The sequence below is a fragment of the Zea mays genome, chromosome 1 (assembly GCF_902167145.1).
Source record: "Zea mays cultivar B73 chromosome 1, Zm-B73-REFERENCE-NAM-5.0, whole genome shotgun sequence".
In the NCBI taxonomy this organism is placed as follows: Eukaryota; Viridiplantae; Streptophyta; class Magnoliopsida; order Poales; family Poaceae; genus Zea; species Zea mays.
This window is the reverse complement of record NC_050096.1, coordinates 23,026,028-23,097,774: the sequence shown is the minus strand read 5'-3', so window position 1 is coordinate 23,097,774 and position 71,747 is coordinate 23,026,028. Positions and strand designations below refer to the sequence as shown.

Below are 71,747 nucleotides of genomic sequence, written 5' to 3'. Positions count from 1 at the left end.
GTGGCGATCAACTTTAAGAGTTGGTCCACAACTCGGGACATATCATCAAAGTAGGGCTGAAGCAGCCCGATATACGCAGTGAAGCAAATCAGCGGTCCAACAGCCACAGGCAAGGTTGGGAACAGTCGTAACTCTTACCCGATCTCCTTTTTCTGAAAAACAACAAATAAGCAAGGGTGAGTACAAACGTACTCAGCAGCCCACCTTCACCCGCGGAATGGGGAAATCAGATATAATGCATGGAATATGTGGAGCTCAGGATATTTTGCAGAAACAACAATATTTTATGCAGGGTTGTGTTGGAAAACATTTTGCATTTTTCAAAGCGCATCCTCTCCCAAAGGAGCAGGAAGTTTTTCAATATAGAACAAAATCCCCTGGACTAAACCATCCAGGTATCTCAGCAGTTTCCCACTAGTTTTTATTTTCAAAAACAGCTACTGGACTTCTCGTCCACCATAGCTCACGGCTCAACCGCCGGACCTTTTAAAAATCACTTTTCTCAAAAGCACCTCTTTTTTTGAAAACAAAACACTAATTGCCATACCACACCAGACTCGTCCATTCCTGTGGACACAGACTATTCGAATAGGTTTGAACTCTGCGCAGAGGGGTACACTTTACCCACTAGTCCAGCTCTGCGATCCCATGGCCAATGAGATCCGAATCCGAATCTCTTTCTTTCCTCGCATGTCCTAACCTTAACGGTTATACCGGAAGGAGTCAGGCCACCGCCATGTCTAAACCGGACAAAACATTCCCCCTCCTTATCCCCCCGATGCTCCCCAGCCTTCATAACCCTGGGGTTGGACCGTACGAGTTCAGATTGAGTGACTGCCCACACAGTCTCGAGTGGTTGTACTTATCATGAGTACAGGTAGTGAAAGATGACAAACCGGTCCTTATATGAGGGGACAATCCTTCTGCTCACGCCTAAACCAGCTGAGCCATCACCTTAGGCCCTCCCCTAAATCAGGGAGTCCCTGATCATCCCTACTCAAAGGTGATAAGGGTGAAAACCCTTCATCGTACACATTTTGAAAAGCATTTTCTTTTGAAAACTCACACCTTTTCTCAAATCATTTGTAACAAATATATCAAGGATTGATTGCGGCAAGCGACTGGGTGGCCATAATAACTTGTCTCAAAATCATATCATGCATAAAATAATAGGCTGAGGGTTGTGGTTGAAAAATCATAGGTAATTTATACATCAAAGGGATCCAGTGAGCTTGCCGTGCTTATCCGACGAAGGGGGAAGGAGAGCTCGCGGAACTGGCTTCTGGCTCCACCGCCTGGCGTAGACTTGCAGATCTGGCCTCCACGAGACGACACGAACGCTCCGATAACTATGCAACATGAACAAGAAGACATACAAACCAGCAAGTATACCAACAAATATTTAGTATAGTGGTCAGAATAGCGATATATGGATGGGTAGAGTCTTGAGTAGAATCTGCGTCATGTGGTGTTGTGATATTACTGGTGGTGGAGCGGAGGTACTTACCAGGAGGGTGGACTGGAGGCGAAGCGACACTATGCGTGTAGCCGGCACAGCGGAGTAACTAAGTGGGTGGGGTGTTTGCCTTGGCTGAGGGTGTTGAGTGTGTGTGGAGAGGGAGAGGGTAGCTGGGTGTATTTATAGCTGAGTGTATGTGGTGTAGCACAGTGAAGTTCACTGTTGGTGAGAATAGTGACGAATGAATCGTCTGACTTAGTATGAACATGAGAGTTATAGGCAGAATATGGGACAAGAGTATTTTGGGAGTTTTCTGGAATATGGACCACACTTAAGGGATGACATGGTTGGATAGGGAATAGTTTGATAAGAATTTAGAAACAATAATTATTGGAATCTGAGTTTGGAAGCCTGGTTCAAAGGAATCTCAAAGTTAAGCGTGCTCAACTTGGAGAAACCTGGGATGGGTGACCAGATAGGAAGTTCCCTACTGGAAGGAAAATCACAGTCACCGGAGTTCGTATGACTGGAATATTGGTCTGGCTGGTCTTAGGTGGACTGGACAGCATGACAGATGAGTAGTTGAAATTTGGGGTGATCGGATGATCGATGAATAGTGACGGCGAAAAGGTTGCCACAGATATCATCGACGAATAGTAACAATGAATAGTAATGATGAATAGTAACGATGTTGAATAGTAACGATGTTGAATAGTAACGTTGAATAGTAATGATGAATAGTGATGGTGAATAGTTCGTATAAACGAACGATGAACGATGAATAGTGAAGATGAACGAACGATGAACGATGAATAGGAACTATGAACGAACGAACAAACGATCAAAATTTCGGAAGCATAATGGCAGGACAAAGATTATCTGGAAGAACGATGAATAGGGACTATGAATGAACGATGAACGATGAATAGGAACTATGAACGAACGATGAACGATCGAATGATCGAACGAACGAACGATCGGAATTTCGGCAGCATAACGGCAGGAAAAAGATTATTTGGATGAACGAACGGACGAACGATCGAATGATCGGACGAACGAACGATCGGAATTTCGGCAACATAACGGCAGGACAAATATTATCTGGAAGAACGATGAATAGGGACTATGAACGATGAATAGGAACTATGAACGAACGATGAATGATCGAATGATCGAACGAACGAACGATCGGAATTTCGGCAGCATAATGGTAGGAAAAAGATTATTTGGACGAACGAACGGACGAACGATCGAACGATCGGACGAACGGACGAACGAACCATGAACGATCGGACGAACGATCGGACGAACGAACGAACAAACTAAGAACAGGGGACGAACGATCGAAGAACGATCGAACGATCCTTGTGCTAGTGTGTGCTTGTGTGGAACATGGAGTGGGTGTGTGTGGGGGGGGAAGAGAGTTGCCATGAAATGGCTTGGGGTGGGATGAGAGGAGGCCCTTGCCCCTCTATTTATAGCCATGGTGGGGGATTAGGGGGAGGGATGAGAGGATTAGTGGGAGATTAGCATGTATTTGTCTTGTATAAGTGAGATTAGCTTGTAGAGCTCACCGTACGACACTGGAGGCATACGTATACGTATGAGCATGAGGAAAGTTATGAAGAAAATATTTATAGGTACTTGAAAATGATTCTAAAGGTATTTCTCAAGAGGAAAATACTTGGAGATATATCGGTAGAATATTTGGACAGTATTTCTGGAAAGAACTTGAAGGGGATTACTCGAGAAATATCTGGGCGGTATTTCTGGAAGAATTTGAGGGGGTCACTGGAGAAATATCTAGGCAGTATTTCTGAAAAGAATTTGAGGGTGATCACTGGGGAAATATCTGTAGAATATTTTGAGGAGGATTTTGGAGAGAATATAGACCACTATAATTTATTTGTTGATATCAACTTGCAAACAAACATTTTGAAACGAAATTTGAAATTCATTTTGAATTTAGAGGGAGTTTGAGAAATTTTCAAGATTTGAATTTTTGGGATGCTACAGCGAGCCTGCTCTTCATCTCACCCCTCGGGAAGCACCTCCGATACGTGCTGCGCCTCCATTTCCCGGCGTCCAACAACGTGGCCGAGTATGAGGCTCTGGTTAACTGGTTGCGCATCGCCATCGAGCTATGGGTTCGACGCCTCGACGCTCGCGGCGACTCGCAGCTTGTCATCGACCAAGTCATGAAGAACTCCCATTGTCGTGACTCGAAGATGGAAGCCTACTGCGATGAGGTTCGGCACCTGGAGGACAAGTTCTTCGGGCTCGAGCTCAACCACATCGCCCGACGATACAACGAGACTGTGGACGAGCTGGCTAAGATAGCCTCGGGGCGGACAACGGTTCCCCCGGACATCTTCTCCCGAGACCTACATCAACCCTCAGTCAAGACCGACGACACGCCCAAGCTCGAGAAGGTCTCGGCCCTGCCCGAGGCGCCCTCGGCTCAGCCCGAGGCACCCTCGGCTCAGCCCGAGGCACCCTCGGCTCAGCCCGAGGCACCCTCGGCCCCCGAGGGTGAGGCACTGCGCGTCGAGGGAGAGTGGAATGGGGTCCCGCCTAATCGAAACTGGCAGACCCCGTACCTGCAGTATCTCCACTGAGGAGAGCTACCCCTCGACAGAGCCGAAGCTCGGCGACTGGCGCGGTGCGCCAAGTTGTTCGTCTTGCTAGGTGACGGGAAGGAGCTCTACCACCGCAGCCCCTCAGGCATCCTCCAGCGATGCATATCCATCACCGAAGGTCAGGAACTATTGCAAGAAATACACTCGGGGGCTTGCGGTCATCACGCAGCGCCTCGAGCCCTTGTTGGAAACGCCTTCCGACAAGGTTTCTACTAGCCAACCGCGGTGGCCGACGCCACTAGGATTGTACGCACCTGCCAAGGGTGTCAATTCTACGCAAGGCAGACCCACCTGCCCGCTCAGGCTCTGCAGACAATACCCATCACCTGGCTGTTCGCTGTGTGGGGTCTGGACCTTGTCGGTCCCTTGCAGAAGCCACCCGGGGGCTATACGCACCTGCTGGTCGCCATCGACAAATTCTCCAAGTGGATCGAAGTCAGACCCCTAAACAGCATCAGGTCCGAACGCGCAGGTGATGGGTATTGTCTGCTGAGCCTGAGCGGGCAGGTGGGTCTAGGGGTGGATATCGAGCCAGCTCGGCTCGGCTCGATCGAGCTCGAGCTGGCTCGTTAAGAAAACGAGCTGGCTCGGCTCGACTCGTTAAGGAACCGAGCCAGAGAACCAGCTCGGCTCGGTTCGTTTACGAGCTCGAGCTGGCTCGTTTAGCTCGCGAGCCACAACAAAAAATAGTATACATGTATATATACAACAATATAATCAATTGCTAGTTAATTTTATACTAATTTAACACTAGAAAAGACTAACAATACTCATAATTTTATATATCACATCATTTAAACCCTAAACAAACATAGTTCGTCACTTATTAATTCATCCAATACAAGTATATGTTTTGTTTTACAGATAAATGCTAGCTCATTCGAGCTAACGAGCTGGCTCGAGCTCGTGTCGAGCTGGCTCGTTAACGAACCGAGCTGAGATGTTAGCTCAGCTCGTGATAAAATTGAAATGAGCCGAGTCGAGCCGAACCGAGCTGACCACGAGTCGAGCGAGCTCACGAGCCACGAGTATTTTGTCCAGCCCTAGGTGGGTCTGCCTTGCGTAGAATTGACACCCTTGGCAGGTGCGTACAATCCTAGTGGCGTCGGCCACCACGGTTGGCCAGTAGAAACCTTGTCGGAAGGCGTTTCCAACAAGGGCTCGAGGCGCTGCGTGATGACCGCAAGCCCCCGAGTGTATTTCTGCAGGCGGGCGGCAGGCAGGCGGAAGCAGCGGTCAAGTCGTCTGCAGGCTCACGTCCCCTCCTGGAACAGCGAGAGAGCCATCTCCCACGGCGTGAAGACGACGCGCCCGTGTTCCGTTCCTCGAACGGCTCGCGCACGCACAACGGCTGCCCCGCGAACCACTCGTCTCGTCGCATTAACTCTGCGGCAGGACATGCGGCACCTTTGGTAGGCGAAACAGGCGACGCTTCACCTCCGCCATAATGACCGCGTCAAAAAAGGTGTGCCACGTCGTTCAATTTTGTATCCTTTTCCTCTTCCTCTTTCTCTCTCTTGCAACAGGGACCGGGAAAAGGGATACTCCGAAAGGGATCCTTCTCCGCGAAGGAAGCGGGCCCCGAGCCCTCCTACTGATCAGAGGTTTGAAGGCTGGCCCCTCGGAAGGGTTCAACAGCCGCCTCAGAGCACTCGGGCTCCGCGCCCACTACTGGTCAGAGGTTCGAAGGCTGGCCCCTTGGAAGGGTTCGACAGCCGCCTCAGGCCACTCGAGCTCCGCGCCCACTACTGATCAGGGGTTCGTAGGCTGGCCCCCGAAGGGTTCGACAGCCGCCTCAGAGCACGCAGAGCAAGGGATGACTCTGGGTACATCCGATACATGGCCAAGGCTCGGGCTACGCTCCCGAGGTACCCTAGGACATTTCCGAGACCAGCAGGAGCGATTCTGTAACGGAATCCCATCAGAGGGAGGCATCGAGCCCTCGGACCCTATCAAACGGGACCGGGTCCGGCAAATCACCTGCAGGTACTTTTGGAGCGCGCCTCTGGGCCATTAGCCGACCCTTATCGAACAGGGCACGGGCGTCCACTCGGATCACCCGTTAGCAACTCACTGGAGACACCATGTTCGGCGCCCTCCGAGGGCAACATGGCGCTTTCCCCCCTCCTCCTTGCGGAAAGGCGACGCAGGGGCGTATGAAAAAAGCCAAGTCAGTCCTTGACCGTCCTCTCGCTCTGTGCGGAGGCTCGGGGGCTGCTCTCGCAAACCCGGCTCCGGCCAAACCGTTGACAGCATCAACATACCAGCCCGAGAACTTGGAACCTGACTATGCACCCGGGCTACGGCCAGTTCACATGAGGGAACAACCAGACCAGTCGAAGCATCACGAAACGCGCTAAGACCTCGAAGGAGTCAAACCACTCCTCCGAGGCCTCGGGGGCTACACCCGGCGGGTGCGCTCGCGCGCACCCACCGGAACGAAACGCAACCGAGAAAGGCCGGTCCCCTTGCAAATAAGTGCGACAAAAGCCTCCAAGCGAGTACCAACACTCCCTTCGAGGCTCGGGGGCTACTGTCGGGGACCATAATTAGGGGTACCCCCAAGACTCCTAATCTCAGCTGGTAACTGTAACACCCGGGTTTTAGGGGTCCAAAGCCCGGGCGTAAACATAATCACCAGGTGTGCTGGGACCAAGTCTCACACATATGATGATTCATGGCACAGGATCGAATGTCACATCTTTACTATATAACAGGAGTTCTATACAAAATAAATAAGTAATTACATTATAAGGAGACAACGGTCCAGCAACCCAAAGTTGACTGGGAGACGACGGCCTAGACCACTCACGAACTCATCACGGCATCCTCCACGCGCCTCATCCTGTGGTACCTGCTCTTGACCTGTGGGGGGGTGTGAGACAGCAAGAGTGAGCTCACATACGTTCATCGCTCAACAAGTTGTGGGGAATAATGTGAACGAACTCGCCAAAGGTGGGAGTTCATGTGAAGTGTAAGGCTTACCAAAAAGGATGGTTAGAGCTGAGCATTGCTTTTAAAGTTGGTCAAAATTTTATTAGCAGTTACTAAGTATAAGTAAATACCAACCCAATTAAGTAGTAGAACAGAAGTAACAACATCACCTGCGATGCAATGCATATGACAAATTGAGTTTAAGTTCCATAATTTAATCATCAGAGAGTCCTGAGCTGCTCATGACCGTGAGCTCGGCTAGTATACCAGTTTTACACTCTGCAGAGGTGGTACCCTTTACCCACAAGTCATGTTACCCATCTGCCAAGAGATCGCGACTTCCCATACACCTCTACCGAGGAGGCGAGGCAGGGTAACACTACGAGGCCTTTACAAAGTTCCACTAGCTTCAGAAAACCCGCTACAGTTTATGGGAAGCTCCAATGCAGGAATCCCTTGCAGGACCGCCATCGCAGCAAAATCCTCCCGAGGGCCTCCCTACACTGACCACTCCCCTACTGCCCTTGCCCCTTTCGGGTAAGGTAGTCCTCCACTAGCTTTCCTAATTAGTCAGCCAAGGGCGTCCATAAACCCTTGTGGTGGCACGTGTTTCTCAAGTTAAGCTCTATGTTCCAATTAACATTTAATGATCTTGTCATGAACATAAATGAAATAACAACATAACTGGAACATAGATATAATGAAATATTAACCCAAAACCATATAAAGCAGTAGCAGAACTACCCAAGTGATTCAGGGGTAAACAAGGTATTCAGGATAAACAAACTAGGGTGACCTATTGGGTCCCATCAAAATTAACCTATGCAGATCATTATGATTAATTAGAACATGAGTGGGTAAAAGAAGTGATCAAGGGCACAACTTGCCTGGGACTTGAGATTCCAGGTACCAGAATGATCTTCAAGTGACACGTGTCCTCACTGCTAGTCGTAGCAATACAAACGAAACATGGTATATGAAAATTTAACATCACAGTAAACATAAGCACACACTGCATAATAGTAATCTATGCGTCACTACGAGATCGTGGGTTCAAGAATCGCTAAATTCGGAGCTACGGTTAAGAGGTTATGGTTTTCCGAAGATCCACGTGGTTAAATATAGCATAGACTAAATCATTTTAACCTGTATTTCATGACAAAACAAAGTTATCTGCTGATAATAAATATTATTGTGAGACTAATGCAACTAGAATGGATCAAAACGGAGTTACGGTTATTAGGTTATGAATTTCTGAGTTATTTAGCACCTAGAATAGATTAATTCAAATGAACAATTTTAATTCAAGTTTCATGGCTAAACAAAGGTAATATGTGATAGACAATATTAAAACAAAATTATTACAACTGGAATGACTCAATTTGGAGTTAAAACGAATTAACTATGAAGTATACAAGTTTTAGATTTATTTGTATACTAAAAACCAATTTTCTTTATTAACTTTACCTATTTTATTAATCATTGGGCTGCGGCTACTAATTACTTGAAAGCACGGGGTGCGTTCTGTAAATTCCAGGACTGAGCTGAAGGGATTTCTGGACTTGTATGGACTGCGGGTTGTTTTAACACAAGTGCAGGGGCTCTTGTGCAAAACCGATCTCGGATTCCTACATAAGGACACGTGGCATCCTGCGACTGGCTGAGATCGTGCCACACCCTGGTGCACATGGTGAGGCGCACGGGATCCGATCCGCACAGGATCCCCACCACCACACACACGTGCAAACAAAAGAGATCATCCCAGACCACCGGATCGACGATCAACGGCCCGGATTCAAAGTGCCGAAGGGTTATTTACTCTTCTAATCTTGATCGTCGCTTGCAAATCCAACGACCCGAGATTTAAAACACTCAGATCAATTGTCAAGCGCACGATCCAGATCAGACGGCCAGGGACGGATCCGGGTGAAACGTTATCTAGAGCGTCCAATTGAAGATCCAATGGCTAGCTTTCTTTCTCCTACCTGAGTCCAAGCTGGGCGACGGAAGGCCTGCTCTTCGCCTGCATCTCCGCCCACACCCGCATGGTACCAGCCCTCCATTTTGGATCCGAGGACTCCCACATGTTCTTCTTCTCCCGACCGAGGCCGAGCAGCAACCGCCGCCACATTCGCCACCGGTGCAGAAGGATGGCGACACCGCCACGCAGCCGTAGATGGGGATAGCGGATGCGCCTGTCCGCCGAGCTACCCGACAGCGGCCCCACTTCTCTTCTCTTGTTTCCCCCTTCACGCGACGAGTATCAAACCCGAGGTGATCCCTGAACGGCCAGTGGCGCAGAGCTCTCTCTCCTCTCGGTTCGCTCGTCTCTCCTCTCGGTTCGCTCGTCCCTCATGCTGTCTCTCTATGTCTCAGATCTTGTATGGGGTCAAGGCGAGGGCGCGACAGATTTTATACTCCGAGGTGATCACATGAGGGCCGAGAAAATCGGAGTTGGTAGTGGAGTTGGTTACGGAGTTTGTTGCGCGCCCGCCCAGGCTGTTCCACGGATTCTGTTTTGGCGGCGGGAGGTTGATAACCACTGGCGAGATTTACGGCCGGAATCCATGGATTTCGGGTGAGTCCGCAGCGAGGAAGATGCCCTGGCGTTTCAGGGCCCACCAAGCAGTCAACGAGCGCGCGAGGCACAACAGTGCAAGGCTGACGATGCGGTCCCATCCGTCCATTGGTCGCGTGGGCGAGTGACATTGGTGGATCCTGGCGCGATTCAGTCACGCAGCCGAGCGGATCCTGACCACCAGCGCGCGGATAGCGGAATTGAGTTGGGGGAAGAAGAAGCTCCCCCCCTGCCAGTGCGGGCCCGCAATGCCAGAGATCAGCGCGGAGCCGAGGCTAGCAACGGGAGTGCGGCCGCGGCAGTAGCTGGGCCGAAATGGAAGCCAAAGGCCCAGCTAAATTAATTACCCTTTTCTTTTATTTTATTGGAATTTCCCTTTACAAATTTGAATTTGGTTTTCAATTCCCAAATCCCAAATCCTATTGAAATTCAAAGTTCACGGCAAATTCGTCTTCACATTTATATGCTCATGGATAAATTTTATTTATTTCTCCATTTATTCTATTTTGCATAGTATTTCCTTTCTCTAATTCAAACCCTAATTCTCAATTTAGAATTCCAATTTCCTCTCATTATTATATTTCTTTTATTATTATTATTATTATTATTATTATTATATTGTCACAAATAATGCACACAAGATAAAATTTTCATCATGTTGCAATGATTTAGTGGTATATATATTTTATAATTATCTGTTATAAAATATGGTGTTCACATGTGATGGCACAAAAAGTTCAAACTCCCACATAGATAAAGTGAACTTGTTTCTCCCTTTGATATTAGCTCTTGCAAATTGCAAATTGGGTATTACAAATCCTACCCCCCTTAAAAATAATCTCGTCCTCGAGATTTGTAAGGACAGGGATGTAAAAAGTTTTATTTATAGTTTAGCCTTTAACTTCTAAGAAGTGTTATGTTATTTAGAAAGTGGTTATGAAAGCATGGGTATATATAGGTATAGTCACCTTATTGTGTAGGATGAAAGATAGGTTAGGGCAAGAATAACCTAAGGTAAGAAAGTTTATGGTGAGAAAGAATTTCGTGTTGAGTGGTAATGCATCTGAAGATTGAGTTTGACTTCACTCCTTCCTTGACGAGGTTGGTCTTCTTTGCCTTGGTGTCTTGGTTAAAACAGCTGTGGGTAGGGCAGGCTATATGTGGGGTAGGTTGAAATCTTGTTTGATGTTGGGTTGGAATGGACGACCATCATGAACATGTTGGACAGGTTAGAATCTCGTTTTGAAATAGAAAGATTAAGCAACCTATCAAGAATACTTAGGTTGTTTGTGTATGGCCAAGTTGGTCTAGGGCACCAATTTAGGGTAAATATGTGTTATAGGGGTAGGGTCTAATCTATTTCATCAGTATTATCTAACATGTTTGATAAGTCACTTTAGATTAGATCAGATCTAGGTTAGATTGGTGTGACTAGTTTGACTAGATAAGATCTTATTTATTTTAGGCTAGATCATGGTTGTTACACTAGCGTGGGATAAATATGCTTATTGGGGTAAGATGAATCCATAAGGATAAGGTAGAATCTTTTGAGGTCAGATAGATCTATTAGGATAAGATAAAATCTTTTCAAGATAAGATTAATCTACTAAGGTAATAGAGTGTCTTTTAAGATAAGATGGATCTATGAGTGTAGAATATGAATCTTTTAAGCTAAGATGGATATTGTTAGGCTAGATACTCTAGTTTATCTAGTTATTTTTTTTATAGGTGTTTTTTTTCTATATGTATATGCGGATGTGATTGTGGACATTACTCCACAACTAATCACACTCAATCAAAGATCCAAATCAGACAAATATCATAAGTTAAGCATTCAATCATATAAAAAAATAATAGTTTTGTTTTTTTGTTCCTAAGAGTAGGTATCCTATTCCTAAAGGTCACTTTAGGTACAAGATTTCAAAGTGTGAAATCCACTTTTGTCTTTAGAATGAAAAGATAAGAATAATCAGAGTAAAGCGGAAATAGATGAGAGAAGATTAAGAAAAGTTTAGAAAAGAATCAGAGTAGCAAAGGTAAGTAAGTATTGGTTGTCCAGTTCTATCTAGGTTTCGTCCTACAGTCAACATTCCTCTGATACCACTTCTGTAACACCCGGGTTTTAGGGGTCCAAAGCCCGGGCGTAAACATAATCACCAGGTGTGCTGGGACCAAGTCTCACACATATGATGATTCATGGCACAGGATCGAATGTCACATCTTTACTATATAACAGGAGTTCTATACAAAATAAATAAGTAATTACATTATAAGGAGACAACGGTCCAGCAACCCAAAGTTGACTGGGAGACGACGGCCTAGACCACTCACGAACTCATCACGGCATCCTCCACGCGCCTCATCCTGTGGTACCTGCTCTTGACCTGTGGGGGGGTGTGAGACAGCAAGAGTGAGCTCACATACGTTCATCGCTCAACAAGTTGTGGGGAATAATGTGAACGAACTCGCCAAAGGTGGGAGTTCATGTGAAGTGTAAGGCTTACCAAAAAGGATGGTTAGAGCTGAGCATTGCTTTTAAAGTTGGTCAAAATTTTATTAGCAGTTACTAAGTATAAGTAAATACCAACCCAATTAAGTAGTAGAACAGAAGTAACAACATCACCTGCGATGCAATGCATATGACAAATTGAGTTTAAGTTCCATAATTTAATCATCAGAGAGTCCTGAGCTGCTCATGACCGTGAGCTCGGCTAGTATACCAGTTTTACACTCTGCAGAGGTGGTACCCTTTACCCACAAGTCATGTTACCCATCTGCCAAGAGATCGCGACTTCCCATACACCTCTACCGAGGAGGCGAGGCAGGGTAACACTACGAGGCCTTTACAAAGTTCCACTAGCTTCAGAAAACCCGCTACAGTTTATGGGAAGCTCCAATGCAGGAATCCCTTGCAGGACCGCCATCGCAGCAAAATCCTCCCGAGGGCCTCCCTACACTGACCACTCCCCTACTGCCCTTGCCCCTTTCGGGTAAGGTAGTCCTCCACTAGCTTTCCTAATTAGTCAGCCAAGGGCGTCCATAAACCCTTGTGGTGGCACGTGTTTCTCAAGTTAAGCTCTATGTTCCAATTAACATTTAATGATCTTGTCATGAACATAAATGAAATAACAACATAACTGGAACATAGATATAATGAAATATTAACCCAAAACCATATAAAGCAGTAGCAGAACTACCCAAGTGATTCAGGGGTAAACAAGGTATTCAGGATAAACAAACTAGGGTGACCTATTGGGTCCCATCAAAATTAACCTATGCAGATCATTATGATTAATTAGAACATGAGTGGGTAAAAGAAGTGATCAAGGGCACAACTTGCCTGGGACTTGAGATTCCAGGTACCAGAATGATCTTCAAGTGACACGTGTCCTCACTGCTAGTCGTAGCAATACAAACGAAACATGGTATATGAAAATTTAACATCACAGTAAACATAAGCACACACTGCATAATAGTAATCTATGCGTCACTACGAGATCGTGGGTTCAAGAATCGCTAAATTCGGAGCTACGGTTAAGAAGTTATGGTTTTCCGAAGATCCACGTGGTTAAATATAGCATAGACTAAATCATTTTAACCTGTATTTCATGACAAAACAAAGTTATCTGCTGATAATAAATATTATTGTGAGACTAATGCAACTAGAATGGATCAAAACGGAGTTACGGTTATTAGGTTATGAATTTCTGAGTTATTTAGCACCTAGAATAGATTAATTCAAATGAACAATTTTAATTCAAGTTTCATGGCTAAACAAAGGTAATATGTGATAGACAATATTAAAACAAAATTATTACAACTGGAATGACTCAATTTGGAGTTAAAACGAATTAACTATGAAGTATACAAGTTTTAGATTTATTTGTATACTAAAAACCAATTTTCTTTATTAACTTTACCTATTTTATTAATCATTGGGCTGCGGCTACTAATTACTTGAAAGCACGGGGTGCGTTCTGTAAATTCCAGGACTGAGCTGAAGGGATTTCTGGACTTGTATGGACTGCGGGTTGTTTTAACACAAGTGCAGGGGCTCTTGTGCAAAACCGATCTCGGATTCCTACATAAGGACACGTGGCATCCTGCGACTGGCTGAGATCGTGCCACACCCTGGTGCACATGGTGAGGTGCACGGGATCCGATCCGCACAGGATCCCCACCACCACACACACGTGCAAACAAAAGAGATCATCCCAGACCACCGGATCGACGATCAACGGCCCGGATTCAAAGTGCCGAAGGGTTATTTACTCTTCTAATCTTGATCGTCGCTTGCAAATCCAACGACCCGAGATTTAAAACACTCAGATCAATTGTCAAGCGCACGATCCAGATCAGACGGCCAGGGACGGATCCGGGTGAAACGTTATCTAGAGCGTCCAATTGAAGATCCAATGGCTAGCTTTCTTTCTCCTACCTGAGTCCAAGCTGGGCGACGGAAGGCCTGCTCTTCGCCTGCATCTCCGCCCACACCCGCATGGTACCAGCCCTCCATTTCGGATCCGAGGACTCCCACATGTTCTTCTTCTCCCGACCGAGGCCGAGCAGCAACCGCCGCCACATTCGCCACCGGTGCAGAAGGATGGCGACACCGCCACGCAGCCGTAGATGGGGATAGCGGATGCGCCTGTCCGCCGAGCTACCCGACAGCGGCCCCACTTCTCTTCTCTTGTTTCCCCCTTCACGCGACGAGTATCAAACCCGAGGTGATCCCTGAACGGCCAGTGGCGCAGAGCTCTCTCTCCTCTCGGTTCGCTCGTCTCTCCTCTCGGTTCGCTCGTCCCTCATGCTGTCTCTCTATGTCTCAGATCTTGTATGGGGTCAAGGCGAGGGCGCGACAGATTTTATACTCCGAGGTGATCACATGAGGGCCGAGAAAATCGGAGTTGGTAGTGGAGTTGGTTACGGAGTTTGTTGCGCGCCCGCCCAGGCTGTTCCACGGATTCTGTTTTGGCGGCGGGAGGTTGATAACCACTGGCGAGATTTACGGCCGGAATCCATGGATTTCGGGTGAGTCCGCAGCGAGGAAGATGCCCTGGCGTTTCAGGGCCCACCAAGCAGTCAACGAGCGCGCGAGGCACAACAGTGCAAGGCTGACGATGCGGTCCCATCCGTCCATTGGTCGCGTGGGCGAGTGACATTGGTGGATCCTGGCGCGATTCAGTCACGCAGCCGAGCGGATCCTGACCACCAGCGCGCGGATAGCGGAATTGATTTGGGGGAAGAAGAAGCTCCCCCCCTGCCAGTGCGGGCCCGCAATGCCAGAGATCAGCGCGGAGCCGAGGGCCGAGGCTAGCAACGGGAGTGCGGCCGCGGCAGTAGCTGGGCCGAAATGGAAGCCAAAGGCCCAGCTAAATTAATTACCCTTTTCTTTTATTTTATTGGAATTTCCCTTTACAAATTTGAATTTGGTTTTCAATTCCCAAATCCCAAATCCTATTGAAATTCAAAGTTCACGGCAAATTCGTCTTCACATTTATATGCTCATGGATAATTTTTATTTATTTCTCCATTTATTCTATTTTGCATAGTATTTCCTTTCTCTAATTCAAACCCTAATTCTCAATTTAGAATTCCAATTTCCTCTCATTATTATATTTCTTTTATTATTATTATTATTATTATTATTATTATTATATTGTCACAAATAATGCACACAAGATAAAATTTTCATCATGCTGCAATGATTTAGTGGTATATATATTTTATAATTATCTGTTATAAAATATGGTGTTCACATGTGATGGCACAAAAAGTTCAAACTCCCACATAGATAAAGTGAACTTGTTTCTCCCTTTGATATTAGCTCTTGCAAATTGCAAATTGGGTATTACAGTAACCCCCATCAGCACAAAGCTGCAAAGGCCTGATGGGCGCGATTCAGGTCAAGGCTCCATCCACTCAAGGGACACGGTCTCGCCTCGTCCGAGCCCAGCCTCGGGCAAAGGCAGCCGACCCAGGAGGATTCACGTCTCGCCCGAGGGTCCCCTCAAGCAACGGATGCACCTTCGACTCGCCCGAGGCCCAGGCTTCGCGGAGAAGCAACCTTGGCCAGATCGCCACGCCAACCGACCGTATCGCAGGAGCATTTAATGCAAGGATCGACTTACACCTTATCCTGACGCGCGCTCCTCAGTCGACAGGGCCGAAGTGACCGCAGTCACTTCGCCGCTCCACTGACCGACCTGACAGGAAAACAGCGCCGCCTGCCCTGCTCTGACTGCTGTGCCACCCGTTAGGGTGAGGCTGACAGCCGCTAGACCGGCCTCAGGAGCCATAGGAAGCTCCGCCTCGCCCGACCCCAGGGCTCGGACTCCACCTCGACCTCGGAAGACGGACTCCGCCTCGCCCGACCCCTGAGCTCGGACTCAGCCTCGACTCTGGAAGGCAGTCTCCGCCTCGCCCGACCCCAGGGCTCGGACTCCACCTCGACCTCGGAAGACGGACTCCGCCTCGCCTGACCCCAGGGCTCGTACTCAACCTCGACACCGAAAGGCGGTCTCCGCCTCGCCCGACCCCAGGGCTCGGACTCAACCTCGGCCTCGGACGACGATCTCCGTCTCGCCCGACCCTCGGGCTCGGACTCAACCTCGACCCCGGACGACGGTCTCCGCCTCGCCCGACCCCCGGGCCAGCCTCGACCTCGGAGGAGCCTCCGCCTCGCCCAACCTCGGGCTCGGATCGACCACGTCACAGGGGGGCATCATTACCCTACCCCTAGCTAGCTCAGGCTACGGGGAACAAGACCGGCATCCCATCCGGCTCGCCCCGGTAAACAAGTAATAATGGCACCCCGTGTGCTCCATGACGACGGCGGCTCTCAGCCCCTTACGGAAGCAAGGAGACGTCAGCAAGGATCCGACAGCCCGGACAACTGTACTTCCATGGGGCTCAAGCGCTCCTCCGACGGCCACGACATCACATGAACAGGGCGCCAAAACCTCTCCGACAGCCACGACGGCGCGTACATAGGGCTCTGGCTCCCCTTTGCTAGACACGTTAGCACATTGCTACACCCCCCATTGTACACCTGGGCCCTCTTCTTACGCCTATAAAAGGAAGGTCCAGGGCTCTCGTACGAGAAGGTTGGCCGCGCGGAGAACGGGCCGACGCACAAGGCTCTCTCTCTCTCTCCCACGCGAACGCTTGTAACCCCTACTGCAAGCGCATCCGTCCTGGGCGCAGGACAACACGAAGGCCACAGTTTCCCCTTGCTGTTTCTCCCCCCTTTGTGTTCCGTCTCGCGCCGACCCATCTGGGCTGGGACACGTAGCAACAATTTACTCGTCGGTCCAGGGACCCCCCGGGGTCGAAACGCCGACACTAATGTTTAAGATTCGTAATGTTTCTATTGCATTGTCATGTTTTTTCCAATTCACCAAAAAAATTCGCAAGAGTTTTCCATGTTTTATTAACTACCACAGTTGAAATAATCACATATGATAAGATATCACCACATTTCAGCAAATTTTTGTGATCTTAAACTTTTCGGTAGGGGTGGATATCGAGTTGGCTCGGCTCGACTCGATTCGACACGAGCTGGCTCGTTAAGATAACGAGCTGGCTCGGCTCGACTCGTTATGTTAACGAGCTAAAGATCCAACTCGACTCGACTCGTTTGCCGACTCGAGCTGGCTCGTTTAGCTCGCGAGCCAGCTCGATAATACCATGTCTAGTGTCTACGAATGGATATAAAAACATGTAGCAAAAGAAAAGAAGGATATCTATTTAGAAAAAAGAATAGAGTTTGCAACTTAAGGTTCCACACTCAACAAAGAACAAGATTAACTATAGTAGAGTAGAAGATTAACTATTTTGGATCGGAGATTATTGTGATTTGACTAATTACTCCAACTCGTTTGGCTCGCGAGTCAGCTCGCGAGCTAGCTCGAGTTGGCTCGTTATCATAGCGAGTTGAAATACAAGCTCAACTCGTTACAAATTATAAACGAGTCGAGTCGAGTCGAGCCACTATCGAGTCGAGTCGAGCGAGTTAACGAGCTACGAGTTTTTCGTCCAGCCCTAGGTGTGTGGGAGTCGGCCGACAGTGTGGGAGCTAGGCGCGGCGTGGCGGTGTTAGGGCCGGGCGCGGCGGCACGCCGTGGAGGCGCGGAGGCGACACGACACTGGGGCTCCGAGGGTGGCGTCGGGACGGCGGCGTGTGGGCGGTTGAGTGATATGAGAAAGATGGGAGAGAAGGTCGGTGGCCGGGCCTTAATTCCTAGCTCGGCGCCATGATCTGTGGCGCCGAGCTAGAGAGCCACGTGGCTGCCACGTCAGCCCTGGCCGCCTTGGCTACGTCAGAGCTCGGCGCCGTAGGCTATGGCGCCGAGCTGTGTTACCTCGACGCCATAGCCTATGACGCCGAACGTCGTGTCAAATCCTAAAATAAGTTATCCAGGGATCTAAATGTATATTTTTTGTCGAAAAACAGATTAAAAAACAAAAAACATTTTTGTCGAAAAAGAGATTAAAAAACAAAAAAATCGGCACGGGGGCCTTGTTGTGTGTTCCAAATGCCGGATGACCCATTGCTAGAAATCCTGAATTGTCTTGGTTAGTCCTTGGATAGCTGTATTGTGCAAAAAAGGTTCAGCCTTTAGCTGCTGGAGAACAATATTTATTTTTAGAGGTATAAGATATAATTATTGTATATACAAGAGTGTATATAGGAGTAGAGATACACACAACCAGTGAGAACTCAAATTAGCCGCGGTTCAACAGTCATCCCCAAGAACCGCAATCACAAGAAATTCTTGCCGCACTGACCGGATAGTCTTGGAGCGTATTCTAGACGTCATAGAAACCACGTGTTATATTTTGTTGTTTTCTTTTAGAAGAGTGATTTTGTGGAGTACTAGCTAGACACCGCATGCGTGCGAAGAACTATATCCGCTAAAATGAAGCATCTTGCTATTGGCTGAGAAAAATGTCACACCTATAAATCTAGCGCTGCAAACCCAGCAGCTTAAGCCATCGAGACAGCTAGCCCACATAGCCCTTCCAGCAACGCGCGATCGAAGGGTTGAGAGCTATTGGAAGCAAGTACGTGCATGGCGAGGTTTGCGCTCGTGGCGTGCGCCGCTGCCACGGCGGCGCTGCTGCTCGGCGTGGCGGCAGCGGACGTGGCGTCGATCATCACGCAGGACGTGTACAACCAGATGCTGCCCAAACGCGACAACACGCAGTGCCCCGCCAACGGCTTCTACACCTACGACGCCTTCATCTACGCCTTCTGCACGGGATACGAATATACGATCCACACGGAAATCCCTGTCGGAGTCCGAGGCCGCACAGAAATCCCGGTCGGAGTCCGAGAGACCGCACGGGATACGATCCCATACCTACCAACATTGCCTCAATATAAAGGCATGAGTATCAGATCATCAGAGATCACAAAGAGATCAACACTAGCTCTACCAATGTCTCGGTTCGCTTTTGTCCTACGTCTTACCGTAGCACCGAGCGCGAGGACAATAACGACGGCGCCGCCGTGTCCGCACGTCCAGGAGCTGTTTGGCGACGAGCATCATCCACGGAATATGGTCGACAACATGGTTCTGATCATCATAGACCAAACGTACTCTGCCTTACTCGAGATCTACGGACCCGAGGCACCGCCTTCCGGCGACGGGCACATCCAGATCTAGGTCAGCCAGCCCGTGGACCCCGCTGACCCTCAGTCGCCGATGCTCAGCGTCAACGCCAGCCTCACACACTGCTGCATTAGCCTGACCGACACCTTCTACGGTGGCGGGGGCCAAGATCAAACGAATGCCACCTCGGCGGAGCAGAGCAGCACCTTGCAGTACCACCTTGCTCGCTCGACCATCACCGCCTCGCCGAGCACGCTTCACCTAGCACGAGTCGACGGCAGGGGACGGGGGGAATATTGGGCGTGCACGGACGTTCGACCGGACGTCGCCAACAAGGGCATCCTCGGGGTGCTGGAGACGACCAATGCACGTCTCGACGCGGCGATCCAGTTGGAGGCCACGTTGCTCAATATGGCGAAGGAAAGCGGCTACTGGAGCCCTAAGGTCAGGGAGATCGCCGAGGTGCACATGGCGTTAGTGAAGATGAGAGCGGCGACCGACATCGACGCGATCATGCGCCACCGTCGGTGCCTCCAGAATCGTCGCCTCCTCATCCAAGATTACATCACTTGCCGACCGGATGCGGATCAGGCGTGCGGCGCAGAGGCGGCGCTAGCCAAGAGCTTAGGCTCACTCCACATAGGGCGGAAGCGAGGCTACCCTGTCCAGGAGACGATGAGCGACCGGCTGCCGGAATCGGACGATGCGGAGTTGCTGACGAAGAGGTTGAAGGCCCTGCACATAACACATGGTTATTCGACTTCGTAGCAGCTACTTGAGAAGAAAGATTGTTGCAAGAGTCCTTTGTTCGTAAGCTCATCGGATTGTCCTTTCACAAGATTACAGATATTATACCATGTAGCGACTAAGTACATTAATTATTGTTTTTTATTCGTAGATTACATTATTGTTGCATTGCCGATATGTCTGAGGGCTTGAGATGTTTCGTTAATGACAATTGATTCGTATCAATTGTACTAGTAAGTTATATAACTTTGATGTTTTCAAGAGCGAGTAAATTTCCTCACGAACAAAAGTGGACTAATTTACATTCACAAAAACATATGTTTCCTACCTTTGCAAGGGATAAGTTAATAACTAAGACAACTATGGGGAAAATCCACAAAAAATGTGAACTCCTTTGCTATAGATTCCTAATGCAGCATGATCGGGAGTTGCTCAGAGAAATCCTGAATTGGTGATAATTCTCTAAGCTCATATGCTGCCTGGAAGCAATCCGCGGCCTCCTGCAGCGATCCTTCAGCTTTCAGGACAAGCCCAAGACTCAACCAGGCACGGTGGTTTGTAGGCTCTAAACGGAGGGCATTGCGCAAGTAAGTTCTTGCAATTGATAATGAATCCCCTCCAATATTTCGGAGAATTCCTGCCATACAAACCATGCCCGGGACGTAATCTGGGTCAATTGATAGCGCGAAAGAGAATGCCATCAGGGCTTCCTTGTGCAAGAATTGAGCCTCCAATAGAAGACCTGGAAAGATTCTAGACCCATGAGACGAATAATAGTAATTAAAAAACGTAAAAAATACAATAGTCCTAGATATGCATTTTATTTTGATGGAACACGGTATTTTCTTTACTATTAGGGATACAAAAGCACAATATTCTGGTGTCCAGAGCACATGAAAAAACTTAAGTAAATACATATAAAACTAATTTCAACCTATGTCCGCCTAAAGGAAATGGTTAATATAACAAGAATTCCTTTTAATTTTTCTTAATGTTTGATAAAACAACAGGCATAGTGGTTTGATCATAGAGTATTTGTGAATGAAGATTCACTGAAAGCTCAATATTTGTACAAACAGTATCCGAGTCAAGTTTCAGCAATAGTTACCTCTGACATGCCAACACTTGGGATAATAGAAATCAATGGATATAGCTTTGTCAAGGCAGATGTTTGAGTCATGCCATGCCTCAAGCTTTGAATAGATTGATGCCAAATCTAACCATGCGTCCATCTCCAACTTTTGTAGGCATTTAACCTGTCAAGATTATGTGGATAACGAGCAAATAAAAAACATGATATTTTTGTTGGAGTTTAAAATAAAGAAGAGAGATCTGTACCTCATTACAAGTGGTCAATTTCCAGACTTCCTTCTTTACTTGGATAGCAGCAAGCAAAACCCGAAAAGTTTCAACTGCAGACTTGAACTGTCCACGGGAAGCTTGAATTTGTGCTTTCAGTCTCAAAATATCCAACTGATCATTTTTCTCAGCCTCGTCCATTGCAAAATCTGCTACTGCTTCAGCTTCTTGCAAATTCTGCTGTGCAGATAATACAAGAATTAGTAACTTCCAGGCACTAACAGAACCACCCATCACCATCTCAAGACATTCTGTTGCACTTTCAACAGCTGCATTGAGTTTGCGCTGCATCGCATTTTCCCAAGCTAGGCTATACATTATTTCAGGATTATACTTCGCTGTTGTGGCAGCATCCTGCAACAGCCTCAGTGCATTATCTTGCAGTCTCGATTTGTCCAAGTATGAGGTGGAGGACCTAGAAAAAGGTCCATAACAAACACCAAGAAAGTGTTTTGTAGTGCTGATGAAATGCAGATCACGACTTCTGAAAGACTTCATGGCTTTATTTGCAAACTTTATCCCTTCGGAAGCATGCTTTGGGTTCTTACAACATAGTTTTGCTCCTAAAAGAAGAGATGGAACATGAGGCTTTCCCTTTCTCTCCAGTACAGAAAAACCATTCCTTATGATGTTTAACGCACTGTCATCCATGCCAGCTGCACTGTAGCAAAGTGCAAGGATATACCATCTCTCTGATCTGGTATAGGTTCCAGGCAACAGCATTTCAAGATGGCTGGCCAAAACTTCATAGTGCCCAGATAATGAGAGTGCATACACCAAATGATTCACAAGGTCAGGATCCCATTGTATTTCTCGGAGAAATAGCTTTCTTGTTAGCATGAGTAATAACAAAATTGCTTCCTCTAAGTTGTTCCCAGGGGTTACCAGATTCCTTTCCTGAGAAAATTCTTGAGGGAACTTCACTTCAACGCCACAGTACAACAGACTCACTGCCAACTCTTTTTGCAATTTGGCGGACCTTTGAGAACCTAGATTCCATGGCTTTGCAAGAGCTCTGCGGTATGCGATGATGGCTTCATCAAAACAACCACTCCTCATCCACAGTTTAGGAAGATATTCTAGAGCCGAATGGAATATGTCTATTAGCTTACACTCTTCAGAAGTACCATCCGGAACACCATATGGCCATGCAGACTCTATAATGTCTATGATGGTTCTGCATTCTTCTGCAGCATCTGCCATGGCAAGATAGCACGAAGTGAAAATTCAGATGGATACAGCAAAGCTCTTTCAGTTGCAGAAGTTGTTAACACTAGCATAACAAACTTCAGGTTGTCAAATACATATGTTTCAGTATTAATTTATAAAAAAAAAATAGCTACTCAACAGAGATAGCACAACAGCAAATTTGCAATGGTTCTAGAGCTACTGTAAAGATTTCAGATGAAAGTGCTTACGTACAATACAAGAAAGCACATTGAGCAAATAGCCAGTTAATACCTGCTGCTCTACCAAGGGTGTCCAGAGATTTTGCTTTAAGCAGTATGGCCTCTAGAAGCAAGCTTACAGAATGCATGGACATATGCATAAGCATTCCGTTCACTTGTGAAGATTTTCGTCTTGAAGAGCGTGGGGGCATTCTAGGCTTGACACTTTCAGCAATAGCAGTGGTCATTCGTGGTCTCAGGCTTCTTATATCAATCCCCTGAAGAACTTGCAATGCTGCATCAAAGTTCCCTCTCTGATGTTCCAGTCTACCTAACAATGCTCGAGCCTCCTATTACATAGCAAATAAATCATACAATGAGTAGATCTTTGCAATACAGCTTATCTTGTTTGAAGAGCAGAAGTGTTGAGCCAAACCTCATAATTTAGTGAAAGGGTTTCTTTTAGGTCTGATTCTACTTCATTTACTTGGCTGTCATCAGGAGTTGTTTCTCGACTTGCCATCTTTGAAGAAGAGCAATTCGCTGAAAAGTCACGTGTTGCAAGAGATTCTGGCGATCTAGGAAGATCTTCAAACTTGGACTGGTCCCCGCTGCAGGTACATAACATGATCGCGGACATCTTCGGCTGTGCAGATAATTTAACTTAACTATATGTAGGGAAAAAAACAGCTCTAGCTCTCAGGATCTTCTGTCGGGGCACAATAGAACCAGGTAGACTGCAGGGCCTAGCAATGACAAACAAGAAGTCTCAGTCATATATCAGTAATTAGATACACTACTAAGCAAGAAAATCATGAGCAATCACATAAAGCTCCATATAAAGGGAGAACAGAAAACAGAAGACCTATGAGCGATGTCAGATTTAGCAGTTCTCTATTCCTAATTTCTCAAGTTAGAGTGACGTCTCAGATTCTTTTTTTAAATACAGCACCATGAATAGGAGTAGTAACCAGTAGGGAGGTTCAGAGTTTCAGGCACACAAATGTAGAACAGATGTGACGAGGCTAAGGCCAACTCCAGCGGGTGTGTAAACGGGTGTGCAAAACACTGTTTTGTACTGTAGACGATATTGGTTATAAAGTGGAGTTTAAAATAGGGAGTCTAATGGCGATAGACTAACAACTGTTTGCACTCGCGCTCCCGCTAACGGCGAGTAATAAGGTAAACAAACATCATCACCTCCTATACAGACCTAATAACACAAATATATAGGGCAACGGCCGATCCTACCGTCGAGTGTCAACAGCAGCAATGGCCCACTACACAGCAGATAGTAGAGAGATAAATTCCACCCTCCATTTCCATATATCGCAATCAACCATGGCAACCATACCCCCGAAAACAAACAAGTCATTAGGGACAGAAAGAGAACTGGATATGCACATGAGTTGCATTGCAACAAGACAATAGACACCCACTCTTTGCACTTCAGGAAACAGCAGTGCAGAGCAGGATTCGGGCGCGCCGTACAATCTCCCGAGAAAATGCAGCACCGCTGATCCCCTCCCGATCATATCTCAGAAATTAAACTAACACCTCGGATCAAGTTCCAAGCAGCGAGAAACTGACCTTACTGAATTCCGAACCAGGAATACGAACCTACTCGAACTCAACAAGCATCAAACAGCCACGAAAGGAGCACGTCGATCCTCCACTCCAGAACGCAGCAAAGAAATCCGCAACTGAACGAAGGACTAAGAGACAGGAAACTCCGGGCACGGTGGCTCAATGCAGCTTGAAACACCTCCTGCAACAAAACCCACGCCCGAGGAGAATCGCGAAAGACAGCTGTAGAGAGTTCCCGTCCAGGCAAGCTAGGGTTGGCTGCTCATGGATCCCCCGCTACAAGAGCCCACACGCTCACGCCCAGCCCCGCAAAATCCAATAGGAGCAGATGAGAAGGCGAGCCGAGGAGACGCTTACGAGGGCACGTTGTTTGTTGTGTGCCGTGCGGCGTGCCCCGGCGTGTGCGTTACTGCGGTTTGCGGCGTGTGCCTCGCCCTCGCCCTCGCCCGGTGGAAGCAGCCTGGAGGCAGGTTCCGGTTGCGGGTTCGGCAGCGGCCGATTGGCGGGTGCTTGGAGCCTTGGACAGCAGGTGACTCGGTGAGCAGGTGAGAGGATCAGACGAGGTTTGAAGCGGTGAAGGCCTGAAAGGGGATAGCCGGATGGGAATGGAGGTGCGCGATGCTTTTGAGGGCTTGTAGTGGGCCGGGCCTCATTTGGACCCCAGGAGGCCCCACATGTCGGTGATGATTGTGCGCGTCTATCCTTGGTGAAAATGATCTGATCGAGGACCTTGCCATGAAATGCCAGAAAATGTGGTCCAGTAATTGAGAAAACCTGAAGAACGGGCTGTGGTGTCACTGTCACGTGCCTGCTCGTCAGGGTACCGTATATATTTCAAAAAGATTCGTGGAACAAGATAGTTTTTTATATTTTTAAATATTTATAAAAATAACAGTTTTTTTCTCTTCTAAAACTAAACTCTGATCACGCCAATCTTTCTGACTGGCCAAATCAAATTGTCATACTGACCGTCTGGCACTGGCACGACTATGCTAGCCTCACGCTCACGAGTGAGGCTTCTATTTGGATACTGTGTATTAACCTCAATAAATATGTGTTGGGTGGATTAAGTGTAAATTAGTTTAAGTTATACTATAATTCAATTTAATATATATAGATCATGGTCAATAGTAAAGTATCCAAACTAGGCTTGATGGGTGACCTAACACTCCTTATTGCATCATTGACTCGGATGCAACAAGTGCCACAAAATCATTCACACGCTAGGAATATAGAGCCACACGAAGGTCTTCTTCGTCTTTTCCACCCACATCATTTACCAAGACAAGGGATTGATCACTAAGCTTCTCCTGAGTAAGGGCAAGGTAATGAACCTCGTGTTTTTGTTTGTACTATGGATTTGAGTATTAGCCTTAATTACTAGGGTTTGTGAGAGCACCTAGAGGGGGGTGAATAGGTGATCCTGTAAAACTTCAAAACTTAAGCCACAAAAACTTGTTAAGTGTTAGCACAATTATGGCCAAGTGGCTAGAGAGAACTCAAAACACGATAACCACAAGAAAGCAATCACAGAGTTGACACGGTGGTTATCCCGTGGTTCGGCCAAGTACAAAACTTGCCTACTCCACGTTGTGGCGTCCCAACGGACGAGAGTTGCACTCAACTCCTCTCAAGTGATCCAATGATCAACTTGAATACCACGGTGTTTTTCTTTCCTTTGATCTTTTCCCGTTTGCGAGGAATCTCCACAACTTGGAGTCTCTCGCCCTTACAATTGAGTTCACAAAGAAATACGGAGTAAGGTGGGTATTAGCAACGCACACAAGACTAGAAAATCAGAGCAACAACACGCACACAAGTCGCAACAAGAGCTCGCAATGCAACACAAAGAGTTCACAACTCCACAAGAGCTCTATATGCTATCACAATGAAACGAATGCGTGAGATTGATGTCTTGGTGCTTAGAAGAGTTGTAGGAATGCTTGGTGTTCTCCTCCATGCGCCTAGGGGTCCCTTTTATAGCCCCAAGGCAGCTAGGAGCCGTTGAGAACACATCTGGAAGGCTATCTTTGCCTTCTGTCGTCGGGCGCACCGGACAGTCCGGTGCACACCGGACACTGTCCGGTGCCCGATTTGTTTCCATAAACAGCGCATCCGACCGTTGCTGTCTGAGTCAGACCTGCGCACCGTTGGCGCACCGGACATGTCCGGTGCACACCGGACAGTCCGGTGTACCTTCCCGACCGTTGGCTCGGCCACGTGTCGCGCGCCGATCGCGCGGCCGACCGTTGGCCCGGCCAACCGTTGGCTCACCGGACAGTCCGGTGCACACCGGACAGTCCGGTGAATTTTAGCCGAAGTCGCCGGAGAAAAACCCGAGAGCGGCCTCTTCGGCCGAGGCGGCCTGGCGCACCGGACACTGTCCGGTGCACCACCGGACACTGTCCGGTGCACCACCGGACAGTCCGGTGCCCCAGACCGAAGCAGCCCCTTGGCTGCACACAGCCAAGTCTTCTCTTCTCTTCTTCTTTCTGTTTCTAACACTTAGACAAATAAATTAGTACACAAAGCCAATGTACTAAGACTTAGAAACATACCTTTGCTCTAGATTTGCACTTTGTTCATCCATTGCATAAATTCACATTTAAGCACTTGAGTTGGCACTCAATCACCAAAATACTTAGAAATGGCCCAAGGGCACATTTCCCTTTCAATCTCCCCCTTTTTGGTGATTTATGCCAACACAACATAAAGCAACTAGAACAAGTACAAAATCACTTCAAATGAAAACTCAAATTGGTTTTGATTCAATTTTGGCATATATGGATCATCCTTTGCCACCACTTGGTTTGTTTTTGCAAATCAAACTCAAATCTCTATTTCTATGTCAAACACACATGTTGAGGCATAAAGAGAGTCATTCCAAAAGAGATTGATCAAAGATTTCAAAAACTCCCCCTATTTCCCATAATCAACACTTCTCCCCACAAGAAACCAACTTTTGATAATAGAGACAATAAAAGCTTTTGACACGACAAAAACTCTATTCTACTATTTTCAAAATCTCTCAAGTGGTAGCTGATCCATTTATTGCTTTGGCCTTTATTTTCTCCCCCTTTGGCATCAAGCACCAAAACGGGATCAATTGTGGCCCCATAACCCCATTGCCTCACCAAAATCTTCAATTAAGAGCAAATGGCAATAAGAGTTCATGAGATGGACTTGGAATAAGTTACCCTCTCATCGGTGTGCAGTGGAAGTCTTTCATGGTCCAAGTCCACCTTTCCCGTTCAATCCTCCTTCGAGACTAAATCATTAAACTCAAGCACATGGTTAGTCTCAAAGGGTCAAGTTGTAACACATCTCCCCCTAAACATGTGCAACACTTTGCAACGGACTTGTGAGGTCCAGGGAGTGTTTGTACAACTTGAGCACCACAATAAGCAACAAAATGCAAAAAGGAACATGATCAAAAGCATAAATACATGTATGCTACAATTCAATCCAGGTTCCGCGAATCTAAGACATTTAGCTCACTACGCAACCTGCAAAAGGTCTTCTCATCTAGAGGCTTGGTGAAGATATCGGCTAGCTGGTTCTCGGTGCTAACATGAAACACTTCGATATCTCCCTTTTGCTGGTGGTCTCTCAAAAAGTGATGCCGGATGTCTATGAGCTTTGTGCGGCTGTGCTCAACAGGATTTTCCGCCATGCGGATAGCACTCTCATTATCACATAGGAGTGGGACTTTGCTCAGATTGTAGCCAAAGTCCCTGAGGGTTTGCCTCATCCAAAGTAGTTGCGCGCAACACTGTCCTGCGGCAACGTACTCGGCCTCAGCGGTGGATAGGGCAACGGAAGTTTGTTTCTTAGAATTCCATGACACCAGGGACCTTCCTAAGAATTGGCACGTCCCCGATGTACTCTTCCTATCGACCTTACATCCAGCATAGTCGGAGTCTGAGTATCCTACTAAGTCAAAGGTAGACCCCTTTGGATACCAGAGCCCGAAGCAAGGCGTAGCAACTAAATATCTAAGAATCCGCTTCACCGCCACTAAGTGACACTCCTTAGGATCGGATTGAAATCTAGCACACATGCATACGCTAAGCATAATATCCGGTCTACTAGCACATAAGTAAAGCAAAGAACCTATCATTGACCGGTATGCTTTTTGATCAACGGACTTACCTCCTTTGATGAGGTCGGTGTGTCCGTCGGTCCCCATCGGAGTCTTTGCGGGCTTGGCGTCCTTCATCCCAAACCGCTTTAGCAGATATTGCGTGTACTTCGTTTGGGAGATGAAGGTGCCGTCCTTGAGTTGCTTCACTTGGAACCCAAGGAAGTAGTTCAACTCGCCCATCATCGACATCTCGAATTTTTGCGTCATCACCCTGCTAAACTCTTCACAAGACTTTTGGTTAGTAGAACCAAATATTATGTCATCGACATAAATTTGGCACACGAACAAATCACCATCACATGTCTTAGTGAAAAGAGTTGGATCGACTTTCCCAACCTTGAAAGCATTAGCAATTAAGAAATCTCTAAGGCATTCATACCATGCTCTTGGGGCTTGCTTAAGTCCATAGAGCGCCTTAGAGAGCTTACACACGTGGTCGGGGTACCGTTCATCCTCGAAGCCAGGGGGTTGCTCCACATACACCTCCTCCTTGATTGGCCCGTTGAGGAAAGCGCTCTTCACATCCATTTGATACAACCTGAAAGAATGGTGAGCGGCATATGCTAGCAAGATTCGAATTGACTCTAGCCTAGCCACAGGAGCAAAAGTCTCCTCAAAATCCAAACCTGCGACTTGGGCATAACCTTTTGCCACAAGTCGAGCCTTGTTTCTCATCACCACCCCGTGCTCGTCCTGTTTGTTGCGGAACACCCACTTGGTTCCCACAACATTTTGCTTCGGACGAGGCACCAGCGTCCAAACTTCATTTCTCTTGAAGTTGTTGAGCTCCTCCTGCATGGCCAACACCCAGTCCGGATCTAGCAAGGCCTCCTCTACCCTGAAAGGCTCAATAGAAGAGACAAAAGAGTAATGCTCACAAAAATTAACTAATCGAGAACGAGTAGTTACTCCCTTGCTGATGTCACCCAGAATTTGGTCGACGGGATGATCCCTTTGAATCATCGCTCGAACTTGGGTTGGAGGTGCCGGTTGCGCTTCTTCCTCCATCACATGATCAACTTGTGCTCCCCCTTGATCACACGCCTCCTGTTGATGAACCTGTTCATCGTCTTGAGTTGGAGGATGCACTGTTGTTGAGGAAGAAGGTTGATCTCGTTCAACTTGTTCCTGTGGCCGAACTTCTCCAATCGCCATGGTTCGTATAGCGGCCGTCGGAACATCTTCTTCATCTACATCATCACAATCAACAACTTGCTCTCTTGGAGAGCCATTAGTCTCATCAAATACAACGTCGCTAGAGACTTCAACCAAACCCGATGATTTGTTGAAGACTCTATACGCCTTTGTATTTGAGTCATAACCTAACAAAAACCCTTCTACAGCTTTGGGAGCAAACTTAGAATTTCTACCTTTCTTCACTAGAATGTAGCACTTGCTCCCAAATACACGAAAGTAAGATACATTGGGTTTGTTACCGGTTAGTAGCTCATACGACGTCTTCTTGAGGAGGCGATGAAGATAGACCCTGTTGATGGCGTGGCAAGCCGTGTTCACGGCTTCCGTCCAAAAGCACTCGGGGGTCTTGAACTCTCCTAGTATCGTCCTCGCCATGTCGATGAGCGTCCTGTTCTTCCTCTCTACCACACCATTTTGCTGTGGTGTGTAGGGAGCGGAGAACTCGTGCTTGATCCCTTCCTCTTCAAGGAACTCTTCCACTTGAAGGTTCTTGAACTCGGACCCGTTGTCGCTCCTTATCTTCTTCACTTTGAGCTCAAACTCATTTTGAGCCCTCCTGAGGAAGCGCTTGAGGGTCCCTTGGGTTTCAGACTTATCCTGCAAAAAGAACACCCAAGTGAAGCGGGAAAAATCATCTACAATAACTAGACCATACTTACTCCCTCCTATGCTCAGATAGGCGACGGGTCCGAAGAGGTCCATATGCAGCATCTCCAAGGGTCTTGATGTCGTCATCACATTTTTGGTGTGATGAGAGCCTCCCACTTGTTTCCCTGCTTGACAAGCTGCACAAGGTCTATCTTTTTCGAATTGAACATTAGTTAGACCTATTACATGTTCTCCCTTTAGAAGCTTGTGAAGGTTCTTCATCCCCACATGTGCTAAGCGGCGATGCCACAGCCAGCCCATGCTAGTCTTAGCAATTAAGCATGCATCTAGACCGGCCTCCTCTTTTGCAAAATCAACTAAGTAAAGTTTGCCGTCTAATACACCCTTAAAAGCTAGTGAACCATCACTTCTTCTAAAGACAGACACATCTACGTTTGTAAATAGACAGTTATACCCCATATTGCATAATTGACTAACAGATAGCAGATTATATCCAAGAGACTCTACTAAAAACACATTAGATATGGAGTGCTCATTAGAAATTGCAATTTTACCTAAACATTTTACCTTGCCTTGATTCCCATCACCGAATACAATTGAATCTTGGGAATCTTTATTCTTGACGTAGGAGGTGAACATCTTCTTCTCCCCCGTCATATGGTTTGTGCATCCGCTGTCGATAATCCAGCTTGAACCCCCGGATGCATAAACCTGCAAGGCAAATTTAGGCTTGGGTCTTAGGTACCCAACTCATGTTGGGTCCTACAAGGTTAGCACATATATCCTTAGGGACCCAAATGCAAGTTTTATCACCTTTGCATTTTGCCCCTAACTTCCTAGCAATTACTTTTCTATCCTTTCTACAAATTGCAAATGAAGCATTCAAAGCACAATAAATTGTAGAAGGTTCATTTGCTACTTTCCTAGGAGCATGAATAACATTCTTTTTAGGAGCAACATTTTTCCTAGTAACATTTCTATCATACACATATGAAGAACTAGGAGCAAACATGGCATGAGAATCATAAACATGTGAATCATTACAAGCATTTCTAGCATGTCTCCTATCATGGTACATGAAAGCATGATTCTTCTTAACACTATTAGCCATAGGAGCCTTCCCTTTCTCCTTGGTGGAGATAGGAGTCTTATGGCTTGTTAAGTTCTTGGCTTCCCTCTTGAAGCCAAGCCCATCCTTAATTGAGGGGTGTCTACCAACCGTGTAGGCATCCCTAGCAAATTTTAGTTTATCAAAATTACTCTTGCTAGTCTTAAGTTGAGCATTAAGACTAGCTAATTCATCATTCAATTTTGAAATAGAAACTAAGTGTTCGCTACAAGCATTAATATCAATATCCTTACACCTAGTGCAAACTTCAACATATTCAACACAAGAGTTGGATTTATTTGCTTCTACTAGTTTAGCATTTAACTCATCATTTATGCTCTTTAAGTTAGAAATAGAATCATGGCATGTTGATACTTCACAAGCAAGCATTTCATTCCTCTTAATTTCTAATGCAAGGGATTTTTGAGCCTCTACAAACTTATCATGTTCTTCATACAACAAATCCTCTTGCTTTTCTAAAAGTATATTCTTTTCATTCAAGGCATCAATTAATTCATTAATTTTGTCTATCTTAGATCTATCTAAGCCCTTGAATAAACATGAATAATCTACTTCATCCTCACTAGATTCATCATCACTAGAAGAATCATAAGTATTAGCATTACGAGTGGTTACCTTCTTTTCCCTTGCCATGAGGCAAGTGTGATGCTCGTTGGGGAAGAGGGATGACTTGTTGAAGGCGGTGGCGGCGAGTCCTTCGTTGTCGGAGTCGGACGAGGAGCAATCCGAATCCCACTCCTTTCCAATATGAGCCTCGCCCTTTGCCTTCTTGTAATTCTTCTTCTTTTCCCATTTTCCACTCTTCTTTTCCTGGTCACTATCATTATCGGGGCAATTAGCGATAAAGTGACCAATCTTACCACACTTGAAGCATGAGCGCTTCCCCTTCGTCTTGGTCTTGTTGGGATGCTCCTTGCGACCCCTTAACACCGTCTTGAAGCGCTTAATGATGAGAGCCATTTCTTCATCATTAAGCCCGGCCGCCTCAATTTGCGCCACCTTGCTTGGTAGTGCCTCTTTGCTTCTCGATGCCTTGAGAGCAATGGGTTGAGGCTCGTGGAGTGGACCGTTCAACGCATCGTCGACATATCTTGCTTCCTTGATCATCATCCGCCCGCTCACGAATTTTCCGAGTACTTCCTCGGGCGTCATCATCGTGTACCTGGGATTCTCACGAATATTGTTCACGAGATGAGGATCAAGAATGGTAAAGGACCTGAGTAGTAGGCGGACGACGTCGTGGTCCGTCCAACGCGTGCTTCCGTAGCTCCTTATTTTGTTGATAAGGGTCTTGAGCCGGTTGTAAGTTTGAGTTGGCTCTTCTCCCCTTATCATGGCGAATCGTCCAAGCTCGCCCTCCACCAACTCCATCTTGGTGAGCATGGTGATGTCGTTCCCCTCGTGAGAGATCTTGAGGGTGTCCCATATCTGCTTGGCATTGTCCAAGCCGCTCACCTTATTGTATTCTTCCCTGCACAAAGATGCTAAGAGAACAGTAGTAGCTTGTGCATTTCTATGAATTTGTTCATTTATAAGCATAGGACTATCCGAGCTATCAAATTTCATTCCATTCTCCACAATCTCCCATATGCTTGGATGGAGAGAGAATAAGTGACTACGCATTTTGTGACTCCAAAATCCGTAGTCCTCCCCATCAAAGTGTGGGGGTTTGCCAAGAGGAATGGAAAGCAAATGCGAATTCGAACTATGTTGAATACGAGAATAATCAAATGAAAAGTTCGAATTGACCGTCTTTTTGTAGTCGTTGTCACCATCCTTTTGGGAAGAAGTAGATTCATCACTATCGTCGTAGTAGATGATCTCCTTGATGCGCCTTGTCTTCTTCTTCTTCCCATCTTTGTGCCTGTGGCCCGAGCCTGAGTCGTTGGACTTGTCATCCCTTGGCTCGTTGACGAAGGACTCCTTCTCCTTGTCGTTGATCACAATTCCCTTCCCCTTAGGATCCATCTCTTCGGGCGGTTAGTCCCTTTCTTGAAGAGAACGGCTCCGATACCAATTGAGAGCACCTAGAGGGGGGGTGAATAGGTGATCCTGTAAAACTTCAAAACTTAAGCCACAAAAACTTGTTAAGTGTTAGCACAATTATGGCCAAGTGGCTAGAGAGAACTCAAAACACGATAACCACAAGAAAGCAATCACAGAGTTGACACGGTGGTTATCCCGTGGTTCGGCCAAGTACAAAACTTGCCTACTCCACGTTGTGGCGTCCCAACGGACGAGAGTTGCACTCAACTCCTCTCAAGTGATCCAATGATCAACTTGAATACCACGGTGTTTTTCTTTCCTTTGATCTTTTCCCGTTTGCGAGGAATCTCCACAACTTGGAGTCTCTCGCCCTTACAATTGAGTTCACAAAGAAATACGGAGTAAGGTGGGTATTAGCAACGCACACAAGACTCGAAAATCAGAGCAACAACACGCACACAAGTCGCAACAAGAGCTCGCAATGCAACACAAAGAGTTCACAACTCCACAAGAGCTCTATATGCTATCACAATGAAACGAATGCGTGAGATTGATGTCTTGGTGCTTAGAAGAGTTGTAGGAATGCTTGGTGTTCTCCTCCATGCGCCTAGGGGTCCCTTTTATAGCCCCAAGGCAGCTAGGAGCCGTTGAGAACACATCTGGAAGGCTATCTTTGCCTTCTGTCGTCGGGCGCACCGGACAGTCCGGTGCACACCGGACACTGTCCGGTGCCCGATTTGTTTCCATAAACAGCGCATCCGACCGTTGCTGTCTGAGTCAGACCTGCGCACCGTTGGCGCACCGGACATGTCCGGTGCACACCGGACAGTCCGGTGTACCTTCCCGACCGTTGGCTCGGCCACGTGTCGCGCGCCGATCGCGCGGCCGACCGTTGGCCCGGCCAACCGTTGGCTCACCGGACAGTCCGGTGCACACCGGACAGTCCGGTGAATTTTAGCCGAAGTCGCCGGAGAAAAACCCGAGAGCGGCCTCTTCGGCCGAGGCGGCCTGGCGCACCGGACACTGTCCGGTGCACCACCGGACACTGTCCGGTGCACCACCGGACAGTCCGGTGCCCCAGACCGAAGCAGCCCCTTGGCTGCACACAGCCAAGTCTTCTCTTCTCTTCTTCTTTCTGTTTCTAACACTTAGACAAATAAATTAGTACACAAAGCCAATATACTAAGACTTAGAAACATACCTTTGCTCTAGATTTGCACTTTGTTCATCCATTGCATAAATTCACATTTAAGCACTTGAGTTGGCACTCAATCACCAAAATACTTAGAAATGGCCCAAGGGCACATTTCCCTTTCAGTTTGAAGGAAAAACATAATTGATTAGAGATGTAAAAGGTTTTAAGGGTCTGTTTGGTTGGGCTGTGGCTGTGAAAAAAGTTATTGTGGGCTGTGAGCTGTGGAAAAAGCTGCTGTAGGTTGTAAGCTGTTAAAAAACTAAAAACTGTTTGGTGGAAACCACTAAAAGTCATTAAAAATTCTTCGATATATGTTTTCATAGTTCCATCTGAAAAGCCACTAAAAGCAGGTCCAGAGGTGCTTTCAGATTTGCACTACGAGAAAGTCGGCTTTTAGGAAAAGCTGCTTCCTGGATCCAGCCCTTTGGTCGGCTTTTGGCTTTTAGGGGGGGCAAAAGCCAAAACCAAAAGTCAAACCAAACACACCCTAAGTAGTTCAAATATGTTATAAAACTTCGGCTGGATGTAGTGGATTAAACAATCTATCTACAAAACTATTTCAGCAAACTACATCAAGTCTTCAAAAACCATTCTAACAAAATTTACTAATCTAACTAACTCACTAACAAAAACTAATTTCTAAACTGTATTTCTTCTACATATAATAGCTAGTCTAACTAATAATACTAATAATCTAATTAAAAAATAAGTAATCTAACTAACAATACTAATCGAACTTAACTACCTGCCTCACTAACTAATCTAGCTAAGCCAATAAATAATATGTATTTACAAACTCTAACTCACTAACCAACCATAACTTAGAAATGGATATTGAAATAACGATTAGAAAGAGAGGAAGTAACTTGCCTATGAAGGGGTGCGCTTGAGGGTCACACTAAGGGGGTGTTTGGTTACACCCCGCTAAAATTTAGCCCCTGTCCCATCGAATGTTTGAACCTCTGTTCCGGGTATTAAATGTAGTCGGATTATAAAACTAATTTGTCAGCCGAAGATTAAAAGACGAGACGAATCTAGTCCAGTTGGTTGGGTCTATATTTCATACTCCTATTTAAAAGTCAAACGCTTTATGTGACACGGGCTAAACTTTAGCAGGAGCAACCAAACACCCCCTAACAAGTGAAGACGATAGAGACGTCGTCTTCGGTCACCAAAGTCTAGCATCGAGTGCGAATACCTATTTAGGGTCTGGGGAGGGAACAAAGGAGTGAGGGAGGGACCAAAGGGGAGGGAGGGAGAGGGAAGATGCAGATGGGCGGTAGGTTGGTAGAGGACATGTGACGATGTGGAGCGGGTGACGATGTTGCACGTCTAGAGAAAGAACAAGAGAGGAGGCTATCGCGTGGCTCTGTATTTTTTCCTTGCTGTGCCATTTGAGGTGACGCGACATCTAGGTCGATGGTGCTGCAAGAGGCGACACATCACCGGTGAACAAGCGATTGGCCTACCATGATGGTAGCACAGTTGGTGGGTCGGTGCGGCGGTTCGGTTTGACCGTGACAGGGAGATTGACGTGGTTAAACATGTTAGATTGAAGAAAATATTTAATATTATTTTTGTAAATATTTCCATTTTAAAAAAGATTCTAGATACGCGCTGTTCCATGCTCTGATACGCGAATTTGGAGTTGATCCGGAGCTTGGATACAAAAGGCTGGAAGCTTTTAAGCCTTTGGTTACTGCTGTGCTGGTACAATACAAGGTGTCGTTTGGTTCATATATTTGTAACACAATGACTAACTGATAACGTTAAATCATGTTTGTTTTAGTCCAACCGTAATCGAATACCACACTAAAAATTGATACCAGGCTATTCAAATTTGTTACCATCAGTAATCGAGCGTAAATCATTACCAGTACCATTTGCGTTACATTTCTTAAACCAAACATCACTCAAGTTCCATCGGCTCGACAATGAAAGCGCATTTATCGGCCTCCCCTTTCCGAAAGGACCGAAGGAGCGACTACTGAGCGGAAGTTCCATCGAAGTGGCGGGCTTGCAGGCAGCTTTGTTGACAAAGGAAACGAAAAAGGGAGGGCGGCCACGCCAGAGCCAGTCTGCCACATGGTTCCATGGCATCTTCACCAGGGCCGGCCGTAGGGCGGCTACCACTGCTAGGCCTTTGACATTTCGGAGCCCCCTCTCCAGGTCGGCTGTCTGCCTGCGTCGTCCTTTCGGCCTTTCCCTCCTCCCCTCCCCCTCTCGCACGCTGGCTCACCGCTGCTGTGCCCAACGCACTGCCACCACCGAGCGATCTGGGGCCGCGGTGACGGTGATTTTCCCAATCAGCAACGTGCAGACTGCAGCTGCGATCTTGGCATGTTCCTGGGTCGTACTACTAGTAACTTTTCCTCCGAGCGAGATTGCCCGCCATGTGACCTCTTGTTCCCCGCCAAAGCTACCGCTCCGTGGCAACTGGCATGGACAGGACACACACACACACTGCGAAGGAACACGCTACGAGTGTCTGTCGGGGTTTGATCCGATCCGGACAAGAGACGGATCCGATGTGCGGCCGCGGCGATTGCGGGCTTTCCGGGCGGACATGTGGCCCGCCGTGAGCAGTTAGGCTAATCACCATCATGGTTAGTGTCCGTTCGTCCGTGGCGCTCTACCGTTTGGCAGCAGCGCCATTAAAGAGGGCTCGACCTGCCGCTACTGCCACTTTTGGACGCACGCCATCGATAGAGTGGTTGACACGATAAGGAAAAAGAACCGGGCTAGAAGCGTACGAGCAGGGTCTCCGGACCTTGCCTGAGCCCGTGCAATCAAACTGGGGAGGTACCGGTACCGTCACATGCAGAGAAATGCTGACGCGCCCTTGTCACTGCGAAACGACGCACACAGCAGGGTACTGTACGCGTCTGTACGAGCCATCCGGGCCCTTCTTCTTTTCCCGTTCGGGCGTTCACACTCACGCCTCTCTCTTGAAGGGAATTCATACTCGCTGCAACGTGCACGTGGACCCAGCGTCCCAGCCCCTCCTATACCACCAGATCACAGTTATTTTCACTGTACGTCCAGCATCTTCTCGTGTAGATACAGCGCTGAAGAACAGAGGTCAGAAGGGGGACAAGTGGAACTGGAAACAGCATCGCAGCTCACAAGCGAGGCATGGCTGAAGTTATTATTACTCCCTCCCTGCTCTGGCATCTTGTCCACAATGAAAATGGTGATGAACAATTACTCCTTGGTACAAAATAGGCAGTACATGGACTTCTCGGAATGCGTACAACCAAACGCTATTGAAGCCCGGAGGGCGATACTAGCTCGAAGATATAAGATAACTTCAATGGTATTGACTTTTAGCGATAGCTCGTAATGTTACGCTTTTACGAATGGACCACAGCTTTACATGATCTTGAGAAATGTATATCTAAAGACTAGCTATTAACCGGAATATAGCTTCCCTCTCTTCCATTCAAATATAAAATTTACTTAGAGCTAGCTAACACATTACTATTAGAGGGCCTTAACACTCAATCATCTGATTATTCATATATATATATATATATATATATATATATATATATATATATATATATATATATATATATATATATATATATATATATATATATATATATATATATATCGAAACAACAAGGACGACAGCAAAACTTTTTAGTCCTAAACAAATTAAGATAGGATACAATTTAGAGCCAACACCCAAGGCTATTTTTCATGCACTCCTATTCAAAACCAAATATATAGGTATATTTTATCCATTTGAGTCTCTTTTTACTGCCTCTTCTCGTATCAACTTCAGCCTATATATCGCTGCCTTTCTTCCTATTACTATCGTGCATTAAAATTCCACTACGCACTAATGCCTCTAAACTGTTGGGTGTCCAAACCATCTCAGCCAATGTTCACCAAAGTTTTCTTCAAATGATGCTACCTCTGCTCTACCACGTATTTTATTGTTTTGGATTCAGTCACTTGCCTGCAACCATATCTATCGAACATGTCGTCCTTTTAGACCAATATTCGGTACCATACAACATATGAGGTCTAACCATCATCCTATAAAACTTGTCTTTTAGCTTCTCTTATCTCACATATTCTGTTTTAGTCCTACTAGGTCAAATAATTATATCTAGAGTTCCTTGACATAACTTTAGTTTCCTATATTTACTCTTGTACGACTTTTATCAGCTAGCACCACATCATTCGTAAAAGGCATACACATGCATATCCTCTTATATGTTCCTTATAACCTCATCCATTGTCAAGGCTAAAAGATAAAAACTCAAAATTCACCATATAGTTCTATTCTAATCATAAAGACACATGTGTTTCCATTACATGTTTGAACACTAGTCACCACATTGTTGTACATGTATTTAATGAGTTTATCGTACTCTATTGAACTCTATATGTCCAAAGCCCACCGTATAACATTTTTTTAATATTTTACCACAAGTCTTCTCTAAGCCAATGAAAACCATGTATAAGTCTTTACCCTTATATTGTTTTGTTACTTATTAAAAAATAGCTTCTACGATTGGTCTTTCAAACATAAAACCAAATTGATTATAAAGATCCTCATTATCTCTCTCAATAGATGCTCAATAACACTCCCGTAGTTGTATAGTGTGGTTCATCAACATAATTCTCTTGGTAAATAATATAACTTTATATGTATTCCTTATTATTCTTTTAGATTAGTACCAAGCGTCCACTCGTTAAGCATCTTGATATCTTGATTCATAGACTTGTCTCGAAAATAATTCAAAATACCCTTTTCAGAAGGCATTGCAACTAACCGTTGATGGAGAAAAAACAATGGCCATGTCCAATCGTGCAGTGAAACTGAATACAGACACAATTCATTCAGATGTCAGTTTTCATATATTATGGCAACTAGTAGAACAGAGCTGCCTGTGCAAGCATCCATTAGGAGATGAATAATCTGGGAACAAACTCTGTCTTGAGCTGGTGTGTCCTCGACGCGAGCCCGCGACAGAACAACTTTTCCGGTGGAGCAGTCAACGTGAAAAAAAAACGCTGGAAGAACAAGCAGCTAAAGTTCCCCGCCAAAATATTACTACAAGGAAACCACAAGTCTTACAGGCCTTCCAAGTTATGATCATCAGAAATCTGACTAACAAAATTGCTGTAACCCCAGAGCTCAACTGTGAGATACCCAGTATCAATGTAGAACAACTTGGAACAAAAAAGTGCAATGTTATACTTATTGCCAGACACGAAAGAACCAGTACCATGGGCATCTTCCAGTGCAGAAGCATAAACCATGCGCGCAAATGGACGTTCATGCGGAAGTTTGGACTAAATTCCTGCTATAACCTGACCTTCTTTGCTTTTATCCGCTTGGAAGCCATGTAAGTCACAGCAGCAGAAAGAGTGTACCTAACAGAAAACAAACATATAAGGCGGTGAGCTGATGCACACAAGGAAGCAAATGCCACATTTGCATAATCAATATCCCATAAAGATGCCTAATTCTTATAGCCTATTAAAAGACTGGGGTGATGGTGTGTCGTATGTGTCTGTGTTGTGTGTGTTTTGTAAGGGTGAGCGTGTGTTTGTGTTGTGCGTGTTCTGTTTGTTCCGGGCCTCAGTTTGTCCCGGGCCTCAGGCCCTTTTTCCCTCTACTTAAATTTAATGATACACAGCCCTCCTGCGTATTCGAGAAAAAAAAATAAAGATGCCTAATTCTGGAAAAATAAATAGCCCATGCATCAAAACAGCCTATCAGCTCATCACATTTGATTATGTGAGAATGCATGTAAGTTCAGTGCAAGAGAGTTCAGGACAAGAACCCCATAATATGTTATTTAATGATACGCAGCCCTCCTGCGTATTCGAGAAAAAAAAATAAAGATGCCTAATTCTGGAAAAATAAATAGCCCATGCATCAAAACAGCCTATCAGCTCATCACATTTGATTATGTGAGAATGCATGTAAGTTCAGTGCAAGAGAGTTCAGGACAAGAACCCCATAATATGTTGGAGATTCTCTTCAGCAGAGTCTTACCCCCCTAGCTTTTTTCTCGATTTCTACAACTCAATTTATACATGGCCTTATCCTAAGATCCCATCACTTCGGTTACATAATGCACAGACATCACTGAATATGTAAGTCAGCACAACAGTATACTGCTGTAGTTCTCAGTATGAGTGTGCAACAGCCAACAAGCAATGGTTCAACAGGGAAAGTCTAGTTGAACAATGATACATGGTGAACCCACCTAAGTGAAGCTATTTTTCTTGAATATATTGATCATTCCAGTATCTGATTTGCACATAACACACATCAAAAAGGAGTTTTCTATGTTCAAAACAAGTATATCTTGCTGAGAAGATGTCGATTATCATGGTTTGCTGGTGTTGAGCTGCTAAACTCAAAGTCAGTTATAGAAATTCACATTCCTAGAGCACATGAACTTATTATCAACCGCGCATATCAGATAAAGTCACAGATTACTGTCCGAGCCTTAGTGACAAGGTTCCCGGAACGTTGGGAACGAGGAACGGGAACGAGGAACGCGGTACGTCTGTTAAAGCAACATGGAACGTTGAGGGGTATACAGCTGATCGACGTTCATTCGATGCGTGGAACGTGTTCCCAACGATTTAGGAACGAAGTTAGGGAACGATTGTAATGGAACAGGGAACGATGCGTAATTAAAACAAGCAATGACACATACATAATATATAATATATGTATATATAACTGATAATGATGGGATCCCGATAATGATAAGTCATAGTGTCTTAGCTTATTTATATATATATAAGAAACATGAACCTCGACTGTTTGACGCAATCACATTGATTAGGGGCTTGTTTTTAATATCCGTCCATCCATCGGACACAATCGAAACACCTTGTGTCAACCTAATGCATGATTAAAAGTGAGTTTTTGGGACAAAACCATATAATGAAAAGGCAATAAAATTAAGAACTTACCATGTACTTTTAAGTGGTGCTAAGTCGGTCTCCACACTTCTCTTGCATGCATCTAGGAGAGTTGTCCCTGCCTTTTCACTCGACGGACCTTTATAATCTTTTGGACCATTTTTTATTGCCATTATCATTTGTGAAAATTGAGGGCTCCTCAACACATTGAATGGAATACCGTTGGCACATAAAAATTTGGTAATTTCCATATCGACAGATTCTCTTTGGGCTACTCCAAACGATTTTGCCAACGGATTCAGAGTGGACGTCCCTGATGTTGATCTCATATGATATCCTTTACTATCAGCTTCTTTCACCTTTTCCCGCAAAGCTTTGCTCTTGTTGGGATCGTTTTGCAATGACATACAACGAGCAATTTGTGCCTTTTTACCAGGTAATGGACCAAGCAAATGAACACGAACTCTAGTTAAACTACCTTTGTACGATTTCTTGCAATGTTTACATTGCCACTCCTTTGTTCCACCAACATTTTTTCCACTCGGAACACCAATAATATTAATTTCATCTAGTAGTGGATGTCTCATACCAGTAGCCGCAGTCGTAGCCCCATCTTCGTCACCGCTGTCTGCGTCACCATCTTGGATATCTACAGGCACATCTTGGATGACTTGCACATCATCATCTTCTTTTTCATCTGCACGCTTTCTTTTGCTTGAAGAACCGAAAACCATGTCTGCGACTGCGGTATTCAGACTTTGAGTTGGGCTGTTGTGGCACTGTACTGCGGTATTGTGAGGAGGTCTATAAGTCTATTTAAATAATAGCGTAGCCTGTACGCGTCCAAGTCCCAGTGACCCAGTCCATTCCTCTTCCACTGCAACGCGTCCACTCCCAGTCCATTCCTGTTCGTCTCCCCCACTGCAACGTGGCGAGCGGCCGGCCGCCGGCATCCAGTCTATTCCTCTTCCTCTTCTCCACTGCAACGCGGCGAGCGGCCCTAACCCTACGCTTCCTCTTCCACCGACGACGCGCGAACAGAGTGGTCCTCTTCCACGGGCGGCCAGACTTCAGCGCGGCTGATTCCCCTTCCTCTTCCACGCGGTTCGATTCCTCTCCCCCTTCCTCTTCCCTTCCTCTTCCCCTTCCTCTTACCTTCCTCTTCCATCGCGCGGTCGGTCCCCGCGCTTCCCTTCCTCTTCCATCGCGCGGTCGGTCCCAGCGCTTCCCTTCCCTTTCCATCGCGCGGCCGGTCCCAACGCGGTGGTCGGACTCGGACGACGGCAGCGCGGCCGCCGGACGACGCATCACCCAGCGCGGCATCGTCCCAGCGCGTCCCAGCGCGACGACCGCACGACGCATCACCCAGCGCGGCGACCGGAGTCGGACGACGGCAGCGCGGCGGCGCGGCTTCCTCACGGTACGCGTTCCTAACCTTGAAAATCTACGTTCCGCGACCGTTTCTTGATATGTTCCGCGACGTTCCCGTTCCTCGTTTCGGGACGAAGTTCCCGGAACGCGGTACGCGGCGTCGTTCCGCGTTCCCTGTCACTAAGGTCCGAGCTACAAACATCCAGATGAGAGCAGTAATGACTAGTTCGTAGGTCCCATCAGGATGAGTGAAACTACTAGTAACAACAGACAGAAAATAAAACTGACAAATGATGATATAATACAGCTGCAAATTAGCGATGAGCTTGGGGTTAAATGTATACCATGTAAACGTGTATTTAAGATGGTCATCTGGCATCACTGAGTGACGAATCAAGGTGTTGACATCTTTTGGAACAGGATAAGGGTTTGTTGGAGATACATCTTCATTTATATCTTCAATATAAACAGTATTCTCAGGAAGTCCACAAGCACGAGCAATCATGGGAACATCCACATAAAACCACTGGCCACTATTGGGCTCATTAGCTGGAACAAATATGCTTGGCTTCTCACTTCCACGGATTACTCCAATAACCCTTACAGGTGGCATCCTAGGTTTTTCAAACTGCAAAAGGTAACTTGCATAAATTTTGCGCCTAGATGAATCAATAGTGTCATACAAATACAACTAGAGGGATATGGATACTTTGAATGGTCGTAAGCAAAACTTATGGCATCATATGATCATAATAATAATTATTTGATTCAGCTGTCACAAACACCCGACAACCAGCCTATACTATCCATACCATTATCGTTCAAGAAGGCACAAAAAGATTTATAGCAGGACTAGTAAAAGCAATAATAAATATAATTTATTCAGTATAAAAGGGTTGACACAACACTATCATGTACAAAGAGTTCACATACCATGGAACACAAAAAATAATTACATTATAACACACAGAAACATGTGGCGATTGAATTTGATGAGAACAATAGCAAGCTTTTGACAGTTTGATACATTCATAAATTCAGTTAACATATTGTAAACTATGCAAAAAGATAGGGAACAAACATCACCTCAGGAGACGATTTAGGCTTGTTAGACCAAAACTTCCACCACGAACCTTTTTCGTCTGGCTTAACAGCTTTTGGGGGCTCTGAAGCTTCATCCAGGATCTGGAGATCCTTAACGTTTTTATCATGCCATCCACGAGGAACCCATCCTCTATTCACAAGGATAGGTGACTGCAAGCTGACAAACCATTTCTTAGAAAGATGAAGATAACCTGTAAAACATTGATTAATTTTGAATTTCTAGGGATTATCTACAGGCCACTTGGGCATTTTAGGCCCATCATACACTCAAATTTTGTGCCGGACATCAAGCAGATATAACAGTCCAATTTCTCTCACACATAACCCTAGCTTCTTTCTTCCCTGGACACCGTTCAGTACCACCACCTGACCCGACACTACACTGCCACAGCTTACTGGCATTGCCTCCAATATTGATGAACCCATCGAGCCTGAAAACCTCACTCCCCCACTCGAGCATCTTATATTTCAACACCAGCAAGCATCTCTATTGCATCGTCTCCAATATTGATGTTCCAGGGGTCTTCCCTTCGAGTCCACCCCAACCACCACAAACTCAAAACCCAAAAAACTCCACAGAGGAAATCAATATCACCCAGAGGAGGATGTGCCGGCTCCCACCTGCTGGACATAAAAAGTTCAGGTGCGGGGGGGGGGGGGGGGGATTGGATAGGACACCCCCCCACCCCACACACACACACACAAAATTCTATTCTATGGTTGCAGTATGGGCTGAATGTGAAGACGGGTGGCAGTCCTGAAGCAGGAGGCTTCCGGTGGGGTTCAAACAAGCTACCAGATGCACTGAAGTATTTGATCAGTGAGTCTTCAAGTTTCAGATGAGTAACTATAAGAAAAAAAGTTTTGAGGAGTCGGTGCAAACTAGGAAGTGGGTTCATTTGAAGTGATGCTGCCATCTAAGAATACTGATGGAAAAGTAACCTGACTTAAGCTGAAGTTGGGAGCAGTCTGGAAATTGACTTTAGTTTGCAGAAAGTTAGTAGTTTCTGTTATGTTAGTTGCTGGTTTCAGCAATGGTGTCTGTGTTGCGCTTCTCCTAAACTTTAGGTGTGTTCACTATTAGGCATGGTGTTTAGGTGCTGTCAACAGAAGTTTGGTAACCCCCATGAATGCAGTAAAATGTAAACTGTTTAGACAGTCTTCTAGTTGGAGTACAGAACAGTGGCAATAGTTTTTTTTTTCGAGATTGATATGCCAGGAATGAGTAGGAGATAAAATCAAAGGGGGCATAGCAAACAAGTCACTCATAGATATGCATCAACTGATCCAAGAACAAAGAAGTTATCAGATTGCACAAGACACAAATACTCAACTGTGACCATACAGGTTCCTTCCATGCATACTTAACAAGTAATTTCGCTACAAATTAAAACTGAACCCACATCTCTACCCCTATCCATATCACACAGATGCTCATGCATGAGGGCACGCATACTTCCGCTTCGGTTGTCACAAAACTACAAATACGCAAGATTATTACCCACCATGGTTTTAAAATCTGTGTTATCTCTTGACTCAGTTCATTTATTGATACATGAAAAAACAACAGAAGTGTTTGAATCTAGGCAAGCTTTGCAAATTTTCAATGAAGATATTACATGACTTTTCAAATCATTCATAACCAAATGAAAAATTCATTTTACAAATAAAGGCAATGGAGGGGGTATATAAATTGAGCCAGTTTAGAATTAGAGCATTAGATGACTGTTAACTTGTGCATCTTTTCTAATTCAATCATGAATTCATGATGGATTGACTGACAAGTCTTCCTAGCTGCTTTGCATGATCATATCTGATACTGGATCATCATTTCATTTGACTTTGTCAAAGATTTTTTTTCCTTAATTGAATTCTTTTTGACCAAATCACCATTTCCAATTTGACCATAGCCAGGCTTCTATGAATATTCACCAAATGCAGTAGGTTTGTGTGTCAAAAAAATTAGTAGCTTTGCACAAGGACTTTACAAAGGACATCAAACTCGATCAGAGTGATAGACCTCGCAAGAGTGCAATGTTGGTGTTCATGGTAATTTGAAAGATAGGGGCTGTGATTAATCATGTTCCAAATAGTTTACCTGTCAGGCGTCGACCTAGGAATCAATGGAGTGATCACATAATACCCATTCTCCGTGACACCTGAGATGCTCCGGGAGCGAGGCCCGATGAATACCGACTTCTCCTTGTCGAAATCACCCTCGCACACAATTTTTCGGAACTCCAGTGCTGACGGATCACGAAGGACCGAGGATAAGGCGGACTCGTTCCACGCCACGGGCTCCATCTCCAGCCTCCGCGTCCTGTAATCCAGCATCTCTATCTGAGGTCGACCAGGAAACAGCACACGGTGAGGTCCCGAAAGCCAACAAAACGAAACAGTAAGTAATGAGTTCGCGTGCGCGGTATGACCTTTTCCTGCCTCCGGAAGAGCTGCCATGTGCCGAGCCCGAAGGTGATGGCGCCGGGAGCGAAGAGGAAGAGTTTGGACCACGCGCTGGCCTCATTGCCTGCCCCTGCGAGTGGGACGCGACGCGATTTGAGGATGATTCGCAAAGCATTTCGGAAGACTATGGTTGTTAGGGTACATGGATACCTGGGGGCGGCGGCGCGGCCGCTGCGGGAGGACGCGATAGAAGGGGAGGTGGTGGCGATGAGGTGTGAGAAGTGGATGCGCGAGAGGGGAGGAGGCAGTGCTCGCCGCCGCCGCCGCCGCGCAGACGGAGGCGGAGGTGCTTGGAGAGCGATGCCGCCATCTCGGAGGTCAGCGAGGGCCAGGGGTTGGTCGTTTGGACTTTGGACTCGAGAGCTCGGACTGGACGGGAGAACGGAGAAGGCAGCAGCCACCAGCGCAGATAGAAAAAGTTTGCAATTTTTTTCGTTGGAACAGAGTTTCGAGAATGTGCGTTTTTAGTATTTGTAAACATTATTAAAACCATATGTTCTTTGCATGCATGTAAGTGCATTTATCTGAGCACAAAAAACAGAGGTACAGAAGCTGGAAAAACTGATAATGCACTTACATGTAGGGCTGGAAAAAAAGCTCGAGCTCGACGAGCTGGCTCGGGCTCGCAGTAGCTCGGCTCGGACCGGCTCGACGCTCAGAACGAGCCCGAGCCGAGCCTGTTTTTGTGGCTCGTGAAAAGAGCGAGCCAGCTCGGCTCGGCTCGGTGCAGCTCGCGAGCTGGCTCGTGGCTCGACCTAACAACAATTTGTTACATAAAATCTTAATTAGCATATAATATTAGTACCGAGTAGACAATAATTTATGTTATTTGAGATTACTATACAAAAATAATCTATTTTCTATATTATATTAGTGATATATCTATTTTACTAATTCAAATATGTTATTTAAAATATTTTTAAGATTTTATATTATAATTTAGAGAGCAATTTTATATTTATGGTTAGGCTCGTTGGCTCGGCGAGCCGGCTCGCGAGCCCGGAGCGAGCCGAGCCGAGCCTCTTTTCCGAGCTCGCCAGATGGGCGAGCCGAGCCGAGCTCGGCTCGTTGCGTGAGCGAGCCGCAGCGAGCCGAGCCGAGCCGAGCTCGGCTCGGCTCGTTTCCACCCCTACTTACATGGAGCGCTTGAAAAAAATAAAAACTTGCCCCCTCCGTTCAAAAATTGAGTCACCGATTTTTATTCTTAAAGTCGGACTTATCTAACTGTAACCAAAATTAAAAAAACGATACATCAATATGTACACCATAAAATTTGCTCCATTAAATTCTCTATGAAACATCTTTGATAGTACAATTGTTTGAAATCATAAATGTCAATTAATTTGGTGCTCGTGCGTTGTTACGGTTTTATATATCACTTGAACCTTATTTAAATGGAATATAGGTAGGAATTTGACATTCTAAAAAATAGACCCCATGAGACAATTTAGATACATGACCATGTTTACCCCTTTGGTAATACTATTTGAAACCAAAGGGAGAAAACCTAATAATAAGTTGGTTATAAAGCCTAAACATGTGGCCAAAGATCGACGATAGATCAAATAATCATCCATTTGAGATTTTCGAACTTTGCAAATAGGTCATCTATGCTTTCCTGCATATAGGAAATTGAGAAAAGGTAATTGATCTTCATGTCACGAAGAACACAACAGAAAATACAGGTTTTATAGGGTGATTCAGATGTACCTTGAAAAGGAGATACTAATGAACCAAATTGTGTAACCAGTTCCTACTAATTCCAGCAATTTTGGGAGTTGTTATAAGTCAGCCAAATAGGTTAGCAAACATTTGGTACTAAAACTAAGTGTAGATTTCATGAAGGGATACTATTACTTCTGTACCAGGGGGACTGAATTAACTACAACAACAACAGAAGATAGGATCCAAAAGCAACAAAAGCACCAAATCCAGTGAGGATTAAAGTTAGAGTCACTTCAATGTTCAACTAGAAAATATTAGCATGGTAGATAATTAAGTAAGCAACAAGATGGCAATGAATAACTCATCCATGACAAAGTTTGTATTTGAAAAATAAACTATCTTCACATATGAAAGCTGCTACAGAATCATGACATCAAGGCAATACATACAATATCTTTTATTATTCTAAAAATAATCAATGCATTACCAAAATAAAATATGACATATCATTAAGTCTGGCATAATCAGAAGCAACAAAACTAAGATATTTTTGTGTGATGCTATTTCGTTCATGTTTTAATTATTAACTAGGTATCTTATCTGTAATATCTATATTTATTTTTCTTCTCATTTTTACAACACCGATTGACTCAAAGACTCCTTCCGCGAGCTCAAACAAAAAGTCAAACACTGCGCAGAGTCAATAAGAACTTAGGTAGCGCCGAGAGCTGGTGGTCACCTACGCCAAAGGGTGAGTCCGGACTTTCCCTTGATATGCTGCTGCTCAATTTATTCATCCTAATTTGACTGCAGATGTGTCGGTTGTCATATATTGAAATGACCATCCAAGACACAACCGCAAACACAAAAAGGAATGATTAAATAGGCTTGCAGACACACAAGTGCCTTTGTGGTCAATGGTGTGGAGCCTTTGTGGTCAATGGTATGGAGTTTCCAAATATGATGTAGCATCATCGCCTTGGTATAACACTACATTACACACATTGGGGCTCAACTGCAGCTTGGTAGCATCAGAGTTGGCCATGACCACATGTTTCTGAAATTGAAGAATGTCAATAGGTTGGAAGATACAAGTGTGAACATTTGTTGAGAAAATGATAAAGTGGCATCACATTGCATCAGGATAAATGCAAAGTTGAATCATCATAGACACTTATATTCAAAGAAGATGGCAGGACAATATTATGAAGCCTCCTTCTGTTTTAGTTGTTTCAAAAAAATAAAGAGAGCAATGTCATAGTACAATATGAAAACTTATCCACCATTGACATGCACCAATGCATGCATTAGTTTAGCGGCAAGCAGAATATAATATACCACATACCATCTTAGGCGACGATAGAGCGCAGTAGATGTTTGCTGCAAAGTTCATTCATCGTATGCACTAAAATGTAGTATGCATCAAACAAGAATTACCTTATTAAGCATCACTGAGTATATAGAAGAAATAGGGCTTATCATTTCATTTGTTCAATCAAATAAACCATACTTTCCCGTGATATGCTGCTGCTCAATTTATTCATCCTAATTTGAGTGCAAATGTGTCGGTTGTCATATATTGAAATGACCATCCAAGGCACAACCACAAACACAAAAAATGATGATTAAATAGGCTTGCAAACACACGAGTGTCTTTGTTCTCAATGGTATGGAATTTCCAAATACGATGTAGCATCATTGCCCTGGTATAGCACTACATTACACACATTGGGGCTCAACTGCAACTTGGTAGCATCAGAGTTGGCCATGACCACAAGTTTCTGAAAATGAAGAATGTTAATAGGTTGGATGATAGAAGCGTGAACATTCATTGAAAGAATGATAAAGTGACATCACATTGCACCAGAATCAATGCAAAGTTGAATCATCATAGGCACTTATATTTAAAGAAGATGGCAGGAGAATAGTACTTATGAGGCCTCATGTTTTAGTTGTTCCAAAAAAAATAAAGAGAGCAATGTCATAGTATAATATGAAAACTTATCCACCATTGACATGCACCAATGCACGCATTAGTTTAGCGGCAAGCAGAATATAATATACCACATACCATCTCAGACAACGGTAGAGCGCAGTAGATGTGCACTGCAAAGTTCATTCATCATATGCACTGAAATGCAGTATGCATCAAACACAAATTATCTGATTAAGCATCTCTGAGTATATAGAATAAATAGGGCTCAACATTTCATTTGTTCAATCAAAGAAACCAGACTCTCCCTTGATATGCTGTTGCTCAAGTTATTCGTCCTAATTTGAGTGTAGACGTGTCGGTTATCATATATTGAAATGACCATCCAAGGCACAACCGCCAAGTGATTGCCCTCAAGCTCACACCGTGAACAAACTAAAAACATGCACTAGTAAAGAATAGGAACCAATGTTTTTGAGTCGAGAAGTCGAGTCGAGTCATCCAGCTACTGACTAGTAGACTAGTTGAGACTAGGACAGACTAGTCGTGACTAGTCGAACATAAGTCAATGATTATATTTTTATAACTTTCTATATATGCTAAGACTAAAACATTGCTAGAACGCTAAAAACACCTTGTTTAGTATATTTTCATCCATCTCCATCTTCTACAATATATCATTAAATGTTGAATATAGTCTTGTAGCAAGTCTTCTATGGTTCTCTCTGGTTTAGAAGAACTTGTTTGGATTCAAAATAGTGTTGCTCTATACAGATTGGAATCCTCTTATCAACAATTGAAATAACTTCATCTATTATTATTATTTCTTTGTGATCCAAAGCTTTTTATGCTCTTTTTTTCATGGTCCATGGTAGCCCACATTTCAGCCATTTCTATCTCTCATGGCCATCAACTATCCTAAAAAATATTAGAATAGGTTGTGAAGCTCTCATGCAATCTTCTACTGCTTGTCAAAATGCAACAGAGTGACAAACAACACGTGCATTTCCTACTTCAATGTTCTTCATTTTTCTTTCACACCATTCATTACTAACAAGGAGAGTTTTCAATCCGTGTGTTTGTTTCCACATATTAGCCAATGTAAGTAAGGATGTTGCAAACAGAGTAGTTGCATGTCTCACAAGATCTCTATGATTTGTCTTAGTCCTCATCAAGTCATGAATCATTCCATATCCATAGATAAATAAGGTAGAAAACTTGTCCATTAGCATCCTACCTACTAGGGTTGAGATGGTTGGGTGGGTTCACATTTTTATACCTAGGCCCAAATAAGTCACTCGACTCAACTGTTATGACTAGTCGTGGCTAGTTGTGACTAGTCGACGACTCGAGCGACTAGTAGAGAAAGTCGAGCCGTTCAAATCGACTATCACCTCTGCACCAACTTCTCGACTAGTCGTCGACTAGTCACGACCAGTCACCCGACTTTAAAACCTTGATAGGAACTAATAATCATTGATAGTATTGTAAGATAATGGTGATAGTTATGTTCCATGGAACCTAGGAATGCAGACGCATATCAAGATGTATGCCACTGAATCCTTTGGTGGATAAAGTATCAGCTGAGTCAAGAAAAGGTGCACAAATAACTTATTCACACTTAGAATTTATTCACCTAAGCACAATATACCTTGTGAAAATTAATATTTGATAAAGCGTACAAATGTCATGGTAGATCTAGGCACAGACCATGACGGTGATTCAAAAATGTGGTCAGATCCGCACAAATATGTTGTCGGCGTTTCAACCCCGGGGGGTCCCTGGACCGACGAGTAAAATTGTCGCTGCGTGTCCCAGCCCAGATGGGTTGGCGCGAGATGGAACACAAGGGGGGAAAACGCGGCTCGTGTTATCCTGCGCCGGTGGATGCGCTCGTAGTAGGGGTTACAAGCGCTCGCGAGGGAGAGAGAGAGTGAGCCTGTTCGTCAGCCCGTTCTCCCGCGCGACCCTCTCTCACGAAGGCCCTGGACCTCCCTTTTATAGATGCAAGGAGAGGGTCCAGGTGTACAATGGGGGTGTAGCTATGCGCTAACGTGTCCGGCAGGGAGGTGCCTAAGCCCTGTGTACATGCCAACGTGGCTGTCGGAGAGGTGCTAGAGCCCTGTGTACGCGGTATCGTGGTCGTCGGAGGAGCGCTTGAGCCCTGTAGAAGCACAGCTGTCGGGGCTGTTGAGAGCTTGCTGACGTCTCCTTGCTTCCGTAGGGGGCTGAGAACCACCGTCGTCATGGACGCACGCGGGGAGCCATCATTACTTGTTACCGGGGCGAGCCAGATGGGACGCCGGTCTTGTTCCCCCGTAGCCTGAGCTAGCTAGGGATAGGGTAATGATGTATCCCTCGTGGCGTGGTCGGTTCGAGCCCAAGGTCGGGCGAGGCGGAGACTCCTCCTGAGGCCGAGGCCGGGGTCGGGCGAGGACGCGATTCCTCCGAGGTCGAGGTTGAGGCCGAGTCCTGGGGTCGGGCGAGGCAGAGACCACCTTCCGAGGCCGAGGTTGAGGCCGAGCCCTGGGGTCGGGCGAGGCGGAGACCACCTTCCGAGGCCGAGGTTGAGGCCGAGCCCTGGGGTCGGGCGAGGCGGAGACCACCCTCCGAGGCTGAGGCCCAAGGTCGGGCGAGACGGAGCTTCCTGTTGCGCCTGAGGCTGAACTTGGCTTTTGTCAGCCTCACCCCGGCGGGTGGCACAACAGTCGAAGCGAGGCAGGCGACGCTGTTTTCCTGTCAGGTCGGTCAGTGGAAGGGCGAAGTGACTGCGGTCACTTCGACCCTGCCGATTGAGGCACATGTGTCAGGATAAAGTGTCAGGCGATCCTCGCATTGAATGCGCCTGCGATACGGTCGGTTGGAGGGGCGATTTGGCCAAGGTTGCTTTTCGACGAAGCCTGCCCGAGCTGGGGTTTGGGCGAGTCGAGGGTGCGCCCGTTGCTTGAGGAGGCCATCGGGCGAGGCGAGAATTCGTCTGGGACTACAGTTCCCGCCCGAGGCTGGGCTCGGGCGAGGCGAGATCACGTCCCTTGAGTAGACGAAGCCTTGATCTGAACCGTGCCCATTAGCCATTGCGGTTTGTGCTGATGGTGGTTACTAGCCGTGTTTAGGAGTGTTGGGGTACCCCTAATTACGGTACCCGATAGTAGCCCCCGAGCCTTAAAGGGAGTGTTGTTACTCGCTTGGAGGCTTTGCCGCACTTTTTTGCGAGGGGACCGACCTTTCTCGGTTACACTTTGTTCCGGTGGGTGCGCGCGAACGCACCCGCCGGGTGTAGCCCCCGAGGCCTCGGAGGAGTGGTTTAACTCCTCTGAGGTCTTAATGCCTTTCGTGATGCCTCGACCGGCCTGGTTGTTCCCTCATGCGACCTGATTGTAGCTCGGGTGCATGGTCAGGTTCCGAGTTTTCAGGCTGGTTTGTTGACACTGTCAACGGTTTGGCCGTAGCCGGGTTGCGAGAGTAGCCCCCGAGCCTCTGCACAGAGCGAGAGGACGATCAAGGACTGTCTCGACTTTTATTATACGCCCCTTTGTCGCCTTTCCGCAAGGAGGAAGGGGGGAAAGCGCCATGTTGCCCTCAGAGGGCGTCGAACATGGTGTCTCTAGTGAGTTGCTAACGGGTGATCCGAGTGGACGCCCGTGCCCCGTTCGATAAGGGTCGGCTAGTGGCCCAGAGGCGCGCTCCAAAAGTACCTGCAGGTGATTTGCCGGACCCGGACCCGTTTGATAGGGTCCGAGGGCTCGATGCCTCCCTCTGATGGGATTCTGTTACAAAATCGCTCCTACTGGTCTCGGAAATGTCCTAGGGTACCTCGGGAGTGTAGCCCGAGCCTCGGCCATGTAACAGACGTACCCAGAGTCATCCCTCACTCTGCGTGCTCTGGGGCGGCTGTCGAACCCTTCCGAGGGGCCAGCCTTCGAACCCCTGATTAGTAGTGGGCGTGGAGCCCGAGTGCTCTGAGGCGGCTGTCGAACCCTTCCGAGGGGCCAGCCTTCGAACCCCTGATCAGTAATGAGCTTGAAGCCCGCGTGCTCTAGGCCCGCTGTCGAACCCTTCTGAGGGGCCAGCGTTCGAACCCCTGATCAGTAGGAGGGCTCGAGGCCCGCTTCCTTCGTGGAGAAGGATCCCTTTCGAAATATCCCCTTTCCCGGTCACTGTAGCAAGAGAGAGAAAGGGGAAGAGGAAAAGGATATGAATTTAAACGGCGTGGCACACCTTTTTTGACGCGGTCATCATGGCGGGGGTGAAACGACGCCTGCTTCGCCTGCCAAAGGTGTTGCTTGCCTTGCCATGGAGTTATTGCGACGGGACGGGCGGTTCGCGGGGTGGCCGTTGCGCGTGCGCGAGTCGTTCGAGGAACGGGCGTTTCGCCTTCGAGTTTGAATTTCGCGGTGGGTTCGGGCGAAGTGTTGAATGGATCTCGCCCGAGCCTTTATATACCCGGAAGAGGGGCCAATGGTGGTTCTTTACTCTGCTATTTGCGCTTGCCTTCTGCTTTGGTTTCCGCAACCTAAGAGAATAGCCAGAGAAAAGAAAACTGCGCACCTTGTCCCCTCCGCCTCCACCCCTTTCGTTCAGCGATGGCTGACAAGGTGACCGTCGTTCCGCCGCGCGATCTGTGGCCTTTCTCCACCGTCACGATGGATGATCTGGAGGCCCTCGTCGCCGATGGTTTGCTCCGTCCCCTCTCCGGTGACCCACAGCCGGAGTGGATGGCCCATGCGAGCGAGGCCAACCCGACTCCACCGCCGGGGTATGTGGTCAGTTTCGCCTCCTTCCACGAGCGGGGGTTCGGAGTGCCAGCGAGTCGTTTCATGCGGGCGCTCCTGCACTACTACGGGGTGGAGCTGCACAACTTCAACCCCAACTCCATCGCACAAGCGGCCATCTTCACGGCGGTTTGCAAGGGTTTTTTGGGGATTGACCCCCACTAGGATCTGTGGACCCATCTCTTCTCCGCGGAGCTCTTTGCCTCGACGACGGAGGCGAAGAAGGTCCGTATGGCGGTGCGGGCCGGTGGCTGCACCGTCCAGCTGAGGCCGGGGTGCGCGCAGCTGTACATCCCTGCCATCCTTGTGTCTTCGAACAAGGGGTGGCAGCGCCGGTGGTTTTACCTCCGGAACGACGACGGAAGGCTCCCGTTGTTTTCTCAACGAGTGGTGACCGCCGCCGGCAGCAACTGGCGTTGGGGGGCCACACGCGAGAAACAGGAGAAGCTCCAACCTCTTCTGGAGGCCTTGCAGAGGTTACGAGATGGGGGGCTCACCACCGCGGGGTGGTTGCCGCCATCCATCGCCGGAGGGTGCTTCCTTTGGTAGAGCGACGGTTGCCGCTTTCGGAGATGAAGCCGGGGATTGATTTGGAGGGTTCGTAGATGTCCTCGGCTCCCCTCTCCACCGACGACCTCCGCAGGCGGGTGGCGGGCACGGTAGGGAAGTTGGATGCCGACGCCCTTACCCAGCCCGTGATGCGTCTCGAGCGTGGGTACGTGTCCCTGGTGAGTGTCCGCTCCTTCTCCTATCTTGTGCCGAGTTGCCTTTGATTCTTACCGTCGGGATTTCCATTCGTCTCCAGGGGTTGGGGTTTTACAAGCCCTCCCTGCCACCAGTCCCAGAGGAAGCGGTGGACCGAGCCACGCGAAGGGTCGCCGCGGAGAAGAAAAAGGAGAAGAAGGACGCGGAAAAGGCCTGGGCCCGCGAGCGGATGCGGGCTCGGGAAGCCTTGGAGAGGCGCCGCCGGAGGCAGGAGAGGGACGGGCTCCCGAGGGAGCCATCGCTAGAGACGCCTGATGACGATGATGACGAGGACGATGATATGGCGGCTCGTCTTGGCTTTAGCCCGGATCTGAGGCTGGTCCAGGGGTCGTCGAGCCAGCCTCCAAGTGGGCTGGCGCCATCAGTATCTGGGGCCGGGACATCACGGTCCCGGTCCGAGGAGCGGGACAGGCCGAGGGGGTACTTGACCCCTTGGCCGAGGTAGTTGAGGTGACTCCGGGGAGTCGGACCAATCCGCTTGTCCCCCAAGAGCAGTCGCCCGTGTCGGCTGCACAGGAAGTTGTTCCTCCAGCCATCGTGACAACGCCTGGGCGGGCCGCCCCTTTGGCGCCTCGGGCGCCCGAGGCGGAGGCGGCGCCGGAGTTGGCAGCGGGGCAATCCTCGACAGCGCCTGCGGGGACCGAGGCCCGAGGGGCCTCCCCATAGGCCCGATTGGCCTTGGTCTGGAGCGGGTAAGTATCTGAGGATACCTCTGTTTTGGCTCTTTCTCCGTGTGTCCTGATCCTGCTCTATCTCTTCCTTTCAGCAAACGGAGGCAGGGCTCGGCCGGTCTGGCCCCCCGGAAGGCCCTGAAGACAGTGTCGGCTTCTGCCACCAGTGCTGCAGCGCGCCATGCCGTTTGGCTGGCCTCCGCACAAGACGCCCTCGAGCGGGGGGCCCAGGCGGCACGAGTTGCCATGGGGCAAGCCTCCTAGGCTGACCCCTCCATCGGGGCGGCCATCGTGCCGGGGGAGGCTGCTGACGTGGCCGTGGCCCCGAGCCAACCTGACATGTTACCGGCGCCGACACCAGCGCCTGCCGAGGCTGTCGCTGTTCTGCCCGTGGAGCCACCCATCGCCGCTGATGCTGGGATGGCTGAGGTGCCGCTGCTCGAGGTCGTCTCCGACCTCCCCAGTCTCGGCCATAAGGAGAGGGCGGCCACCGTTGCCGAGGTCGGTGATCGGAGGCCCGCCTCCTTAGCCGAGGGGAGGCCCAGTACGTCGTCAGCGATGGTACCCGATGCGTGGACTACAGGGGGTCCCGATGCCTTGGAGGAGGGACGCGCAGAACCGCGGCCCGTCTTGGGGAGCGGCGACCTTATCCCCGCGCGGCGCAACCCCAATGAGTGGTGTGGGCAGGCGCTCCGGTTCTGGACCCGCGGTGCCTCGAAACCCCTCTTCGTCCTCAACGATGAGCGGGAGGAGCAGTCTTGGGATGAGCTTCGTGAGTATGTCGAGGCGGCGATGGGGTCGCTTCGGTCGACCATGGAGATCCTTTCCAGGGACGTTCCCAGGGTCCTCCAGGTAAGGATTTTAGGCATACCCCTTGCGTGACCAGGGCATTCTTTGTAACACCCGGCTTCCCTTCCTCAGGAACTGACGGATGTGAGCACCGCCAAGTCGCTGTTCATCCGCCACGAGACCGACGTCTGGGGTTCGTTGCGGTCCTTGAGGGCCGCGCTTGCCGAGGCTAATGAACGCCTCACCCAACGGAGCACCGAGGTGGCGGACCTTCGGCTGCTCTGTGATGAGCTGGAGGTGGAGGCAGCGGCGGCGCAGGCAGAGGCGGCGTCAGCACGGACGGAGGCGCAGCAGCGGCAGCTGGAGCTTGGTCAGGTCATTGGCGAGCAGGACCAATCTCGGAGCCAGGCTGCTGAGGTTGTAGGCTGGGCTGAGGCCCTTAGGGGTCAGCTGGCCGAGGTGTCTGCTCGGGCCGGGGCCCTTGCGGAGGACCTGGCCGTGGCCGTCGGGTCTGCTCAGTCCGCCCAAGCCGTAGCCTCGGAGCAGCGTGCCCGGGCTGAAGGTACGTTTCGGCCGCTTTGTGACTTCGATTCAGCTTCATTCTTCAACTCGTGTCTGAAGAATTCTGTTCGGCCATCTGCAGAGTTCGAGACAGCTCTTAACGAGTCCGTCAAGGCACTTGCCCAGGCGGCTGAGCAGAAGGAGGCCGACCGCGTGGCCATGTCCGAGGCTATCTCGGCCTTCTGCCAGGCCTTTGGCCTCGATGACGTCCCCTCGGGTGGCTCCCCCCAGAGTCGCCTGCGGGCCTTGGGCGGCCATGTGCGCAGCAGACTCCGCGGGGCGCTGCATCACGACGTTAGGCAGGCCTTTGCCGTGCTCGCTTCCCACTACGACGTGGATCTAGAGCGGGTCAGCGAGGGGTACTGTCTACCCGACGAAGATGAGGCTGCCTTAGCCGAGGTCCAGAAGCTTGACGCGGCTGTCGCGGGCCCAAGCGCGGTGCTGGCGTCCTCCTTCGAGGTGGAGATCCTTCCGCTCGCGTCGCCGTCTAGGGCCGGGCCAGATCTTGCCGAGGGTGGAGATGACGCCGAGGGTGCCGCTCCTCCCCCGGGTGATGTCTGATTCTGTCGGAGCAGTTTGTTTGGAGTATGCATGTGTTTTTCGCGGCCGCCGAGGCCTAAACATCTTACTGTCGTGCTATAAAGCTGTGTTTCCTTTCCTCTTGTTTCGAGTATCTGGACTTGTTCGTCGGTAGCAGAATCGTTTATCCGAGCAAGAGTTACTCTTCCCGGAGGCATAGGAGTCACTCGGCTCGGTCGGCCTTGCCACTTACGTGCGCTCTTACTCGCTTGCAGGATTCTGTTATCGATATAGTCGGAAAGCATGAAAGTCGTTTTGGTAGAAGACTTTTCCGAGGAAAATTTTGACGCAGAGGGGGTTCCCCCCTTCTAGCCCCCGAGGGAGGGTCGGGCTTTACCGAGGCAAGGCTGACCCTTCCTTGACGGTTAGACTTTATTTAAGTATGTAAAGAGAATGAGGTATATGAATGACTTGAAACATCTTTAGGGTAGAAGCGACGTAGTTGTTGGATGTTCCAAGCGTTGCCGTAGACCTCGCCTTGATCATTGGCCAGCTTGTATGTCCCGGGCTTCAAAATCTTGGCGATGATGAATGACCCTTCCCAGGGGGAGTGAGCTTGTGGCGCCCTCTGGCGTCCTGCCGTAGCCGAAGTACCAAGTCTCCCACCTGGAAGCATCAGGGCCAAACCCCTCGGGCGTGGTAGCATCGCAGAGACTGCTGATACCACGCCGAGTGTAGTAAGGCCACGTCCCGAGCCTCTTCAAGCTGGTCCAGTGAGTCTTCTCGGCTGGTCTGGTTGCTTCGGTCATCGTACGCCGTTGTCCTCGGGGAACTGTATTCTAAGTCTATGGGTAAGATAGCCTTGGCCCCATAGACTAGAAAGAACGGCGAGAAACCCGTGGCTCGGCTCGGCATTGTCCTTAGACTCCAGACCACCGAGGGTAGCTTCTTCATCCACCGCTTGCCGAACTTGTTGAGGTCGTTGTAGATCCTCGGTTTAAGTCCCTGTAGAATCATACCGTTGGCACGCTCCACCTGCACATTTGTCATGGGGTGAGCTACGGCGGCCCAGTCCACACGGATGTGGTGGTCCTCGCAGAAGTCCAGGAACTTCTTCCCAGTGAACTGCGTGCCATTGTTGGTGATGATGGAGTTCGGGACCCCAAAGCGATGGATGATGTTGGTAAAGAACGCCACTGCCTGCTCGGACCTGATGCTGGTTAGGGGTCGGACTTCGATCCACTTGGAGAATTTGTCGATGGCGACCAGCAGGTGCGAGAAGCCCCCGGGTGCCTTCTGCAAGGGACCGACGAGGTCCAGACCCCACACAGCAAACGACCAGGTGATGGGTATTGTCTGCAGGGCCTGAGCGGGCAGGTGCATCTGTCTTGCGTAGAATTGACACCCTTGGCAGGAGCGTACAATCCTAGTGGCGTCGGCCACCGCGGTCGGCCAGTAGAAGCCTTGTCGGAAGGCGTTTCCCACGAGGGCTCGAGGTGCTGCATGGTGACCGCAAGCCCCCGAGTGTATTTCTTGCAATAGCTCCTGTCCTTCGGTGACGGATATGCATCGTTGGAGAATGCCTGGGGGGCTGCGGTGGTAGAGCTCCTTTTCATCACCCAGTAAGACGAACGACTTGCCGCGCCGCGCCAGTCGCCGAGCTTCGGCCTTGTCGAGGGGTAGCTCTCCTCGGAGGAGATATTCCAAGTACAGGGTCTACCAGTTTCGATTTGTCGCAACCCCATTCCGCTCTCCCTCGACACGCAGGGCCTCACCTTCGGCGGCCAAGGGTACCTCGGGCTGGGCCGTGGCCTCCTCGGTCGTGTCATCGATCTTGACGGAGGGTTGATGTATGTCTCTGGAGAAGACATCAGGGGAAACCATTGTCCGCCCCAAGGCTATTTTCGCCAGCTCATCCGCAGTCTCGTTGTACCATTGAGCGACGTGGTTGAGCTCCAGCCCGTAGAACTTGTCTTCCACGTGTTGAACTTCGTCGCAGTAGGCCTCCATCTTCGGGTCACGGCAGTGAGAGTTCTTCATGACTTGGTCGATGACAAGCTGCGAGTCGCCACGAGCGTCAAGGCGCCGAACCCCTAGCTCGATGGCGATGCGCAACCCATTAACCAGAGCCTCGTACTCGGCCACGTTGTTTGACGCCGGGAAATGGAGGCGCAACACGTAGCGAAGATGTTTCCCGAGGGGTGAGATGAAGAACAGGCCAGCACCTGCTCCTGTTTTCATCAGCGACCCATCGAGGTACATGGTCCAAAGCTCGGGTTGGATCGGAGTTATTGGCAGTTGGGTGTCGACCCATTCAGCCACGAAGTCTGCCAAGACTTGGGACTTTATGGCCTTCCGAGGAGAGAACGAGATTGTCTCGCCCATGAGTTCCACTGCCCATTTTGCTATTCTACCCGAGGCCTCTCGGCACTGGATGATCTCCCCTAGGGGGAAGGATGACACCACAGTCACCGGATGAGACTCGAAGTAGTGTCACAACTTTTGCCGCGTCAGAATTACTGCGTACAGTAGCTTCTGAATTTGTGGGTAGCGGATCTTGGTCTCGGATAGCAATTCACTGATGAAGTAGACCGGCCTCTGGACGAGCAGTGCATGCCCTTCTTCTCGTCTCTCGACTACGATCGCGGTGCTGACCACCTGAGTGGTTGCGGCTACGTAGATCAAGAGGGCTTCTCCCGCAGCGGGGGGCACCAAGATGGGCGCATTTGTAAGGAGCGCCTTTAAGTTTCTGAGGGCTTCCTCGGCCTCGGGGGTCCAAGTGAAGCGCTCGGCCTTCCTTAAGAGGCGGTACAAGGGTAGGCCTTTTTCGCCGAGGCGTGAGATGAAGCGGCTCAGAGCCGCAAGGCATCCCATGACCCTTTGTACTCCTTTCAAATCTTTGATAGGCCCCATGTTGGTGATGGCCGCGATTTTCTCCGGGTTGGCCTCGATGTCCAGCTCGGAGACGATGAACCCCAGGAGCATGCCTCAGGGGACTCCGAAGACACACTTCTCGGGATTGAGTTTCACGCCCTTCGCTCTCAGACACTTGAATGTCGTTTCAAGGTCGGAGAGGAGGTCGGAGGCTTTCCTTGTCTTGACAATGATGTCATCGATGTAAGCCTCGACCGTTTGGCCGATGTGCTCTCCGAACACGTGGTTCATGCACCTTTGGTATGTTGCACCTGCATTCCTCAAGCCAAATGGCATAGTAGTGTAGCAGTACATGCCAAAAGGTGTGATAAAAGAAGTCACGAGCTGGTCGGACTCTTTCATCTTGATTTGGTGATACCCTGAGTAGGCGTCGAGGAATGACAGGGTTTCGCACCCAGCAGTGGAGTCCACAATTTGATCGATGCGAGGCAGAGGGTAGGGAACCTTCGGACATGCTTTGTTTAGACCAGTGTAGTCTACGCACATCCTCCACTTCCCACCTTTATTTTTCACAAGCACAGGGTTGGCTAACCATTCGGGATGGAATACCTCTTTGATGAACCCTGCAACCATCAGCTTGTGGATTTCCTCGCCTATGGCTCTACGCTTTTCTTCGTCGAAACGACGCAGAGGCTGCTTGACGGGTCGGGCACCGACTCGGATGTCCAGTGAGTGCTCGGCGACATCCCTCGGTATGCCCGGCATGTCCAAGGGACTCCACGCGAAGACTTCGGCGTTCGCGCGGAGAAAGTCGACGAGCACTGCTTCCTATTTGGGGTCGAGCTCAGAGCCGATCTGGACTTGCTTGCTGGCGTTGTTGCTAGGGTCGAGAGGGACGGACTTAACCGCCTCAGCTGGTTCGAAGTTGCCGGCGTGGCGCTTCGCATCAGGCACCTCCTTGGAGAGGCACTCCAGGTCGGCGATGAGGGCCTCGGACTCGGCGAGGGCCTCAGCGTACTCCACGCACTCCATGTCACATTTGTACGCATGTCGGTACGTGGATCCAACGGTGATGACCCCGTTGGGGCCCGACATCTTGAGCTTGAGGTAGGTGTAGTTGGGGACGGCCATGAACTTGGCGTAACACGTTCTCCCCAGTACCGCGTGGTAGGTTCCTCGGAACCCGACCACCTCGAACGTGAGGGTTTCCTTTCGGAAGTTGGAGGGAGTTCCGAAGCAGACGGGCAAATCGAGTTGCCCGAGGGGCAGGACACGCTTCCCGGGGATGATCCCGTGAAAGGGCGCCGCACCAGCACGGATCGTGGACAAATCGATCTCCAAGAGCCCGAGGGTCTCGACGTAGATGATGTTGAGGCTGCTGCCTCTGTCCATGAGGACCTTGGTGAGCCTGACGTTGCTGATGACGGGATCGACAACGAGCGGGTACTTTCCCGGGCTCAGCACGCAGTCAAGGTGGTCGCCTTGGTCGAAAGTGATGGGCTTGTCAGACCAGTCTAGGTAGACTGGCGCCGCCACCTTTACCGAGCAGACCTCCCGACGCTCCTGCTTGCGGTGCCGAGCCGAGGCGTTCACCACTTGCCCACCGTAGATCATGAAACAGCCGTGGACCTCGGGGAACTCCTCTGCCTTGTCGCCCTCCTTCTTGTCAGTGTCTTGGCCTTTTCCACCTTCTGCCGGTGGCCCGACCTTATGGAAGTGGCGCCGAAGCATGACGCATTCCTCAAGGGTGTGCTTGACGGGACCCTGGTGATAGGGGCACGACTCTTTGAGCATCTTGTCGAACAGGTTTGGCCCTCCAGGAGGCTTCCGGGGGTTCCTGTGTTCGACAGCAGCGACGAGATCTGCGTCGGTGACGTCGCACTTTGCTTGCGCCTTCTTCTTTGCCTTCTTCTTCGTGCCCCGCTGGGCGGACGCCTCGGGGACGTCTTCCTGCTAGCGTCCCTGAGGCTGCTTGTCCTTCCGAAAGATGGCTTCGACCGCCTCCTGACCAGAGGCGAACTTGGTGGCGATGTCCATCAACTCGCTCGCCTTGGTGGGAGTCTTGCGACCCAGTTTGCTCACTAGGTCGCGGCAAGTGGTGCCGGCGACGAACGCCCCGATGACATCCGAGTCGGTGATGTTGGGCAGCTCGGTGCGATGCTTCGAAAACCGCCAGATGTACTCTTGCAGGGATTCCCCTGCCTGCTGACGGCAGCTTCGGAGATCCCAGGAGTTCCCAGGGCGCACGTACGTGCCCTGGAAGTTTCCAGCGAAAGCCTTGACCAGGTCGTCCCAGTTGGAGATCTGCGCAGGAGGCAGATGCTCCAGCCAGGCTCAGGCGGCGTCGGAGAGGAACAGGGGGAGGTTGCGGATGATGAGATTGTCATCGTCCGTTCCACCCAGCTGGCAGGCCAGCCGGTAGTCCGCAAGCCACAACTCCGGCCTTGTTTCCCCTGAGTACTTGGTGATGGTAGTCGGAGCCCGGAACCGGGTCGGGAACGGTGCCCGTCGTATGGCCCGGCTGAAGGCTTGCGGACCTGGTGGTTCGGGCGAGGGGCTCCGATCCTCCTCATTGTCGTAGCGTCCCCCACGCCTAGGGTGGTAGCCTCGGCACACCTTCGCGTCAAGGCGGGCTCGACGGTCGCGGCGATGGTGCTCGTTGCCGAGGCGACCCGGGGCTGCAGGTGTTGCGTCCCGCGTGTGCCCGGTGTGGACCGAGGCCTCCCGCATGAGTCGGGAAGTTGTTGCGCGGTGCTCCGAGGGGCACCCTTGCCTTCGGGAGGCAGAGCTTTCGGCCCATCGGACCGCGGCATCCTCCAGGATATTCTTGAGTTCTCCCTGGATACACCGCCCCTCGGTGGTGGATGGCTCCGGCATTGCTCGGAGCAGCATTGCCGCTGCAGCCAGATTCTGGCCGACCCCGCTGGAAGCCGAGGGTAGCCTTGCCCTGGCATCGTCAGCGATGCGACGCTAGACGTCTCGAGCCTGATGACACGCTCCTCCGACGAGTGCTCGGCCTGCCCACTCCTGCTCGATGTTTTGCCGAAGCTGCACAAGTTGCCCTGCTTCCTCGTCGAGCTTGGCCTGCATCTCGCGGATTTGCTCAAGCTGTGTGTCCTGACCCTTCGAAGGGACTGGGACCACAGCTAGCTCCCGCAGGATGTCAACACGAGGCGGAGGCCCAGGGGGATCATCATCCTCCGGCATTCCGAGGTGGTTGCCTTCGTCGTGACCCCCTAGATCGACGTGGAAACATTCGCGACTTGGGTCACAACCTTCGTCGTCAAGGCTGTGGCCATCATCGGAGCAATCGGAGAGGCAGTAGTCACATGCGGTCATGAAGTCTCGCATGGCACTGGGATTACTGAGCCCGGAGAAATCCCAACCAGAGTCGGGCTCATCTTCTTCCTCGAAACCCGGGGGCCCGTAGGTTGAGACGGCCATCAGTCGGTCCCAGGGTGACCACATATGGTACCCCGGAAGGTTTGGATATGCCTTTACGAAAGCGCTCACCGAAGCGGGGTCGCTTGGTGGATCGAAGCTGAATCTAAAAGGCACATGGTGGAAAACAGACGGTACCTCTTGATCGATGGACGGTGGAGAAGTCGCGTCGGGGACGGACTGCACCGTTATCTCAGGTATGAGTCTAACGCCCAGCAAGTCCTCCGCGAGGGTGCTGGCGTCATCTGTCCGCTTGGGGTTGGCATGTTGCGGGGAAACGACACTCGTCGTGGTCTCAGGCGCGAGGACAACGCCCGACATGTCCTCCGCTGGGGCGTCGGTGTCGTCAACTCGCTCGACAGCCGACGAGGTGCCGCCTCCTGCCTGGCCACGGTTGCCCCGCCTCCTCCTCCTGCGGCAAGGAAGACGGCGGGACGAGCCTGGATGCTGCCCTTCCGCCACGGGGGGAAGACGTCGTCGAGTTCGCCGCCGTCGGGCGAGCTGACGGCCGTCGTGGTTGTTGTCGCGCTGCGGGGGGAGGAGTACCATGTCGTAGCTGCCGTCGAGGGACAAGAACTCGAGACTCCCGAAGCGGAGCACCGTCTCGGGCTGAAGAGGTTGCTGAAGACTCTCCATCTGGAACTCAACGGGAAGTTGCTCGTTAACACACAGCAGGCCCCTACCTGGCGCGCCAACTGTCAGCATTTCGACCCCGGGGGTCCCTGGACCGACGAGTAAAATTGTCGCTGCGTGTCCCAGCCCAGATGGGTTGGCGCGAGATGGAACACAAAGGGGAAAATGCGGCTCGTGTTATCCTGCGCCGGGGGGATGCGCTCGTAGTAGGGGTTACAAGCGCTCACGAGGGAGAGAGAGCGTGAGCCTGTTCGTCAGCCCGTTCTCCCGCGCGACCCTCTCTCACGAAGGCCCTGGACCTCCCTTTTATAGATGCAAGGAGAGGGTCCAGGTGTACAATGGGGGTGTAGCTATGCGCTAACGTGTCCGACAGGGAGGTGCCTAAGCCCTGTGGACATGCCAACGTGGCTGTCGGAGAGGTGCTAGAGCCCTGTGTACGCGGTATCGTGGCCGTCGGAGGAGCGCTTGAGCCTTGTAGAAGCACAGCTGTCGGGGCTGCTGGGAGCTTGCTGACGTCTCCTTGCTTCCGTAGGGGGCTGAGAACCACCGTCGTCATGGACGCACGTGGGGAGCCATCATTACTTGTTACCGGGGCGAGCCAGATGGGACGCCGGTCTTGTTCTCCTGTAGCCTGAGCTAGCTAGGGGTAGGGTAATGATGTATCCCCCGTGGCGCGGTCGGTCCGAGCCCAAGGTCGGGCGAGGCGGAGACTCCTCCTGAGGCCAAGGCCGGGGTCGGGCGAGGACGCGATTCCTCCGAGGTCGAGGTTGAGGCCGAGCCCTGGGGTCGGGCGAGGCGGAGACCACCTTCCGAGGCCGAGGTTGAGGCCGAGCCCTGGGGTCGGGCGACGCGGAGACCACCTTCCAAGGCCGAGGTTGAGGCCGAGCCCTGGGGTCGGGCGAGGCAGAGACCACCTTCCGAGGCCGAGGCCCAAGGTCGGGCGAGATGGAGCTTCCTGTTGCGCCTGAGGCTGAACTTGGCTATTGTCAGCCTCACCCCGGCGGGTGGCACAACAGGCGGAGTGGGGCAGGCGGCGCTGTTTTCCTGTCAGGTCGATCAGTGGAAGGGCGAAGTGACTGCGGTCACTTCAACCCTGCCGACTGAGGCACGTGTGTCAGGATAAGGTGTTAGGCGATCCTCGCATTGAATGCGCCTGCGATCCGGTCGGTTGGAGGGGCGATTTGGCCAAGGTTGCTTCTCGACGAAGCCTGCCCGAGCTGGGGTTCGGGCGAGTCGAGGGTGCGCCCGTTGCTTGAGGAGGCCCTTGGGCGAGGCGAGAATTCGTCTGGGACTACAGTTCCCGCCCGAGGCTGGGCTGATGGTGGTTACCAGCCGTGTTTAGGAGTGTTGAGGGTACCCCTAATTACGGTACTCGACATATGTTGACAAGCAAGCAAAACAGATCTTGGGGAAAGAAGCTTGTTTACCTCAAGGCTAGGGTTGAATCACACTGAAGGCACTTTGCACACGAATCTATCTTTGTCGTCGGTGACAAGTCTGACGACAGGGGCATCGATGGATGTAGAGTAGCAGAGCTCGAGCGTGGCCAGCATCCCGCAGAGATAGAGCATCTCATTGTACACGAAGTTGAGGTCGAGGCAGCCCTTGAGCTCCTCCAGGTCGTTCTCCGTGAGGCACTTCGTCCTGGCCACCGCCGCATCATCCTCTCGTCCACCATCACAAAGTTGTTGCTCCCCCGTGGCCGATATCGGCGGGGGTGGTTCCCGAACGACATCATGCGGGGCGGGCGAGGGGGAGAGAGGGAGAGTGGTTGTGATGGTGTGGAGGAGGATGGAAGGGGCGTGGTGCTGGTGGGGAGGAGGATGGAAGGGGGCATGGATGACAGGGGTGTCGAGGACGTCAGGAAAACGGAGGTGGGGTCATAAGCTCGCATGTGGACACAGATGGAAGTTGAGTGTGGATGCTGAGGTCTATGGGGCAACACTGATGATAAGAGCGGGGATCACAGTCATCGCGTGATCATCGCGCTGGAGAGGACGGGGGCGAGTGAAAGGGAATTAGGCTTACACCTTTTTCCTAATTGATTTTGGTGGTTGAATTGTCCAACACAAATGATTGGACTATCTAGTTTGCTCTAGTCTATAAGTTTTACAGGTGCCAAAGGTTCACAACAAGCCAATAAAAAGACCAAAGATGGGTTCAAATAAAGAGAGCTAAAGACATCCCAAAGGCAACCTGGTTTGGCGCACCGGACTGTCCGGTGTGCCACCGGACAGTGTCCGGTGCACCAGGGAACTCGACGCTGAACTCGCTACCTTCGGGAAAATGGGAGGTCGCTCCCCTATAATTCACCGGACTGTCCGGTGTGCCAGCGGAGCAACGGCTACTTCGAACGCAATGGTCGACTGCAACGCATTTAATGCGCGCCTGCGCGCGCAGAGGACAGAGCACGCGCAGAAGGCGCACCGGACAGTCTACAGAACCTGTCCGGTGCACCATCGGACAGCCCAGAGGCCCCACCAGTCAGAACCCAACGACCGACTGACGTGGCTGGCGCACCGGACTGTCCGGTGCGCCATGCGACAGACAACCTCCCAACGACCACTTTTGGTGGTTGAGGCTATAAATACCCCAACCACCTCACATTCATGGCATCCAAGTTTTCCACCTTCCAACACATTACAAGAGCTATAGCATTCAATTCTAGACACAACCAAAGAGATCAAATCCTCTCCCAAGTCCGGAATCACTCCAAATCAAATAGTGACTAGAGAGAGCGACATTTGTGTTCATTTGAGCTCTTGCACTTGGATTGCTTCTTTTTCTCATTCTTTCTTGTGATCAAACTTAATTGTAACCAAGGCAAGAGACACCAATTGTGTGGTGGTCCTTGCGGGAACTTTGTGTTCCGTTTGATTGAGAAGAGAAGCTCACTCGGTCTAAGTGACCGTTTGAGAGAGGGAAAGGGTTGAAAGAGACCTGGTCTTTGTGACCACCTCAATGGGGAGTAGGTTTGCGAGAACCGAACCTCGGTAAAACAAATCCTTGTGTCTCACTCTTTATTTGCTTGCGATTTGTTTTTCACCCTCTCTCTTGGACTCGTTCATATTTCTAACGCTAACCCGGCTTGTAGTTGTGCTTAAGTTTATAAATTTCAGATTCGCCCTATTCACCCCCCTCTAGGCGACTTTCAATTGGTATCAAAGGCCGGTGCTTCATTATAGCCTAACCGCTCGAAGTGATGTCGGGAGCATCCGCCAAGAGGGAGATCGGGACCGGCGAGAAGCCCGCCACAAGCCATGGGAAGGCTCCATCCGGGGAGTCCGCCAACAAGGTGAAGGGATCCCCTTCACACAACAAGTCAGATTTTATCAGATTTTAGTTGGTCAGGTATTTATTGTTAGTGGAAGCCATATTTTATCATAAAACCCAAGTTATAATCCCAAAAAGTACCTCCTCGGAGAGGAAATACTAGAATACATAATTAAAGTCACCATCATTAACCATCATCCAAGGTGTATCCAGAGTATCTCTAATCAAAGAGGATCCCAAGGCTGCTCTTAACCGTGAGCACGGCTGATATATCAGTTTCACTACCCTCTGTAGAGGTCGCACACTTTACCCATGAGTCGTGATTCCCTTTCTGCCCGGGGAGAGCTAATCCCCATTGATCACTCCCTAGGTGGTCTGGCAGGGTATCACTACGTAGCTGTTATAAAGATTCCCTAGAGGTCCTAGCCGCCCGTTAGGTTTCTCCAGTTTGATAAACACAGTACCTCTCCCCGAAGGAAGGTGACTAACAAAAGCAAAACGAAAGAACCTCGGCACTCAGCCTCGGCAGAGCAAGCACTGTGCCTGGACCCCATTGACGGCACGACGGCGAAGCAACTACACCTCTAGTTCTTCTAATTAATTAGCTAAGGGCATCCCATTTCACCCTCATGGTTGCACTGTTATCCCGGGTGGTCTCTCAACGAACAGGTCCTTACGGAGAGGTACTCGGGAAACAGCCCGAGACCCCCTAAATGTCACAAGTATATCACCATCGCAACCAGAATAAAAACATCGTATCATAAAGTAATTCTCATCATGTTCGTTGATTGGAGTAAAGCACCAGCATAGAGCTAACCATGATAATCCGAAAGGTAAACAAGGATAAGGTAAATATAAAGCTAGTCAATCCTTAGGTTTCAATTAAGTAGTGCGGGACAGTGAATTATAAATAGATAGGACATAATGGGTCAGAGGGCACTTGCCTTCACCAAGCTGCTGCTCAGGGACTTCTTCTGCAACTTCCTCGGGAAACACATACTGCCCGTTGTCTACGCAAAGTAATCATTCACTCTATGCACTTGGGAAATAACAAACAAAAGCAATATACCAAACATGTGCAGCAGAGAGATCACAGGTTCACAATAGAAAAGGATTGACAATATGGTGTTCCCTAGGTCTAGGGTAGATGACTATACAAAGTGATTCATTATCCACTAACCAGGTCTATGTCAGTGGTGGGGTTAAATCATTACATGGTGTTAAGTCCATAAACTTAAGTGCTCCAACTTTTATTAAAGTCTACTATCTTTACTTTATTTCAATTAGGGTTCCAATAACATTACTTTTACACTAAAGATCAACTATTAATTGGGACATAAAAACAGCAGGGAAACATTGTTTAAACAGGTAGATAAAAATATTATGAACATTTTGCAATTTGAAGCACCTAATTTGGAGTTCATATGACAAAGTTATGAATTTTACAAGATTAGGGATTAAAAATACTCTATAAATACTTATTCCTGATTAAATAAAAGGTCCGAGGACCTAACTGCGAAATTCCAAGGACGACGGGTTAATTTGCAGAAAACCGGGGGTCTCTTTAAGAAGTTTGCGCCGGTGAAGGGGTATCGGGCTCCTGTGGCCGTTGGATCTCGGATCGATGCTCGGGATTAGATCGGCGGGCAGGCGCGCGCGAGCGCGCGAGCGGCTGACAGGCAGGGCCGCGCGGGCAGAGCGGGCGCGGGCGGCTGACAAGCGGGGCCGCGCGGGCGGCTGACAGGCGGGGCCCGGCGACAGGAAGACAGGGTGCGGGGGGGGGGGGCTCTGGGCCGTTAGATTCCAGGCGGACGACCAAGATTAGGCTCGGGTTATTTTAAAAATGGACCGTCCGATCTGAGATGGACGGCGGGGATCGAGCGGCCAGCTTCGGTCCTCTTCTCCGGCCAGCAGAGGTGGCGGCGCCCGTACCCGCGGCGGGGGAGCTCGCCGGAGACAAGGGGCGTGGGGGCTCCGCGGGTCTTGGGGCGACCGGGATGGTCTGGGAGATTGGGGAAGGCGCGGGGAACCTACTGGTGGGGGCTAAATCGCGGTAGGGCCACCGGAGGGCGGCGATCCACGGCGAGATGGCTCGGCGGCGGCGCCAACCGACTCCAACAAGAAATTAGGCGCAGTAGGGAGCAAGGGAGGGAAAAGGAGAGGGCAGGGGAGGTTCCTTACCTCAAGGCGTACCCCAGAGACCTCTCGGTGGTGCTGAAGGCGCGACGACGGCTCGGGTCAACGGTGGCGGACAACGGCGGCTGCACGGAGGACGACGGGTGAGCGCGGGCAGAGGAAATCAGGGAGGGAGAGGAGAAATTGGAGCGTGTCCCGAGTTGCGGACGTCGAGGCAAAGCTCACCGTGGCAGAGGGCACAGCGGGGCTCCGACGTCGACGGGGAAACGGGCTCGGCACGGCGGCGGGCAACTGTGGCTCCTCTCTAGCGTGCGCGCAGCGTGGGGGAGGTTGAAAAGAGGTTCTGCAGGTGCGCAAATGAGGGAGGGAGAGGGTGAGCGGGGCTCTGGGGCTCAAGTGGCCGTGGGCGGGGCGGTTGCGAGCTCTACGCGCGATGTGGGCGCGGAGTCCTCGGTGCGCGCAGCTCGGGAGGGCGGTTACGCGGGGACGAGGGAGCTGACAGAGGGGGCCCGCGAGCAGAGAGAGCGAGGGAGCGGGCGCACGCGCGGGGAAAGCGGCCGCGCTGACAGGGCGGGCCCGCCAGGACAGAGAGAGGAAGGGGGGAAAGGGCGCGCACGCGCGGGATGGGCCGGCTGGGCCGAAAGGCCGAGGGGAACGGGGTTGTGGGCCACTTTTCCTTTTTCTTTTATTTTAGCAATTGTTTTCCCTTTTCCCTTTTATTTACTCCATTTGATTCAAATCCAAATATGCCACAAATTCAAATTAGCACCCTCAAGCATATGCATCAAACAAAAGTGAAGTTTAGGGTTCAACATGATGCAACATTTCATACTCCCTTGGAGTTTAGCTTACTAGATTATAATTACAAATAAAAATAACCACTCTTCTTCTATAGAAAAAAGAAAGAGGAGATTGGGAAAGGTGTAAAGAGAGGAGTAACACCTGAATTTGTGAATATGAGCAAAGAAATTTTATACCCCAAATTCAGGGTGTTACAAACCTACCCCCCTTTAAAGAATCTCTCCCCGAGATTCAAGGTTGGTCAGCAAAGAGGTCAGGGTATTTGGCTTTCAGATCATCTTCTCGTTCCCAGGATGCTTCTTCCTCAGAGTGGTGACCCCATCTGACTTTGCACATTCTGATGGTGTTCCTCCGGGTGACTCTGTCTGCAAACTCCAGAATCTGCGTTGGCTTCTCTATGTATGTCAGATCCTCTTGGACCTCCAAGTCCTCCACTGGCAACTGTTCTTCTGGTATTCACAGACACTTCTTCAATTGCGACACGTGGAACACATTGTGCACT

At 49.0% G+C, this 71,747-nt stretch overlaps 2 protein-coding genes and 1 long non-coding RNA gene across 10 annotated transcripts; all 3 read right to left on the bottom strand.

Annotated features, from left to right (window-relative positions):
- Positions 1–20,170: 20,170 nt before the first annotated feature.
- Positions 20,171–24,909, bottom strand: LOC100216592 (uncharacterized). 8 transcript variants are annotated; one of them, XM_035964212.1, is made up of 7 exons: positions 24,342–24,800; positions 23,158–23,467; positions 22,795–23,071; positions 22,446–22,529; positions 21,313–22,367; positions 21,083–21,230; positions 20,171–20,716 (listed from the first exon to the last, which is right to left on the bottom strand). In XM_035964212.1, the coding sequence occupies exons 2-7, from the start codon at positions 23,359–23,361 to the stop codon at positions 20,382–20,384; spliced, it is 2,103 nt and encodes a 700-aa protein (XP_035820105.1). In that variant the 5' UTR covers positions 23,362–23,467; positions 24,342–24,800; the 3' UTR covers positions 20,171–20,381. The 8 variants fall into 8 exon arrangements, with proteins under 8 accessions (XP_035820105.1, XP_008664767.1, XP_008664779.1 ...); XM_035964209.1 differs by having other exon boundaries at positions 20,194–20,716; positions 24,666–24,901; XM_008666572.4 differs by having other exon boundaries at positions 20,194–20,716; positions 24,312–24,891.
- Positions 24,910–39,393: 14,484 nt separating this feature from the next.
- Positions 39,394–46,795, bottom strand: LOC100285706 (SURF1). The gene is given in 6 exon segments (NM_001158597.1): positions 39,394–39,962; positions 43,190–43,473; positions 43,932–44,106; positions 46,048–46,289; positions 46,379–46,482; positions 46,563–46,795. Coding segments are annotated over 6 exon segments (1,035 nt in total). The 5' UTR covers positions 46,723–46,795; the 3' UTR covers positions 39,394–39,892.
- LOC109942910 (uncharacterized) lies at positions 40,579–43,183 on the bottom strand. The gene is made up of 2 exons (XR_002265519.1): positions 41,526–43,183; positions 40,579–41,453 (listed from the first exon to the last, which is right to left on the bottom strand). It is a non-coding gene; the product is annotated as an uncharacterized lncRNA (long non-coding RNA).
- Positions 46,796–71,747: the final 24,952 nt, after the last annotated feature.

Coding starts and splice junctions, on each gene's coding strand:
- LOC100216592 (XM_008666545.4), bottom strand. CDS start 23,361: ATGTCCGCGATCATGTTATGTACCTGCAGCGGGGACCAGTCCAAGTTT. Junction 23,072..23,157: donor CCCTTTCACTAAATTATGAG/GTTTGGCTCAAC, acceptor GCTATGTAATAG/GAGGCTCGAGCATTGTTAGG. Junction 21,231..21,312: donor AATTGACCACTTGTAATGAG/GTACAGATCTCT, acceptor TAATCTTGACAG/GTTAAATGCCTACAAAAGTT.